Source organism: Lactuca serriola, chromosome 3 (genome assembly GCF_051521515.1).
Source record: "Lactuca serriola cultivar US96UC23 chromosome 3, Lser_US96UC23_V15, whole genome shotgun sequence".
Taxonomy (NCBI): domain Eukaryota; kingdom Viridiplantae; phylum Streptophyta; class Magnoliopsida; order Asterales; family Asteraceae; genus Lactuca; species Lactuca serriola.
Window position 1 is genome coordinate 167,383,980 of NC_136410.1, and position 72,089 is coordinate 167,456,068.

General features: G+C 39.6%; 1 protein-coding gene across 1 annotated transcript; it reads right to left on the reverse strand.

The window, feature by feature from the left end:
* Positions 1-25,319: 25,319 nt before the first annotated feature.
* LOC145095857 (uncharacterized) lies at positions 25,320-25,883 on the reverse strand. Its single transcript, XM_079033674.1, has one exon. It carries the CDS (start codon positions 25,881-25,883, stop codon positions 25,320-25,322), a length of 564 nt encoding a protein of 187 aa, XP_078889800.1.
* Between the last annotated feature and the right edge of the window lie 46,206 nt (positions 25,884-72,089).

A 72,089-nucleotide genomic window follows, 5' to 3' on the forward strand; every position in this document is an offset into this window, starting at 1 on the left:
ATTGCTTATAAGGGGTATGAATACCTTCCCTATCACAACGCGTTTTAGAGCCGTGAGGGCAGCAGATCCCATAAGAACTCTGCAGTCAAGCGTGCTCGGGCGGGAGTAGTACCAGGATGGGTGACCCCCTGGGAAGTCCTCGTGTCGAGTGGCCCAAAGCGGACAATATTGTGATACGTGCCAGAGGGGGATGTTACAACAAATCCTTGAGGAATTTTTGCATAAATTGGAATTTGGTTAATAGCATTCAATAGTGGAATGTTGATTTGGACCTTGCAGAAAGTTTCAAAGAATTCATTTTTTCCTCTTTTTTCTTTGAAGCGGCTAACCGAAAAGGAAAGAGTGGTAGTATGACCAATAGATTGATCGTATGAAACTGCATTGGTAACTCGATGTTATAAAATGTACTTTTGTGTGTGATTCAACAAGTAGCAGAACAAGCATATGAGTCGAAGTTTATTTGTTCCTTCTTGTATTAGAAGCGATATCTGGGCCCCTCGATGATTTTGTTTTGACATATGTATTGGGCCCGGTCAGAACTAAGTTGATGTGTTCAATTAAGTTCTTTGTCAAACAAATCGGAAATCGAGAAACAAACCGCTGGACAATAAGTAAGATATTGTTCCATGTATTTGTCTGACTGATATCTAGAACAGAGGATTATATGATCACTTATCTTAAATGGCATAACATCATCTTCTCAGTTCCGAGAGACCTTGAAAGAGTTATGATTGCTGATCAGTTCCTGAACTCATACTTGAAGTTATAGTTATTAGACTTATCCAAGTGGGAGACTGTTGGATAAGGTGTCTAAGTCCATAACTATATTTGGTATGTACTTGACCCGACCCGGCATGGTCCATTTGGGTTGCATGGCATCATGCATTTGGATAGACTAAATGAGAGAAATAACACTTGTGGTTTATTAATATATTATAAGTTCTAAGATATTAATAATATTATTTAATTAGTATTGATCAAGAATTAATTTGGAAATAATCAAGTGATCAACAGAAGACTAATTAAATATATGGGTTGATTATGTAAATCATCCATAACTTATATAGTGGGCTAGATGCTCCATGGATTATCAAGTTGGGATATGGTCTATAGGATGCTCCATGGATGCTCCATGGTAGTTACAAACCCATGGGTCATGGAAATGAAGAGCCATGTTACAGTAGGGTTTACATGGTGTAACCCTAATTGTAACACACTATATAAAGGATATAAAGCTCACCAAAATCGACACTAGAAGGAAGAGAAAGTGGGCAATCCTATTTTGCAAGTGTTCTACATTCTCTCAAGGTTATTCCAAAGCACTTGGTGTTGTTTGAGGCATTTGAGGCATCACACTTGGGGTGCTAGGCTCTCAAGGTTTTCAAGGAATCAAATCAAATACAAGGTATGTAATTCAAGCCATCTTTTATGTTAAAAGTTTCCCATGTATGCTAGATAGGATTATGAACCTTGGAAATCATATTTTGCATGTATTTTAGAAAAACATAAATCCAAGGTTTTCTAGGGTTGCATGTACACTTAGGGGTGTTAGAATGCTCATAACCCATCAGTGGTATCAGAGCCTAGGCATGTTTGTTATTTCATGATGCAAAATAGTGTAAAAAATCGAATTTTTGAGTTGTCTGCACAAGGGACTCGACGAGTCCATGGGGGGGGGGGACTCGACGAGTCCAATTGATACTTCAACCAACTCGGCGAGTCAGTTCGTGTACTCAACGAGTTGGCCATGCAGAGTGCAGTGTTTCGATTTTTGCTGCTGGAAATGGACTAGAAACATTACCCTAAACTGTTTTGGTGTTATAAAACTTGTTTTATATGGTGTAATGGTTGTTCTAATCCATTTTCAATGGCTAATATCAAAATTACATGATTATATGTATTCATATGTTCTTGAAATTTCGATATGGATATTCATGTTCTTATGAGTTTTTTGATAGATCATAGGAATTACTTGTTTAATGCTTAATTCATGATCTTTATGTGTTTTAATGGAGTGAATAACTTGTCCCCAAGCCATGGATAACCAAAAGCCTCTTTGTTTTAAACCCATTAAAAGAACACATAAGTTACAAAAATGAAGAGTCTTCATTTTAATGACTCATAAGTTACGAATTGAAGAGTTTTGTTAAGTTACAAAACTTGCCGTCAGGTTTTGGAACATGTAAAGTTATGTTAACAAACTTTAGTTCCAACCCCTAGATTTTTAAAAGTTAAAAATCAACCCTTATACTTTATAATATTATAAGTTAATATATATATATATATATATATATATATATATATATATATGTGTGTGTGTGTGTGTGTGTGTGTATAAGATTGAGTCGTCTTATCGTTAGTAGGCCTCATTAACAAAGCCGATCTATAAGGGGGTATAAGGTTGCTGCCTATAAAATGGCAGCTTAATGGGTGTCCACTCTCACCCACCGCTTCCTTGATCGGTGGAGGGTTGTTAGTTGAACGGGTAGGATAAGGAATTATAAAATTCTCATTAAAAGTATAATGATTATTATAAAGTAACTAAATGTTTTTATTAAATTCTCAATCTTAGTTACTTTAGGAAAATGTGAATAAGGTTCTAATCCATGAAATTACACTTTATAATTTGTTTAAGTCGTTAGTGGAGCGTGTGTGGTTAACCGCCACACTAACATGGACTTAACAAGGTAGGTAAAGGGTGAATTAAGGTTTATTGTACGTCGGTGGAGCGTGTGTGGTTAACCGACACATCGATTGAGTGATAAACATTAAGGGTACCAAGTGATTTGCATGGTTACTTCACACCTTGTTTTGTGATCCTCGGTATCCCAGTCACAAAACTTGGAGGGCACACTCGAGATTTAAACATGCCTTTGAAAAGTTCATTGAATCTCAAAAGAATATAGGAATTTCTAAGAACTAATTAAAACCAAATATTTATATTTCATTTTTCATGGTGGAAATTGGTGAATCGTCATTCACCTACCTTTCAAATATGTTATAGCTTAGATTACAACATCCCTCTTCTAAGTTATGATATATTATGATTGGATCCTAGCATTAATATTACATTTGGGTGTTTTATTAAGGACTTTCTTTATATCTAAACTAATCTTGTTCTCTTCATTTCAGATGTCTTCCAACAACACTGCTTCTAGCTCAAACCCTACTGGCTCCTTTTCATTCATGAACCTATGTGGGAGGGTCATCTTCGATGGTTTCAACTTTATGGATTGGATCCGGAACATCAGGATGGTGACTCGCTACAATGACAAGGAATATGTCCTCGATAGGGAGCTAAAGGAGATCGATGAGTCCACTGTTACTCCCCAGGAGATCGCTGACTCATGAAAGAGATGCCACCAAAGTGGCATGCATCATGATGGCCACCATGACAGCTGAACTCCAGAAGTCCTATGAGGACTACAAACCTTTTGAGATGCACCAAGATATGAGGGAAAGATACCATCAGAGTGCTCGTCAAGAGCGGTATGCAATAATCTCCTCCATGATAACAACCAGGATGAAGGATGGAGAATCCGTCACGAGCCACATGCAGAAAATGCAAAGGTATGTGGATCGTTTGTTGAAGCTTAATGTGAACTTCCCCGAGGAGCTAGCAATAGATATAATTTTTCACTGCTTACCCTCGTGCTATGATCAATTCCACATGACATACCACATGAATAAGGAAGAAGTCACACTTAACAAACTTCAAGGACTTCTAAAGAGTGCATAAACAGGTCTTACAGGAAAGTCGGTTGTTAACACTCCTACTCCTACTGCAAACTCCGCCCTTGTCCTGGCAATCGGGAAAGGTAGAGGGAAGAAGAGGAAGAGCCCTTCGAAGGATACTAAGGGTAAGACCATTGATGGCTCCTCTTCAAGTGGAACCAAGAAAGATTTCGTCACTCCTTCTGACCCAAAAGTGGCTGAATGCTTCTATTTCCATGAAAAGTCGTATTGGAAGCAGAACTGCCCAAAGTACCAGCAAAATGTGAAGGATGGGAAAGTCAAACCCAACCATGCAGGTATTTACACTATTCTATCTAATAACTCACCCTATTCTAACTCTTGGGTCCTTGATACCGATTGTGGTATTCATATTTGTGTTGATTTGCAGGGACTAAGAAGAAGTGAGAATGTGCAGCATGGAAAGATAAACCTGATCATAGGGAATAGGAAAGATTCACCTGTCACCAATATTGGAGTTTATTCTTTGTTGCTAAGTAGTGAGTTTACTTTAGATTTTAATAAATGTTGTTATTCAACAGAAATGGCAAGAAATATTATTTCCTTTCATGCTTTGTACAAACAAGGGTTTACCTTTTCTTTTGATAATGAAATTGGTGGAATAAATGCTTTCGTTAATAATTTTCTTTATTTTAAAGCATTACCTTGTGATGGTGTGTATGAAGTTGTATCTGTTGTAGATAATCTAGGAAATAATGTGTTGTGTATTGATTCTTCTAATAATAATAACTTGGATAAAGCATCATTATGGCTTTGTTGTCTTGGACATGTGATCAAGAAACGCCTAGGCCTACTCCAAAGGATGGAGTATTGGAGTCATTTGACCTAAAGTCAGATGATAGTTGTGAATCACGCTTAATTGGAAAAATGACAAAGTCACTCTTCACTGGTTCTTGTGCTAGGGGTGAAGACTTGTTGGATCTAGTTCACACAGATGTGTGTGGACCCTTCAAGTCTGCCACAAGGGATGCTAATCGTTATTATTTGACTTTTACTGATGATTATAGTAGATATGGATATGTCTATTTAATGAAGCATAAGTTAGAGACTTTTGAAAGATTTAAAGAGTTTAAATAGGATGTCGAGAATCAATTGGGCAGGAACATTAAGATGCTTCGATCCGATCATGGTGGTGAGTATCTTAGTACAAAGTTCCTCGACCATCTTAAGGAATGTGGGATTATCTCACAATTGACACCTCCCATGACACCACAGTTGAATGGTGTAGTTGAGACGCCTAATCGAACCTTATTGGATATGGTTCGTTCCATGATGAGTCGAGCTTCGCTACCAATTTCATTTTGGGGGTATGCCTTAGAGACTGTCGCCCATATCCTTAATTTGGTTCCTACAAAGAAAGTTGCCAAAACTCTTCATGAGATTTGGACTGTTAATGTTCCCAAACTAGATCACATCGAGATTTGGGGTTACGAGGCTTTCGTGAGACGCGACACTCATGATAAGCTCGAACTTCAAAGTGAGAGGTGTATTTTCATCGGCTACCCACGGAAATCCTTTGGTTACCTCTTCTATAGACCTAGTACAATGTAGTATTTGTAGCAAGGAGGGGTGTCTTTCGAGAGAGAGTTCACAAGCCAAGGAAACAGTGGGAGGCAAATTGAACTTAAAGAAATTCAAGAGTCAAGTGGTGAAGGAACTTCAAACCCTAGCACTCAACCTGAGGAGGCAACTCCTGTTGTGCCAATTGACGAGTCTATACCTCTGAGGCATTCCACAAGGGTTAGGAATGCACTTGAGCACTACTATGGTTTCCATATTATTACGAAAGGTGAGACACTTATCAGTGATAAGACATTGGTAAGTCTGGATGAACCTAACAGTTATGCGGAAGCCATGGCAGGCCCTGAGTATGGTAAGTGGAAAGAGGCAATGGACAGCGAGATACAGTCCATGTATAATAATAAAGTTTGGAACTTGGTTGACAATGTACCAAGTCGTAAAACAGTTGGGTGCAAATGGATCTTCAAGAAGAAGACCGACATGGATGGTAATGTACACATATATTAGGTGGGACTGGTTGCAAAGGGCTTCTCTAAAACTCCGGGAGTTGATTATGATGAGACCTTTTCACCAGTTTCAAAGATAAAGTCCATTAGGGTTCTGTTAGCCATCACTGAATTTCATGATTATCAAATATGGCAAATGGATGTCAAAACCGCCTTCCTTAATAGAAGTTTGGCTGAAGATGTTTACATGTGTCAACCAGAGGGTTTTTTCAATACAGAATACCCTAATAGAGTGTGTAAGCTCGATAAATCCATTTATGGATTGAAACAAGAACCTCGCAGATGAATCTTGTGTGTATGTCAAGGTTAGTGAAGAGAAATTCAAAGAGTTTGGCTTTTCGAGGAGTCAAGATGAATCTTGTGTGTATGTCAAGGCTAGTGGGAGTATAGTTAGCTCTTTGGTAATGTATGTGGATGACATACTACTCATAGGAAATGACATCCCAACCTTTCAGGAAGTGAAGTCCTTGCTTGGGAAGTGTTTCTCTATGAAAGACCTAGGAGAAGCTGCCTATATTATAGGGATAAGGATTCTAAGAGACCGGAGTAAAAGACTAATTGGACTTAGTCAGAGTACCTATTTGGATAAGGTGCTGAAAAGATTCAGCATGCAAGATTCCAAGAAAGGAGAGTTACCCATCTAGAGTAACGCCAAACTGAGTAAAACTCAGAGCCCGAGTACTGAGGCTGAGATAGCAGAAATGAGTTGAGTACCTTATGCTTCTGCAGTAGGCTCGATCATGTATGCTATGACTTGTACTCATCCTAATGTAGCCTTTGCTTTGAGCATGGTTAGCAGATATCAGGGGAACCCTAGCAAGGCTCACTGGACTGCGGTAAAGAATATCCTCAAGTACCTGCGGAGGACTAAGGACTGGGTCCTTACCCTAGGTGGGAGTGATGACTTGAGAGTTGTAAGGTATAGTGATGCTAGCTTTCAAACTGATAAGGATAATTTCAGCTCTCAGTCAGGTTGGGTCTTTACCTTAAACGGAGGAGAAATTATTTGGAAGAGTTCCAAGTAGGAGACAGTGGCTAATTTAACTTGCGAATCAGAGTATATAACAGCAAGCGAGGCAACAAAGGAGGCGATATGTCTAAAGAACTTCATTGGAGACCTTGGAGTTGTACCGGCTATAAAGGAGCCAATGGAAATTTTTTGTGATAGTGAAAGTGCAGTTGCCTTAGCCAAGGAACCAAGGGATCACGGGAGATCCAGACACATCTACAGAAAATACCATTTCATCAGACATCGAATAGAAGAAGGACTCCTCGTGGCAAAGAGGGTATAATTGGATGAGAACCCATCAGATGCCCTCATGAAGGGACTGAGTCGGGTTAAGCATCTCCAGCATGCTTGGAGCATAGGGCTGAAGGATGATATTAGTTTTAGTAGTTAGATAATTTTGAAATTTGTAAAGTGTAATTGACATTTGATGATGAATAAAAGTTGTGTTTATTTATGAATAAAGTTTTGCTATCTTTTGTCAATCATTTACTATATTTCTTTTGCATGTTTTGACTTCCAAAATAATTATGTTTGGTATATCATATTATTCAAATTCTCCACAGTCGGTCATATGTTAGAAGTAGGTATGAATCAAGACTGTCATGAGATGGTTGCAGAGGTATAAGTTGTTGGACATGGATACAACACTCATGAGTGCTCATAAGTTTTGAGCATTAGATTCAACCAACGCTCACTGGTATCACTTCATGGAATCTATCTCGAGTGATCGTGAGACGGTAATATCATATAAGTCTTCAAAACTAGAGATATGCCTTGTTGCCTATGAGTTGGTTATGCATTGATCGTATGAAACCGCATTGGTAACTCGATGTTATAGAACGTAATTTTTGTGTGTGATTCAACAAGTAGTAGAACAAGCATATGAGTCGAAGTTTATCTGTTCCTTCTTAAATTAGAAGTGATATATGGGCCCCTCAATGATTTTGTTTTGATGTGTTCAATTAAGGTCTTTGTCAAACAAATCGGAAATCGGGAAACAAACTGCTGGACAATAAGTAAGATATTGTTCCATGTATTTGTCCGGCTGCTATCTAGAACAGAGGATTACATGATCACTTATCTTAAATGGCGTAACATCATCTTCTCAGTTCCGAGAGACCTTGAAAGAGCTACGATTGCTGATCAGTTCCTGAACTCATACTTGCAGTTATTGTTATTAGACTTATCCAAGTGGGAGACTGTTGGATAAGGTGTCTAAGTCCATAACTATATTTGGTATGTACTTGACCCGACCCGGCATGGTCCATTTGGGTTACATGGCATCATGCATTTGCATAGACTAAATGAGAGAAATAACACTTGTGGTTTATTAATATATTATAAGTTCTAATATATTAATAATATTATTTATTTAGTATTGATCAAGAATTAATTTGGAATTAATTAAGTGATCAAAAGAAGACTAATTAAATATATGGGTTGATTATGTAAATCATCCATAACTTGTATAGTGGGCTAGATGCTCTATGGAATATCAAGTTGGGCTAAGGTCCATAGGATGCTCCATGGGAGTTACAAACCCATGGATCATGGAAATGAAGAGCCATCTTACATTAGGGTTTACATGGTTTAACCCTAATTGTAACACACTATATAAAGGATATGAAGCTCACCAAAATCGGCCCTAGAAGGAAGAGAAAGAGGGAAAGTCGATTTTACAAGTGTTCTACATTCCCTCAAGGTTATTCCAAAGCACTTGATGTTGTGTGAAACATTTGAGGCATCACACTTGGGGTGCTAGGCTCTCAAGGTTTTCAAGGAATCAAATCAACTACAAGGTATGTAATTCTAGCCATTTTTTATGTTAAAAGTTCCCCAATACAGTTAGGGGTGTTAGAAAGCTCATAACCCATCAATGTTGAAGACAACTTGTACATAAGTTGTTGAATCGCTCCAGAAAATCATGAGAAGTCTCATTCTCCCCTTGAAGAATCCCCAAAATGTCACTCCTTTGACTTGATATTTGGAAAGTCGGATAGAACTTTCTATTGAAGGATTTAAGTAACTCTTCCCATGTGTGAATAGATCTCGGGGGTAAGTTGGATAACCTCTCTCTAGCTTTATCTTCCAAGGTAAGAGGGAAGGCGGTTAGCTTGAAATCATCCAATATCACACGTTCGGGCAACATGCTAACACATATCATATGAAAGGACTTCAAATGCCTTTGATCATCTTCTCTATCCAAACCATGGAACTTGGTGAGTTGATGTATGAAACTTGACTTCAATTCAATCTCTCGGCGGTTGGCGGGATAAACAATACCAAGAGGTGTGTGTAACATCCGTCTCTATCATTTGTTGAAGAGTCAACTCTTGTAGGGGATTGGGTGGAGTAGGGTTATTGGGATATTGTTCCATGTAATTAGGATGTTGTTGGTAAGGTGGGTAGGGGTATTGTTAGTGGTTGTACATTTATGGTGGATAAGGTTGGTAGTTAGAATATTGGTTGTAGGGGGTTGTTCTTGTGGGTACATTGGGTGTTGGTACATTGGAGGTTGTGGGTAATTAGGCGGATTTGGTTGATGTGCTTTTTGTAGTTGAACTTGAAAAGCATTGTTTTGAGGTTGGTTGTTTTGGTTATGTGGTTGTGGTTGTTGATAATTGGGTTGATTTAGGTGAGGAGGGAGTTGATTCCAAGGTGGCATATCTATGAGAGGTTCTTGGTGTTGTTATTGTTGTCTTGATTGTTGGGGTGTGGTATTGTGGTCTTGATTGTTTGGGTTTGGGTCGGGATTGTGAGGTGGAGTGTGATTGATGGCTATGTAGTTTTCAAACGGAATGTCTTCAAAGGAATGACCAATAATTGGAGAAGTCGGTTCGGTGTCGGTGTCACGTGAAGTATGAACTTGATCTTCTATGCTGATTAGTGGAGAAGAGGAAGAAGCTTGAACGAGTTGATGTTGCTTTTCTTGTTTGGCTAACTTTTTCAACCTTTTTGCTTCTTTTTCAATCTCCGGGTTGTAGATTAGTTCAATGGTTCTTGTAGACCTAGGCATAAACAATCAAATAACAATAACCAATGTCCCCGACAACGATGCCAAAACTGGGTGGGATGTCAAGTCCATCAAACAAATTACACCCTTTGTTTTCAAATAAAACGCAATATAATGGTAAAAAAGGTATCGATCCTCGGGCAAATGGTTGTAAACAATCACCAATGCAATCCAATAGAACTAGTGTAATAAAACTAACTAACTACAATTAAACTAAAAAGGGGGGGGGGGATGTGGTGATTGTTTGAAAACTAAAAGACTTAAATAACTGAAAAGCTTGCAATTAAGCAAAATGGTGAGATGCTCAAATATTGGGGAGAATTGATTAACCAAGGAAATTCAACACAATGAGCATTTGTGTGTTTATCCTTATGATTCAATATGAAGCTTATGATTCATCCCAAATTGGTTATATCAATCATGAAGCATGATATGCCAAGATCCCTCATAGGTAATATGGAGGTTGGGGAAGCCCAAAACACACATTCTTAATCAAAATCAAAGATTCAATTGAAGCAATTGAACCCAAGAAGTTGATTAGCCTTAAGAATGAAGGAATCCCCAATTCCTAGAGGATGTCAATGCTTACACATCCATAAAGAGGTCATGATTCATAAGCTAAAGATGATTTCTACCATCATAAAGCCCTTGTTCTAACTAAATAAATGGTTATTTTTCTACCATCATGGTGCAAAACATCTCCAACCTCCATTTTCTCTAGCCTTCTACATTCTTCATCTATCTTTTAGAAGGCAACATCAAATATTGCATCATCCTATTCTTCTTTATTATACCAATTAGCCATGTATTAACCATACTCTTCATCCATCAATCGCATGAGCTTCTCAAGCTTTTCATCTTCAACTTTTTTGAAAGTGTTTACATGAAAAAAATCCATGCTTCCTTTTTAACATCATAGAGTCTTCTAACCCAAATGTGAGCGATTTTGAGCCTACTCTTAATATGAGATTTGAGTCAATAATATCCAACACCACTCTGACCGTGTTCAGAAACGGTCTTCCAAAAATGATTGGTACTTCAACATCTTCCTCTATCTCCAAAATAACAAAATCTATAGGAAAAATAAAAGCTCATATCTCGACAAGCATATCTATAATATTTCCTTTTGGATGAGTCTCCAACTTGTTAGACATATTAATGGGCAACTTCGCGGACTCCAGTGTTGACAATCAAATCTTAAGAAAGATGAGTCTAGCATAAGATTCAAACTTTCATGAGAGTGAGTTAAAGCATGTATCTTCAAACTTCCAACATAAATGGCATAATGATGTAAGACCCCGTTACAATTATTATTATTATTATTATTATTATTATTATTATTATTATTATTATTATAAAAGGAATCTAACATTTTACTCAACTCCATGTTAGCAGTAAGAGTCGGTCCGCACCAGATAGCATAGGGTAACCAGTTGTGGAACGGGTAACCTTCTAAAAATGTGAAATATGAATAAAAGTTTACATATATTAGACAATTTTAAACAAGAACACACGCACAAGGGCCACAAAACCTATCAACTTTCGTGTCAAAGCCAAAATTTATATTTCAAAGTATTTCTTGTAACAATGGTATCCAACCACCAAGTTTGAAACACCGTTTTGTGCAGTATAAGTATCCAATGCTATAAATAAAATAGAAGGATATTTAATTTCTAACTTAGCTAAGGTTAACAAAAGAAATTATAGAAAGCTTAGTAAGCACTTTTTAGCTATTTTCATTCTTCACTAACTATAAATAACTTAAAAAGTAAAAATACAAATATAAACCATTGATATATACAAAACCATGCGTCCAAACTCCAAACGATAAAATAACATGACATTTAATTTCAAATGTTTAAATACTTCACTGCATATTTACTAAACGCGACACTTCTTTACATAGGCAATTCTTGTTGTCACAAAAGGCCAGTTACGTGCAATGTACTTGTACTTATGTAGGATTGTAGTTGTCTCCTTGTGTTTGTTTTGTCTAGGATTCTTATCAATATGCCCACACTTGGCGTGTGTTTCGCCATCCACTTTTGACCCTTGACAGTAAAAAGTTTTGGATAGATCGACAAACTGTCAAGATCGATTTATTGTGTGTCAAAAAATTCTTATAAGTAATTATGAACTCCGATTACGTTTCTGAACTTTGTTCTTTTAATAAATCGGAGAATTTCGTCTATTTAATTGTAAAGTTTTATAGATATGTTATATTCTTATAAAACATCAAATTACATACATATAATTATAAAATATATAGAGTATAGACTAACATATATACACAAATACTAAATTTAATCATAATTATTCTATTTAAAAGAAAACATGATAATTTCTTAAAAACCATTTTTAATATGTTTAACACAAAACTGCAAAAAATGTTCTCTATTGTTGGCAAAATTAGGCAAAATTATATGGTTCTCTCCAAAAACTTTTGATGGTGTACCACTGAGTAAAAATTGGATTTTTTTATTGGTTTTGGTCCCTATCAATTTAAAAAGACCGTTATACCCCATATATTTGTTATTTTTATTTTTTTATATTTATATTAATGTTTTTAATTAATTAAAAATAAAAGAATGAAATACACTGTTAAGACATATTTATATGCGGGTTGGGCTAGGAAATCATTTGTATAGGTCTTAATAGGGTGTTGGACTTTCTATGTATGTTGTAGTGTTGTTTGCAATTGTGAAGGCGTTCACGGCCATGAGCGAGTATACGGCCGTAAAAACATGTTCGGCCGTGAACCTTCTTCACGGCCTGTCTGTTCCTATAAATAGGCGTGTGTCAATATTGTGTCAGTGATGTTGTCAGAAAGTGTTCACGGTGTAAGTGTGTGTTGTCAAGGTGTACCAGACGTGTTTGCGACCCTGCAATATAACGTGTGCATTGCTTGATCAATTTCTTCTTCTTCTTTGTTATGTTACTGTTTGATTGATTGTTATTGTTTGATCACTGGTTTGGTTCCTGGATTGGGACTTTACACACACACACACACACACTCTCTCTCTCTCTCTCTCTCACTGTCACAACTAGCATTTTTGCTAGGAAATTCTACTCTCATATAATCATTCAACTTGTATAATGATTGGTGCTCTAAGCAAATATCATACTCTATACTCATTCAAATACATCTCTCATGTTCAACAAAGAGTTTGAAACTCTAAAAGTTCCGATTCAAGTTTAATATGAACTAGAATTCTCTTGTTGGGCCTAATGGACCAATAAACCTTCAACTTGAATATCTTGGGCGTAGAAACCCTAATTGGGCTCTAATTAGACCCACATTCATAAACCTAAACATTTTGGGCCATGTGGACCTAAAATGGTTCATTTTATTCCTAATGGGCCAAATTGGGCCATAAGTGATTTCAAATTTCCTAATGGGCCGTAAACCCTTTTCAATTGGACTTCATTGGGCCGTGAACCTTCCAAGGGCCCAATGGGCCGAAAAATAATTATTTGGGCCACATGATTTCGAACAAAGACAAGTAATGGCCCAAATTAATTCACATCCTTCCTCCTAGCCCAAATCATGACCCATGTATTAAAAGAAAAAAAAGGATAAAGGAGTTTAAATGTGCAAGTGCCACCTCAATATTGCATGGTGGTCACCCATGCACCAAAACCACCACACAACAAGGTAAATTCTCATGCATCGAGGAAGCCTTCTCTCTCCCTCTCCCCTCTTCAAAACTCACGTACATTAGGGCCTCCATCACTACCATCATTTTCATCTTCCAAAGACAAGAATTTTCTCTCATCCTCCTCTCTAATATGAAGAATTTCCCCCTTCCATCCTCCTAATTTTCGAGAATATCAAGAGCACATCAAGAACTCATCTTCAAATTTCATCACATTTGGTAAGCTTTTGGTTGGACTCCATGGTTTTAACTTCAAGATACACCTTGAATCTCATCTTAACCCACCTTATTTTATGATCTATGCTCTTAGAACACCTTAGACATGAAGATCATCTCAAAAACACATCTAGGGCCAAGATCTTTTCAATTCTTCAAACAAGGTGAGTTCATAGCCCCTTGTTTTGGTTTTTACTTGTTTTTGGGGGAGAATACAAGTTGCTTTGTGTAGATCTATGTGTATATTCATGACTATGTGTGTTTTCCATGAATTATTTGGTGAGTATGTGTTGATTACTTCATTAATCTAAAAGTATGTTAAGAACTTGAAGTTTACCACTTGGATCTTCATAAGAAGTTTGAGAAAAGTATGTTTTATCACATATATTACACATAAACTAGTAGATCTGGGATTTCTACACTTTAAATAGCAAAAATGAGTGTTGTGTTCTAAGATCTATAAATTAAACTCATAAAACAACCCTTGACAGAAAAGTTTTGGTCCAATCTCGGACTGTTTTGACCCCCTTAATGATAATATTTTTCAAAAATATTCTACAATTTTTGGCGAATTTTACAAAACTACCTATCAGATTTGAAATAATTTCGGACCAGCCGGTGAAGGTGAGAAATTTCACACTTTTTAGAAGCCATTAAAAATTATGAGAAAAATTGTGAACAAAGCAGACAAAATTTCCAAAATTAGAGAATTTACGGATCCAAATTTCGACTTACGATGATTTTTCTACAAATTTTCCAAAAACTAGGTCGGAAAAGCCCAAAACCAGAAAAATGTGTATTTCCACAAAAATCAAGCCAAAAATGATATTTTTGACAAAAATGGGTTTAAAATGTTATTTTTACCACAAACTAGTCATCAACACAAGTTTTTAACAAAATTGGAGACTAAAGTTATTCTTACAAAAATTGGGCCTTAATTGTAAATTTTTGGCTTATTGGGCCAAAAACGTCATTTTTACAAAAAGTGGGATTTTTATGTTAACTTTGTAAATAATCAAGCTAAAATAAACATAATAATAGCAAACGGGTTAAAAACAATATTCATATCCTTATTGGGTCTGGAAATAATATACATGTTTAGTAGGCCTTAGTGTTCTTTTACAAGTATATTGGGCTTAGGATAGACATTCATATTCCTTTGAGCCTGGAAATAATAGACACGTATAGTGGGCCTTAGTGGTCCACTTACATGTTTATTGGGTCTGGGAATGAGTTTTATATGTGTTATTCTTTCTTTTATCCTATTTTAGTGAATACTTGAACCAAAACCAACGATAATCCAACAAACGGAATTTTTTGATCATTTTCTAGATTATTAGGCCTTAGTGGCCCATTTTTATGTGTGATAGGTCCTGTATACTATTTATATGTTTATTGGGCCTCATTGACCCATTAACATGTGCGACGGACCTTGGATACTATTTGCGTGCTATTTGGGCCTGTAAATACCTTACAGGTGAAATGGGCCTTAGTTGTCCTTTCATATATATATATATATATATATATATATATATATATATATATATATATATATATATATATATATTTCGGGCCCATGTTATATAATTTCATTCCAATTTGGCCTCTAAATGATTTACATGTTTAGCGATGCCTTAGTGGTTCACTTACATGGTTCATTGGGTCTGGAATGAGATTATACCTTTCTTCGCGTAAATTCGATTAAGGATCTAGTGAGTTTTGTCGATTGGCACCTATTAAGTGTACGATTGTAGCCTGTAGTTATAACCAGAGTCTCTTGGAGGGAGAGCGGGGATTTGTGTATAGATCTATACGGGGGTGACACCCCACACCTGAGTTGTTCGCTACAGTTAGACTAACTCAGTCTATGGTGACGAAAACCTTATAATCAATAATCAAAACCGGCGTCCAACAACGCCAAGACAGGCGAAATTGTCATTATTTAGTATGGTTATGACGGCTCACTTAGAGGAATTAACGTTATGAAGTTTACGGAAGACCCTTCTCTGTTCTTTTGGCTTACTCGGAAACATTCTCGTACTAGTACTCAACCTCGGGGGTTGGTATGACAACTTTCTCTTTTACAGACAACATCGGGTTGTCTGGGAACATTCTCTTTACATGCTATTTACATTCTCTCTAAATTCTCTTTACCCCTTTTAGTCAAATAAACAAAAACATACATGCATTAATACAAGATATGACAGTTTGCAGAAAATATCGGATTTTCTAGTGGTTTTCTAGTGGTTTTCAAAGTTATACAAATCATTTTCACAAACATGCTTATGAACTCACCTACATTTTTATGTTGACCGTTTTTCAAAATAACTTGTATTCTCAGGAAACCGTTGAAGCAGGATGAAAGAAACAAACTAATGGATACTGTGTTATATTTTGTTTCATCATACTCTTACTATTTTGGCATGTAATATTCAAATACAATACTCGATGTAAACAATGAATGTTGATATATTACATGTGTGATGATGATGATGTTATGTTTCAGTTATATTCACTGTAATGATATTTCAAGATGAAGTCACGCACAAGCCCCCGGACGTTTCCGCCGTCTGGTTCGGGGGTGTGACAGATTGGTATTAGAGCATTGTTTATAGTGAACTAGCATATTTAATCATACAAGATATGCAACTATAAATACAATGGGACTTAACAACTCTGAACATATTATTTCTAAATACATACCTTTTGTGCATTTTAGAATAGTAAAACAACAAGAACAGTAAAAGTATCTGGAGGATTTGAACATCGCTATTAAACTCAGGCAGTTATGTAGTCGTATTGGGGGTGAATGTAGCCTGATCAACTACATTCATTCAAAATACGACTGACATGTGTTCGGGAGTAATCGTGATGGACAATGAATCAAAAACTTACTATTTATGTAAGTCCCTAATCTGCCTGTGTATCAATCAAATCCGTTTAATGGTGCGGAATCCCAATCAAACGGATGATGTCAGATCAAATAGAAGAGAAGGAGAAGAAGAAGAATATGAATCTTGTATGTATTGATATGAATGAAGATCCGGATACAAGATTCACACACACTAACACACACACAAACTTTTCTCTCTCTCTAGAACACCTTCAAATGTACACACTTAAGCTCCTTGGTGTTCATCACTCTCTTCCTCACACCCCTCACCCCTATATATACTGGACTGGGCCGCAAACTGAGTTTACGGCCGTAAACTCTGTTTACGGTCATAAACTCACTTCCTGACCGTAAACACATATACAATATTACATAAAAATACAATTTCCTAGAAAAGCAAAGTATAAACCATAATATTGACCCAACAATCACCCCCTTGGTTTATAGCTTTCTTTTCTTTTCTTAAATGACCTAACAAGCTCCCCCTAAAAAGTAGCTGGCTTTTCTTGTTAATCTTCATTAGGAGCTTGGCTTCAGCTGTTATCTTCAAATTCTTCATAGCATCAGGATGAATACATGAATCTTCTATGAATGACTTCATCTTGAGCAGTTGGGCATTTCTTCAGAGTTTGGATTTGAACGCACGTCGGGTGAGGAGGATTCTTGTACCGATTTTTGAAAGATGACGCTTTTAGCTTGAGAATCTTCAGAGAGAACATTAGAGAGAACAAATCTTCTGGATCACTTCAGCAGGTACAAAGATAGCAGCAGACTGATTGAGGAGGCTTCAATGCAATCAGTTACATAATCTTCAATTTCAGCTTCACCTAACTTCTGGGGTTGAAACATTGAATTTGAAAGAATAATCTTCATTTCCTGGTCCTTCAAAAGCGAATTCTTCGATGCTCACGGACGAGGCTTTGGCTCAGAAATCTTCAACACAAACTCCATGAGTCTTATCTATAACTGAAATCACTTTTCAAGACAAAACAAAACTAAAAGAAAACTTAGCACACAAATTAAAACATAAACAAAAATATTTTTGGATTTTTGATTTTTCTGAACAAGAAATAAAACAGAAATAACACTATTTTTGGATTTTTAATTTTTCTGATTTTTCTTTGATTTTTGAATTTTTCTGATTTTTTTTTTAATTTTTAATTCTCCCCTAATATTTAAATTAGAAGAAACTATGACAAATTTAACAAAAATAAAAATGATATCTAACTTTAAGAGTGATTTGGGATCAAAGTTTTTAGACAACCTTTATCCACTTGTCGGTACCTTCCATATTCACATCTTTTTTGGTCGATCGTTGGTATTGTGGTCCAGTTAAACACGAAAAATTTGTGACAGATTTAGGACATACTATTTGTTACAAGATAGGATGAACTTAAAATCCTAAAATTTATATCTGATCCTAATTTCATAGATACTATATCTTAAGGTCCATTCATCTGACGACGACCAGGGATATTGTTGTCCACCTAAATTAAGCAGTGAGATCTATAGACAATCTGTATGTGTTCAATTTTAAGTGTACTAGAACGTGTTTCCCGCTTCCTGATATGCCCCAGCCATCAAGAACTTCCAGAGTACTCCTTACACCGGGTGAGCAGACAACCATTCAGAGAGAGGATAGATTTAGAATTCTATTACTTATTACTTAATACTTCAGAGGGGTTGAGAAGTAGAAGGTTGCATATGCTGTGTACCAGGTCGGATTGGAAGTCGCGCAGAGGAGACAACATATGGCTAACAAATACGAAGTCTTTCATATATATAACCTGCAGAGAAATAGAGTTGCATATGTTGTGTACCAGTTCGGATTGGAAGTCACGCAAAGGAGACAACATATGACTAACAGACGGAAAGAAAGAAAATGATATTCTATAGACCTAATTTATCGGAATTTACCAGTCGTCCCATCCAACCGGAATTAAGGACAGAATCCGCACATCGAGGAAAAGTTAAACCACGGTTCCAAGTATGGGTTCAATTAATGTGACGAGTAGATTCCCATATATATCTCCCTGCTCAACCTATCCGAGCGTCGTATTGTCAGGCTGAACGGATCTAACTAGGTCAAGATTTGTCAAGTCCATAAATTTCCTAAGTTCAACTCTCTCTAGTCAAGTCCATTTAAAATTTTTCGTGCCTACCGACGCATCAAACCAGCACATAGACCCTTCAACTTCGGGTATGTTACGCAGACTCAGGTTGCCTATTATCACATGATCATATCACTTCCCAAAACAACTCCCTCAATCACATATCATAACCAACAAATTTTTTTTGATTTTCTGATTTTCTAATGTTTTTGGATTTTTAAAATTTTCTAATTTTTGTTTTGTTTTTAATTCTCCCCCTAAATTTGTGCATAGGAGAGAAACGAAAGTAAATGCGCAAATTTAAACTATCCTAAAACAAAATTTTTTCTTTAAAGCGAATCAACTTAAGAAAAACTCAGGAGTATAGAGAAGAAAACTCAAACCGTAAGTCACCGATTGAATTTGCATCCAGAAGGTCTGAGAACAGCACGCGTAAACTCAGAACATATCCGAAAATTCTTCATGTCATTAAGCACAAACCCCGTGAGTGATCACTTCTTTTCTTCCCTTCCCGCAAAGGACACATTCTCCCAAACAATGTTTTGAGTGTTGTACAGTTGAGAGATACCTCCTATCATGTGCCTGGAACAGCTACTACCAACAAACCGAAGTCTGATGATATGCCTCCATAGTTGCTTTGACACAGAGTGGGATCAGTTGGTCTTTGGAACCCAGTCCATTTTGAAACTGGGTCGACCTTTGTCATCCTTGCACGGTACTCTCTCCCATGACATGTCCTGTTTATCACAAACAGAAGACATAGAAATATTAGAATCATTAGTTGATTTGGGAGATTGAGCCTTCAGAAACCATTTGTACTTGGGTTTAACCCATTTCTTTTTCGATCTGATGGGTGGCTCAGTACTAGCTTTTGAACTTGATGTCGGCCGTTGAGATGACTTTGATTTTGGCTTCACGGGAGCATCTCTTGGATTGGACTTCTTGGCCGACATTCCCTTCTTGCCCTTGGGATTTTGATTCTTGTCCTTTGAAGTTTGATTCTTGGCCTTGGGAGTTGAATTCTTGGACTTCTTGGCATTCCAGTCATCAATGTCTGAACGTGACCTGGAAGGGTTTCTTTTGAAGTATCTCCCTCTTGGCGCGTTCTGCCAGCCTTGTGCGTAGTAAATAACGTATGCGCGATTTGGATAATTTCTGGCAATCTGTCCAGGCGTTCCACAGTGAAAACATATCTTTTTCTTCACTGTGAAGTTGTTTCTTCCTGTCCCTGGTAGCATATCCTTGCCTTGTCTCTTATTGTTCCCACATGCACACTTGCCACAAGAACTCTGTTGCGTTGGAATTGGTGGCCTGTATTTTTCAACGGCAGGTTGATTAGAAGTAGTTGAGTTCGAAGCAACAGATTCAGAGTTCAAGGAGATGTTGGTTTGTTCAGTAGTGCTCTCCTTGTTCTCATCTTCTGCTACTTTACCTGCACATGAAGTAGCAACATTAGTATCATCAATATTGTTAGGTCCGATTCTAGATCTAAAACTAATATTTAAACATACATGGATCAAGAGTAACACAGTAGAGATGAATGAATTGAGCTTGCACACGATTAAACACAAGAAATCGTCAGGTACAACTCAAAAGTGACCGTAAGCTTCTAGAGCAACCAACCCCCAAAAGACCAGCTCCTACACAATATATACCCATCTGGACCACAAACTGAGTTTGTGGCCGTAAACGTGTTTACGGTAGTAAACACAACAAAGTTCAAATAAACATAAAGTGAAATTACAGACACAAAACAAAACACATCACATGCTAAGCCTAGCCCAAACCATTTACATGGCCCTTCAATCTCCCCCTTGGTTTGGAGCAGGCTTGGATTTAGTCTTTGTCGACAACCAGCACGTTGGACCTCCCCATAGCTCCATTCCATATCATCTTGTCAATAATTGTAGCCACCATCCTTGTATATTCCTTTGCAGCAGGCTCAAACAGCTCATCAAAAACAACAATTTGACACCTTGCAAGGTGATGAATGTCTCGTTCACCAAACATAAGTAGATCCCTTTTGTCATACAAGCGAATGCAATCTTCCTTGAGCTTGATGACAGCAGCATCTGATGTTTCATCATACACCCAATAAAGCATAGAGTGTAGAGATCCATCAGGACAATTTTGAGGAACAGGGATGTGTTTTACTTGAGCAGTTGCTGGCCACATTACTGCCCGGATATGCTCGCTGGTTTCTTTATCGAATACATGCTTGTGAACTGCAACAATGGACTCTGTAGTTTTCATTGATGGAAATCCTTTGGCGACTTGATCTTCCAAAAATGATTTGAATTGACTGGTCTTGGAATTCTTTGACGGATTCGAGAAGGGAGCTTTAGATAGCTCAATGAGATCAACTTTAGTAAAGGAGTTGAAATCATGAGCATCCTTGTACAGTTCTTTATTTCCACTCTTCCTTCAAACCATGAACATATCTAGTGTATCATGAAATCCCCATGAAATAATTCCTGACCTGTCACCATACATGTCTCTGAAGGTTTGATTGCTTAGTTCAGTGAAGGTTACTTGAGGTCTATCCCAAGGAGATTTATGATCTACACTTCTTTTAAAGAGCCATTTGTTCTTGTCAGTCGACTTATCAGTAGATTTCTTTCGTTTAGCTCCTTTTGCATTTGCAGCTCTACAAGCCTGTTCTGGATCCACATCAAAACGATCTACAACGATGGAAGATCGGATTGGTTGAGAGGAAATGGGAGAATCATCTATGGGAGCATCAACATTTGGAGCGTCTGGAGCGGGGGAATCGACATGAGGTTCATCAACAGTTGTCTTGAAATTGTCACCAAACCTATCTTCAAGCTACTTTTGTAAGGCCAGGAGATTTGCAGCCAGACTGCCATATTGCGTCTGAAGATCAGAAATCTGCTTAGTCTTCAGAGCATTTTCTTCTTTAAGTTCAGCCATTTGAATGCTGAGCTCGGTATTCTCAGATTGGAGGTCTGCGATTTTGATTACCAGCACAATGTTCCTCTGGTCAAGCTCAACATTCTTCTGTTTAATGGCATCAATCTGGCTTTGGAGTGAAGGGGAGTAATCTCTTGTGTTATCACCTCCGATGAGAATTCCCTTGCCACGAGAAGGCGGCGTCGAGAATTGTTCCTCAGCTAACAGATGAGCTAGCTTGACTGAGGCATCGTCTTTGTTTGGCCTTGGAGGTGAGAGATCTGCTTGAAATGAGGAACCACCAGCATCGAATACAGTGCTGGGACCTTCACTTATGGGTTTGGCTGAGACAATAGCTGGTGTGACTGTTGGAGGAGCTGTAACACTTTGTGTCATTGAACTTCGATTTGCAAATCTCAGAAACGAGTCTTCGTCGCTTTGTCGGAGGAGGAGTGGCTTGGATGGTGGTAAGATCTTCTTCCATTGGCATGGAGGTAGGTAACCCAGTATCAAGAGGAGGAATTCCTGACACTGTCACCATAGGAGTTGTTGTTTCTGCCTCTGGATTGGAAGTGGAGGGAGCGGTCACAAAAATTTCTTCTTCTACCCTTGTCTCAGTAGTTACATGAGCTACTTCATCAACATCATTAAGCAAGTTGTCGTGGTTTACATCAGACAAGAATACATCATTGTTATCAAAATTTAATGGGATATCATCTCTGTCAAAATCCGTGACATCAACGTTCTCATTTTATTTATCATCTTTTCTCAAGTCTTCATTGTAAGTACTCTGAACTTGAACTGGCTGCAATTCCTGTTCATCATCGGCTTGAGTTTCGAGGGCTGGAGTTTCATCATCCTCGTGATCTGAAACAGTGATGATGCCAACAGAGGATACTCTTTCTGATGAAGTTGGCTCAGACAAAGTCTTCTCAGAAATTCCGTGCGACTCAGAAGACTCATTGATCTCTGTAAATTGTCCGAACTTCACCAAGGGATGAAGACCTTGAAATACTACTTTACCCTTTATGTTTTGTTGGATGAGTCCAACGGTGTGAGGACCCATGTAAATCTAGAAAAATCATCAATCACAACAAGACAGTACGAACTTCTGTTGATGCTCAGGACGTTGACCGGACCAAATAAGTCCATATGCAATAGTTGAAGCACTTGATTGATTGAGCTGATTTGCTTGGGCAAGTGTGGTTTCCGATGATGTTTGCCTTGAGCACAGGAAACAAACTTTTCAAACGTGATAAAGTCTCTAATAGGAAGGCCTCGGACCATATCATTTTTCGCAAGACGATTCAGGTTTTTCGCATTAGCATGACCAAGTCTTCGATGCCATAGCATTGCATTGTGTTCGGAAACCTTTGAGAATAAATAAGTGACTTGTTTAGGTAGGTTACTGTTCATATCAATGATGTAGGCGTTCCCATCCCGTTTTGATTTGACTAGAATCCATTCTTCTGGGATAACGATGCGAGGCTTGAGAATCATACACTCTTTATCAGTAAAATGCGTTGAGTAGCCTTTGTCACATATCTGAGAAACGCTCAACAAACTATGCTTTAACTCGGGTGCAAAGTTGACATTTTCAAAGGTCAATACTCCATTTGTAATAGTTCCGCACTGTGTGATCTTTCCACCGTCTCCGTCCGCAAAGGAAACATAACCCCCATTAAAATATTGAATTTCGCTCAGCTGGGAGATGTCTCCAGTCATATGCCGGGAACAACCGCTATCGACGTACCAAGGACGGATGATATTCCTCCGCAATTGTCCCTGCAAAATGAGCGAAATCATTTAGACTTAGGAACCCAGGTCATCACTGTCCTAGGTTTCCTTTTCATCTTTTCTGATTTAGACTTTAAAATTTGCAAATTAGGATCTTCATTTCTAATCACTTCAGAGGGAGGTAACGATGAACTTGAGAGAGATTTGGGCTTCCATTGAAGTTTTGGTTTTACAACAGTCTCTGATGATTTTGAAATAGACTTCACAGGAGTTTGCATAGACCTTCTAGATTTTCTACCAAAGTTAGTAGAAGATCTAGAATTGCTTTTTGATGAAACCGATCTTGGCTGAGCTTTGTTCGGTTTTGACAACCTGTTTCGAGTTTTGTTAGTAAAATCCTTTTTATTTTTTTGAAAAACAGCCCCTTTTCTGTTCTTACTATCTTTCTGATCCTTACTTTGAGAACGAGTTCTTGAGGATTTTCTAATTAAAGACCTTCCTCGAGACTCATTCTCCCCTCTTGGTGACAGATAGTTTACAAAGATCCTATTTTGACAGTTTCTAGCTATGTGACCACCAACTCCATAATTAAAACAAATCTGTTTATTATTTGAAGATGTGGCTTCCTGTCAGTTTCGTTCTGTGTCAAAGTGATTGATGTGTAGTTATGATTATAAGGAGGAGGAAAACAATCATACCATAAACCCTTGTTTTGATTTTCTTTAAATTTCAATTGGGTTTCATACAAAGACTCAACTGTTTTACTAGAAGCATAATAATTTTTGAAACTCACATCTGTTTTTCCACTTTTAATTTTTAACTCACCAAGTTCTTTGGTCACAGCATCAAGTTGTGTCTTAGTATAATCATAAATTTCACACTTTTTACTGAATTCTGATTGAATTTTTCTAAAATCTTTTATTTTGGCTTCTAGTTGGGCCTTAAGTGGTTTCTGTCCCTTCCTAAGTTGATAACCCTCATATTTAAGGTCCTCTACTCGCCTACGTAAAGTTTGAATTTCATTTCGAAGAAGTGTAACATATTCTTTGCAAGAAAAAGAACAAGACGGTAGATTTACCTCGCTTTTCTTGGGCTCAGAGGAGGTGGAAACTATTAGGGCAAACTGCAGCTCCATCATTTTCTGCCTCGGGATTAGTATCATTGTTCTTTGAAGCAGCATTATCAATTTGAGCTAAATGAGCATTTTCTGATCCTGTGATGTTTAAAGCTTGAATTTGATCCTCCCAATCAAATGATTGAACAACCATAGCTGTTTCTCCATTGGTTGTAGCTCCTACACGATTGTTTCCCACTGCGACCATCTGTCAGTTGTTGTTTACTCTGTGATTTGGCTTCGGGCAGTCACGAGCAAAGTGACTCGACTCGTGACAATTAAAACATCTCAGCATACTTTTGTTGAATCCCACCTTTTTGTCAGCATTCATAGCCCAGTTGTTTTTCCCTGTTTTCTTGGCGAATTGTTTGGCTCTGAAAACAGCCATGGCAATCTGCCAAGTAATGTCCATTTCCTCTACATCTTCGGGATGTATCTGGTCCAAGTCAGCAAATGATAGCTGAGGTGGAAAATCTCCGGCTACCAAGGCATTGTAGCAATTAACTAGCCCAGTGGCTAGAGCAAGATTTTCATCAGATTCTTTGGTGTTTGAAGAGGAGACTTTGGCTGACACATTGGAAGCAGGAATAGTTTGTTGAGATGGCACACTTGAAGGTTGATGTTAAGGGATGGATGTTGCAGCATTTAGGGTTTGAGTTTGAGGTTGTTGAGCTGTGAAAGCTTAACCTGAGGAAGTCATGAAGGATGATACTGCTGTATTGTTGGATGAAACACCAAGGTTTGCAGTAGAATATGAATTCATATGGTTGATTTCTCTCTGTTTGTCATCAATGTCACAAGCTTTGATTATTGCCATAACCTCTGCAAGAGTGAGACGAACCAAGTCCTTGGTTTTCTTAATTACAGCCACATTCATATCCTATGAACGAGGAAGTGCATTCAGAAGTTTCTTGTTGATTTCTGACTTGGACAAACAAATCCCTGAAATGTTCATGTCAGTTGTGAGAGCGGTGAATCTTTGCAGTTGAGCCTCGAGGGTTTCTCCTGGAATGTAGTTAAACATGTTAAACTTCTGTCTTAGCATGTCATGCCTACTTTCTTTCATATCTTCATTGCCCTCGTAGACCTCAATAAGAGCTTCCCATAGAGCTTTAGCAGAAGTGTACTCACGAAAACCTTGAGCAATATCAGGAGATAATGCCATGGTTAAGGTGGCTAATTCTCTTTCCTGTTCTTCAACCAGTTCAAATTCTTCATCAGTATAGTACTCAATAGCTTTGTCAATCAAATGACCTCCGACAGTCATAGTCACTCTGACAGGACCTCTAAGTATGCTTCTCCAGATCTTGAAATCTTTCATTTTGATGTACTTCTCGATTCTGTATTTCCACTCGGGAAAACCTTCAGCAGACATCAATCTCGGAATGCGTGTAGTAGTGCCCATAATAGCATCAAGTTCCTGAAAATGAGTTTGAGAATCCATTTGAAAATGATTTGACAATTTCAAATTAGTTTACGGTTGAGGGTAGTTGAAATGATTGCGACCGTAAACAGAGTTTACGGTATGGGATTACGGTTCTTGGGTTTACGGTTCTTCAACTTGTTTATGGTGTAGGAGTTTTTAGTGATTATGGTTTCTGAATGAACACTAAATAGAGTTTACGGTTGGTAGCAAACTCTCAATCAGTCTTTAAAAACTCGTAATTTTCAGACGGAATGATTCTTCAAAGCTCAGAACGCAAAATCAGTAGATGAAAACAACAGCTTGAACACACAAAATCTCGATCGGATGAGTTTGATACCAGTTTACTGCTCTGATACCAATTGTAAGTCCCTAATCTGCCTGTGTATCAATCAGATCTGTTTGATGGTGCAGAATCGCAATCAAACGGATGATGTCAGATCAAATAGAAGAGAAGGAGAAGAAGAATAATATGAATCTTGTATGTATTGATATGAATGAAGATCCGGATACAAGATTCACACACACTAACACACACACACACACACACACTTTTCTCTCTCTCTAGAACACCTTAAAATGTACACACTTAAGCTCCTTGGTGTTCATCACTCTCTTCTTCACACCCCTCACCCCTATATATACTAGACTGGGCCGCAAACTGAATTTACGACCGTAAACTCTGTTTACGGTCATAAACTCACTTCCTGACCGTAAACACATATACAATATTACATAAAAATACAATTTCCTAGAAAAGCAAAGTATAAACCATAATATTGACCCAACAATTTAATTATCCAAAGAGCTTATAGAACCAAACCTAAACAAAAGTTAAATTACTATAGGAATAATTGGTATGCTATTTGTTTCTAGTATTTATACCTCTTCGTGCAATACACTATAGACAAGTATCATTAGCCAGGAAACCCCTACCTCCATAGTCATGGGATAGTAGGATGGCTTGACTCAAAGGAAGAACCAGAGGAGGAACACAAAGTAGAACTTGCAAATAGACCCACCGAGTCTATAGTGGACCTCAAAGAGGAAGAGCCCGAGGGCAATGATGATGATGATTCGGATGCAGAATCCGATGTCATCAATCCCCCATGTAGGGCCAGAGTACCGACTTATCGTACGGGCCTCAGTGGCCCCATGCCCCCATAGGCACACGATATTTGTAGATAGAGTCACCAGCAGGGGATACGACCACACTACGTTAGGAATCGAGGTCTCTTCGATCTTATCATGGAGGACTAGCTGACCGGGCCCTCCCAGTCATGGTCTGGCGCACCCGAGGTATTGATAACCGAGCTCAGGACACCCCAAATCGAACGAAAAAAATGCGGTTTGCTATTGAGAGAGATGAGAGACAAACCCAGGAAGTGAACGGAGACTCCCGAGCGAGACAGTTAGTTTGGGAGGTACGGCTACGAGATACCGAGCAACAAGTAGCTCATCTTCGAGGTGCATCCACTTCATCAGCACCACCAACAGACACTTGCCGCCACAATTAGGATCAACCTTTTCTTTTTCCCATACTATCCGATATGACTCTCTTTCATGTACTAAGATGGTACTTACCGATGGAACAATTATGTGCTATCTTTATTTCATGTTATTGCATAAATTCAATTATATGCACAACCGAACCCTCGAAACCGCTAGATACTTAAGGATGTCGAAACCAAAACAACCTATATACTCTAAGGATAGACGTAACGATCGTGCCAAATCTATGATTACCTACTACCGTAAATACATCATAGGTATGTAGATGGAAACAATGAGAATCATACGACGAGACGTGAAATTTATAGAGTACAACTAGCAATGACGATCATTACTTATGGTCTGGCTTATCAACGTGCAGCAGGAAAATGCCATCCCGCGGGAATAACAAGCGCACCCACGAGACACCACTCCAACAGATGGACTCTGCTACATTCCAAGTTGCTATAACAGCGGCAGTAGCCGTTGCTATGGCACAAATCAACACAAACAATACTAATGGAGGTGGAAATAGAATCGACGACTCCAGCCGAAGGAACGAGCACGGAAACCAACAAGTGACAGCTTATCAAGGAACTCCAAACCCCAAGCTTAAGAGCAGGAAGCAGAAGTCTGGAAGTAAGAGAAAGGGACAGCCCACTCAAGGGTTCTTGAGGAAGCAACATGTTGTTGCTGCCCATGCAATCATGACCCCTCTTACACCAACAGCCACGAGACCGTATGCTGGAAGCCTTCCAAAATGCAACCAGTGGAATTTTAATCATAAGGGAGCTTGCTGGTAGATGCATTGTAAGAAATGCAACCGAAAGAATCACACCACCAAATACTGTAGAATTTCTCCACGACAGAATTGTTAGGCAAATGATAACAACAACAATTGCAATAACATTAACAACACCACCAATGATGAGACCAGTCACACCTGCTATGGGTGTGGAGGAACCGGACAATTCAGGCGCAATTGCCCCAAGGATAACAATCAAGGAGCAGAAGGATCAGAAATGGTCCTGACCTTGGGTCAAGGAGAAGCAGTCTAAGACCCGATAGTTGTTACTGCTACGCTCCCACTTAACAACTCTTTTGCTTACCTTTTTTTCAATTGTAACACTCTAAAAATTTCAACCAATTTAAACTTTTCAAAAACAACCCAGTTTCATAAAGTTATTACAAAAAGGTTTTCAATACAATTATTATCAGAGTCTTCCTAGAACCACATCATAAAATAAAATCATGAGGAGTGGTACGATCACGCCTTTTCCATGCCATGATCTCCTGAAGAACTTGAAAAACATTAAACCACAACTGTAAGCCCGAAAGCTTAGTGAGATACCCCCAAAATACCAACCACATATACCATACACGCACAACATGCCATATCATAAGAGGACACAGAACAACCATGCACTTCGGGTCTACTGTGTGACTGGTTCGCCGTACCGGGCCTTCAGTCCACCTGGTCCACCCTCCGAGTCTAGCCATATGCATCGAGTCTACAGTGTGATTGGTCCGCCCACACCGGGCCTTCAATCCATTTCGTCCACTCTCTGAGTCTACAGTATTACTGGTCCGCCCGCACTGGGCCTTCAATCGGCCTGGTCCACTCTCCGAGCCTCGGCACATATGGTCCGCCCTCTTGGGGCCTACAGCCTATCCAGACCACTCACTGGGCCTTCGGGATAACCGGTCCGCCCTGGGTATGTTGGCCTACAGCACAAAGCAGGACCCGCCTCAACCCAACCCCAGTCCAACAACCATGTGCACATAAACATTCAATCATATAACAATTCACATCCAATCAAACCGATCTAGCAGATCACATAACATAACATCATCCTAACCAGGATACCGACCTAACCGTTCACTAGCATAGCATCATCCTATATACCAGGATACCGACCTTAACCAGGTCTCTAACATATACCATCCTAACCAGGATGCAAACATAGCAAAGCAATAACATAACAACGATACCCGGATTACAATCCGATAAAGGGCCGACCTTGGTGCCGTGGACCCTATCGATATAGTGAGGATAACTCATCTGCAACTGATGACTGAAGAGATAAGACCAAGTTGCTCCGGCCACTGACACGATCTCCACCACTAGCCAACACCAAAACACTGAACACAAAACAAATGCCAACAATTACCAAAATGCCCCTGGAAGTCAACTGGTCAACCCTTGGTCAAATTCAACCTCCTGACTGACTCTACTCGCCGAGTCAACCCAATGACTCATCGAGTCCCCATGCTCAGAACTTCCCCAATCCGCGACTCAACTCACCGAGTCACCTCGAGACTCGCCGAGTCCCACAACTCTGAGTCCCCTCGTACTCAACTCACCGAGTCCTCCCTTGACGTACCGATTCACGGCTCAACCAGAAGAAGGTTAGGACCTCACGACCAGACTCGCTGAGTCCAAGAACAGACTCACCGAGTCCCAGGCTATCTTCAACCAAATCGCCGAGTTGTTCTTCCAACTCGTCGAGTTCCTGCCCATCTTCAAGCAACTCTCCGAGTCCACCCTTGTGACTCGCCGAGTACCCCTAGATATTAATCCATACAGAAGCTTTCCAGGCCATGCAGATGACCCAAACCATAGATCTACCCTTCTACAACCCATCCATCACGTAAAGTGGCAAACTTTACGTGAATCCGAAGAGATCTAAGCATATAACACTCTAGGTTAAGGGTTTGGGACAAGATGGCTTCACCAACCACTCAAGAACATGGACTTTAATGCACTCTAGACCTTCTCCATTCCAGATCTGAGGTAGCAACCTCAGATCTAACCTCCAAACTTAAAATATCACAAGCTATTCTTTCCAATTACTCCAAAATGATGAATCTAGATGAATAACATCCCAAGCAACGAAATAATACCTCAAAAGAAAGCTCCAACAGAAGAAAAATCCGAATCCTTGCAAAGCCCCTTGCTCCAACCCTCTTAACTCTCCAAGATCTCTTCCAAAATCTCTTCTTCAAGGTTCAAATGCACTCAAATCACTCACAAACACGCATGAGGGTTTTCTGGACTTCAAGAGAGGGTAAAGAGGCTGGAGAGAGGGTATAACGTCCTTTATATAGGGCTCATCCTCCGAAATTAGGGTTTTCTCCACATAGTACCAACTCGCCGAGTCCAGCCGCGGACTCGCCGAGTTGGCCACTTAACACGCGACCAGAATCGCGACCCTACTCACCGAGTCCACCCATGGACTCACCGAGTTGCCCATTCACATTTTCACTTTGAACCCTGAACTTGCACTCCTGAACTCGGGATGTTACAATTCTCCCCCACTTAATTTAGGCTTCGCCCTCGAGCCTGCGGCACACAACTCCATAACTATTCTCGCAATACACCACCTGGCATTAACCAACCCAGGTTCCTCAAAACAATACCATAGAATCCAAAACCTAACTCTTCCCCCTGCGGCGTCCTGACCACCGCTTCAAGCCGGCCACCGGCCTCATCCTCAGATAGCCACACTTAACAACCAAGTACCACTCCGTGATACTTCACTCGTTCCAAATCACAATAATCACTTGACTCATACAAGCTAGAAATAACCCTGAACCACCGAGATCCCGATCTTAGTCGAACTTTATCCACTCCATGCTGACAGGATGACACATCCTTCAGCCTTAGAGCAACTCCCATGAGTTCTCCTCCACAATCTCATACCCATGCTGAACTGGCTCTAGCATCCTCAGGTTGGGAAAACCCGACACACTGACGACACCTCCAAACATCCCCCAGGATGAATTACCACTACATACATAATTCCTTGACCAAATCAAACTGGGAATCCAAGACTCCATTCCTGTATCCCTTCCGAGCCTCTTGGCTTTACACCTTCAGAATTCCTTCCGTGACCTCAGCAGACATCCAACCCGGATGTGATTCCATACCACCGCCGCAACACACTGCTCAATAACCATAATTGGAACACCCCAATCATAACTCCGCACTACTGCTTTCACTTCCGTGAACTTACACTCCCTCTTGGAGCTACATTCCTTTTCCTTTCCTTACCAAGGAAATCCACTTGGCTGCCTTGACACTACCACAAGTGCCACGGTGCTCACCCAATACTACGCCATTCCCTTATAGCATAATCGCTATCTCATGCACCACACATGCTCTGACTCCGTTCGTAAGGACTCTCGAGTGCATGCACTACCTTCCACTAATCACAATCAATACCCGGGGCTAGACCTTCTGATGCTATCACATCGCGACATACTCATTCCATTTCCTCACACAGATCTATCAACACATGCAGAGTCTTCAGCATGACCGGACCCCTTACCAGGCCTTCAGCCAATCTGGACCACTCTCAGAACCTTCAGCAAGTCTGGACCACCCTCCAAGGCCTTCAGCCTGTTTGGACCGTCCTCCGAGCCTTTGGCCTGACTGGTACACCCTCCGACCTTCATTCTATCCGGTCCGCTCAACTAGCATCCAACATCCCGAATTATTCCTCCAGGAAAAACTCTCCCGTGCATACTATTCTAGCCCTCTAGGGCCTCTGAACTCTGACTCCATCCTACAAACTCAAACCCGGCCTAATCCCAGGCCTTCCACAATCAATCACCCTTCTCACAAAACCCTTGGTCTGTATCCCACCCCGTCTACCTGACACTTGCTCATACCAGCCTACTCTCTTGGCTGACCGAACCGCTGCTGAATCCCCAACAGCTAATCGACTACTCATGCTTATTGATCTTTCGGAGAATTTCCAATTCTCCCCCACTTAGAGCACTGACTACCAACCACCGGTCGCCATCACAGTAACAAACCGAAATTCGTATCACTGCTTGTACCCCTTTTCGCGACTCAATTCGATCATCCAATCGCCGTTTCCAATTTCGTTTCCAATACCGACATTTAATTAAGTCATTAACATGTATTTTATTTTATGACTTAATGAATGTCCTAATACCTTTAGAACTCATTCTAACGCCCAGTATTAGCGATCAGAACATTTCTAGTATCAGCCATATCGAGTTACGACAATTTGGCCGATTGCGACCAAAAGCCGCGTCTAACGCCGGTATCGGGTAGAATTCCACCGTGTCCCGAACTTGGACACTATTTAAAGTGAAACAAGCTTTCTTTTGAATCTTTTGCTTCATTTGACAACCATCTCTCCAACCTCTCTCCTCAAACTAGATTCAAGGTCCAAAATCATCAAAATTAGGCTTCAAATCACCAAGGTACCTTCCTTAACTCATTGTGTATCATATTTGACCTTCAAATTCGAGATTAAAGCATGAATTAGGACCTTGTATATGAGTTTACGGCCCTGGAAGGTGCTTAGGCCGTAAAGACATATTTAGAGGGTTTTTAAGCCCTTAAACCCTTCCAAGCCACAACTAGACTTTAGATATGGATTAAGGACTTCATGAAATGGACCTAGAACACCTTAGACATGGATTTTGAGGGATTTACATGAGTTTACGGCCAAGACATATGCTTGGGCCATAAACCCCTCAAACATGGGTGTAAACACATTCCAAAGATGTTAGAAAGCCATCCAACACCACCAAAAGCCTTGGGATAAATCATAGAACCAACCAAAAATAGTTTGGGGACCTTAAACACAACAAAACTCTTCATTTGAGAGTTTACGGCCATAGCATGTGCTCCAGGGCCATAAACTCCTAATTGTGTGTTATTTGGTGCCCTAAATTCATATCAAGGCTTGTAAAAATTATATGAGTCACATGTGATTAATCTAAGGCCTTTAAATCACTCATTCAAGGAGAGTTTAGGAGTTTACGACCGTAAGCTCCATGCTAGGGCTGTAAACTCCCTTAAGTGGTATTATTGGTGATTTAAATTCATTCTATGCCTTAGTTAAAATTGTTCTAACTCTTCCCAAGTGTTATTGGCCATTTAAGCTCCATAACCCATGCCAACATGAGTTCACGGCCGTGAACTCATGTGTGAGTATTGTTTAAGGCCGTAAACTCATTAGGGAGTTTACTCTTGAAGAGTAAACTCAAATCCCAAGTCCCCCACATCAATACTCGTCCGTAGATGTCACCCGGGTCACTCCAAACACTCGTTTTGAGGTGTTTTTGTTCGTTGGAGTGTAACTTCATATCTAATTAGAGTTTGTGAATCTAAGTAGATATATTTGTATGCCATTTCATATTACATAGGAACCTCGCTCGTATTCAAGCCTCGATTCGACGTTTAGCATCCTAGTCGTCACATTCCGCGTTCGGTGAGTTCATACCCCTACCCTTTTTCAATGGGTTTTCAATGTTTTCAGGGGGGGGGGGGGAATACAAGCAAGAGTAAAAGAATATCTTGTACTTAAACTCATGATTTCAGTCAAATGGTTTCAGAATTGTACATTTTTAAGAATTGAAAACCTCTTAACAAACTGTTTTAACTTGCAAAGTTGTTTGTTTAAAACCGATTTTCAATTCTTATTATACACTGTTAAGTTGTATACTTCACATTTGATTGTCCACAAATATATTGATAGAAAGCATAAAACATTATAATGTCTGTAATAAAACACTTAGGTTCGAGTGTAAAAGACAGACACCATCAGAAAACATAAAACATCTGTATGCCCTTAACAATACACCTAGGCTCGAGTGTGAAAGACAAACACCATTATGACACATAAATCATATGTAACGTCCTTGATAATACACTGAGGCTCGAGTGTAAAGGATAGTCACCATTAGATAACACAGAACACTTGTAATGTACTTAATAATACACCTAGGCTCGAGTGTAAAGGACAGGCACATTAGAACTTAGTTAGTCGTAGATACTACTTCCCTAGGCGGGAAGTAAAGAGTAATCTTAAAGATTGGAGACACGTCCTCTGTAACACTTCCTTGGCACGAGAGAGTGGCGGACTAACCCTGTAAGCAGAATCTCGAGGAGGGAGAATGTGACTTGAGTGTATAGATCTATACGGGACTGACAATCCCGCACCTGGCTGCTAGCTACAGCCGAACCGAAAGGTTCAAGGGTGACGAAAGTCATAAAAAGGATACTGGCCCTGGCCCGAGTCATATCTAGTCTGAGTATGGTTAAGGACTCGCAATCAATATTATTAACACTTCACACGTATTTATTAGTTTTATGTACATAATAAAACTAATGTACGTTTAAGGATGACCGGTACACACACATACACACATTCAGGAAAACATGGGGTTTTCCTGGGGATAACATTGAACATAACCAGAATCGGTAACGGTACACACACATACAGACATTCAGGAGAACATAGGGTTTTCCTGGGGATAACATTGAACATAACCAGGATCGGTAACGGTACACACACATACACATATTCAGGAGAACATAGGGTTTTCCTAGGGATAACATTGAACATAATCAGAATCGGTAACGGTACATACACATACACACATTCAGGAGAACATGGGGTTTTTCCTGGGGATAACATTATACATAATCAGAATCGGTAACGGTACACACACACATTCAGGAAAACATGGGGTTTTCCTAGGGATAACATTGAACATAATTGGAATCAGTAACAGTTCGCAGACACACACACATATAGGAAAATATAGGATTTTCCTGAGTAACCGTAGTACATAACCAGAAAAGTGTAACAAGTTAGATAACTAAACTTTAAAATTCACAAGAACAATCATGTTTTCATTGTACGTCGTTTACATTACTTTTCGGATTTGGTAACCAACTTTTAAGAAAATATGGGATTTTCTTGGATAACCCCTTTTTACTTAAACTAAAGGAACTCGTACATTTTCAGAAAAACAAACATCTTATGAACTCACCAGCTTTATGCTGATTTTCAAACCGCTTGTATTCTCAGGTCAGTGTTAGACAGGTACCCAAAGATCCTTTTGTACGAAGACGGAGTTCTCAGAAGACTCGTTTCCTGTTGTTCATATAAACTATGTATCACTTGTATAACTTTGCTTTTGAAACAAATGTAAAACTTTTCTATATGTAATGTAATGGTTGTTTTACTTTACTTACTATGTAGATTGGATTGATACTCAACGTGGAGTCAACCCCGGAAATGTTTCCGCCTTCGGTTTTCGGGGTGTGACAATCACCGGCCTCCCTTAACAACCATACACAACACAATCCCTTACACGCGAAATGATTCCCACTAGAACGAGCAACCTTCACAAAATTACATGTCAACACAGATAATCTCGGACATCGAAAGAAACCCGACATTCAGCAAACCACTCCTCGGACTGAAGATGCTCCCCGACATTCAGACCAATAGACGAATTTCCCACTAATAATCCTCATGAATGATAACCAATGAAATTCCCATCACCAAGCCCTTAACCATACCATAACCCTCAAGGAACAACAATTACAATACCAGAAATCACACAACGAGACTAGAAGAAATACAATACTCCATAATAATCATAACATAACAGGACATCAAGAAAGAAACATACCCGCAGCTACATCTGGTACTCCCCTCACCTCCTCTGCTGTAAGCTGAAAAGCACGACCCTGAGCCCTTGGGGGCTCCGCTCCACCCTGACCTCCACTCATAATCCTCAAAGTGGCCGGTGCTGGAGCCTGCACCGGTCCTGCAGCAATCTGTGGACAGTTGACCCTCAAGTGTCCAACCCGATGGCAGTGATAACAAATCCTCAAATCCTGAACCGGGGCTGTCTGCCGACAATCCCTCGCATAATTCCCCTCCTTTCCACACTTGTGGCATGCCCCACCGGACCTACAAACTATGGTGTGACCCTTCCCACACTTACCATAAGTGCGTCTACTCTGATCTCCAAATCTAGAATCAACAGTCTTGGACCGTTTCGGCACCGGCTGCGACTGTGTCGGGGCCTGCCTCTGCTCTCTCAACTACAACTCAATCTCCAACTCACGCCGCCTGGCGGCCTCCTGCAACTCTAACAAGGTCTCGCAGCTCTGCGTAGACACAAACTGCCTGATATCCCTCTTGAGCATACTCAGATATCGGGACATCTGAGCCTGCTCCGAAGCGAACTTAGGGAAAAACATCGCCCTCTCAGTGAACATCCTGGTGATCTCCGTCACCGACTCCGAATCCTGCTTCAGCTCCAGGAACTCCTGAGCCAATCTCTCCCTCTCAACCCGCAGAACATAACGAGTGCTGAACATCTCCCGAAACTGATCCCATGAAACCGCATCCCTCTGCGCATCCGAATATGTCCCCGTGGTCAATCTCCACCAATCCTTCGCCCCGAGCCTCAACAGGTTCAGAGCACACCTCACCCTCTGATCAGCAGGGCATGAACACATGAAGAAAAACCCCTCCACGTCCGACAATCTCATAGCAACAATCGGGTCCTGAACCCCATCGAAGGTAGGAGGCTTCGTATTGTCGAAGTCCTGATACTGAAAACCTCGACCGGCTCCTCCCCCTGCCGCTGCTACAGCCGTTGTAGCCGCCGCGGAAGCCGTCTCTGTGAGAGCCGCATAGCGCTCATCAAAATACTCAACCATGGCGGTCTTGATCGACCCAAACAGTTCCGACAGCTCAGCCCGGAACATCGCAGCAACCTCGTCATGCAGGATCTCGCGAATCCTAGCATCCAACTTGACTGTGCTCATCTGACCAATAATCTCGGGCGGTAATGCGCCACCCTGACCGCCCTCTCCTACTCCCGATCCTGACTCGGATCCGCTCCCATCTTGCCTCGTAACCACCATACTGAAAAAACATCGCGAGATCTCAGATACTTCCCACTATCCTAGGGACCAACTCCCAACCCAACCCTAGAGGTTGTGGCTTCTTTGATGCGCGTATGGGTCCTGTGCTTTCAGTAGTATGGGCCCATACTACCTTCCACACCTACCCATATTTATATCAATTATCACCACAACACCCTAGTGAAGAACATACATAACAAGCACTCAACCCTCACTCCTAGAGGAACACTGGAAATCTCCCACAGAAGAAACCCTAGGCTGGCAGGCACCATAAATCAGGCAACATTATCATGAAATCCTGAAGATCCCTAGCCTAGTACTAGCATGTTGTTCTATCATAGCTCAAAAACAAATATCATGTACGGTATTTTGGGGTTACTTATTGGCTCCGGGTGATCGTACCTCCGCGTCCTCTTTTACTCATTTTGAAAACCATTTTAAATTCTCTTTTGAAAACTCTCCTTGATTTGAGACTGGATTCACACGAATGTTCCTCCAATTCACTCAAACCAAGGCTTTGATACCAACTTGTAACACTCTAAAAATTTCAACCAATTTAAACTTTTCAAAAGCAACCTAGTTTCATAAAGTTATTACAAAAAGGTTTTCAATACAATTATTATCAGAGTCTTCCCAGAACCACATCATAAAACAAAATCATGAAGAGCGGTACGATCATACATTTGCCTTGCCACGGTCTCCTGAAGAACCTGAAAAATATTAAACCACAACTGGAAGCCCGAAAGCTTAGTGAGATACCCCCAAAATACCAACCACATAAACCCTACACGCACAACATGCCATATCATAACAGAACACAGAACAACCATGCACTTCAGGTCTACTGTGTTACTGGTCCGCCGTACCGGGCCTTCAGTCCACCTGGTCCACCCTCCGAGTCTAGCCATATGCATCGAGTCTACAGTGTGATTGGCCCGGCCACACGTGGCCTTCAATCCACCTGGTCAACTCTCTGAGTCTACAGTATGATTGGTCCGCCCGTACTGGGCCTTCAGTCGGACTGGTCCACTCTCCGAGCCTCGGCACATATGGTCCGCCCTCTTGGGGCCTACAACCTATCCGGACCGCTCGCTGGGCCTTCGGGATAACCGGTCCGCCCTGGGTATGTGTGCCTACAGCATAAAGCAGGAGCCGCCTCAACCCAACCCCAGTCCAACAACTATGTGCACATAAACATTCAATCATATAACAATTCACATCAAATCAAACCGATCTACCAGATCACATAACATAACATCATTCTAACCAGGATACCGACCTAACCGGTCACTAGCATAACATCATCCTATATACCAGGATACCGACCTTAACCAGGTCTATAACATATACCATCCTAACCAGGATGCGAACATAGCAAAGCAATAACATAACAACGATACCCGGATTACAATCCGATAAAGGGTCGGTCTTGGTGCTGTGGACCCTGTCGATATAGTGAGGATAACTCACCTACAACTGATGACTGAAGAGATAAGACCAAGCTGCTCCGAACACTGACACAATCTCCATCACTAGCCAACACCAAAACACTGAACACAAAACCAATGCCAACAATTACCAAAATGCCCCTGGAAGTCAACTAGTCAACCCTTGGTCAAAGTCAACCTCCTGACTGACTCTACTCGCCGAGTCAACCCGATGACTCGTCAAGTCCCCATGCTCAGAACTTCCCCAATCCGCGACTCAACTCGCCGAGTCACTCCGAGACTCGCCGAGTCCCACAACTCTGAGTCCCCTCGCACTCAACTCACAGAGTCCTCCCTTGACTTACTGATTCATGGCTCAACCAGAAGAAGGTTAGGACCTCACGACCAGACTCACCGAGTCCAAGAATAGACTCGCCGAGTCCAAGGCTATCTTCAACCAACTCGCCGAGTTGTTCTTCCAACTCGTCGATTTCCTGCCCATCTTCAAGCAACTCGCCAAGTACACCCTTGTGACTCAACGAGTACCCCTAGATCTTAATCCATACAGAAGCTTTCCAGGCCATGCAGATGATCCAAACCATAGATCTACCCTTCTAAAACCCATCCATCACATAAAGTGGCAAACTTTACGTGAATCCAAAGAGATCTAAGCATATAACACTCTAGGGTTAGGGTTTCGGACAAGATGGCTTCACCAACCACTCAAGAACAGGGACTTTAATGCGCTCTAGACCTTCTCCATTCTAGATCTGAGGTAGCAACCTCAGATCTAACCTCCAAACTCAAAATATCACAAGCTATTCTTTCCAATTACTCAAAAATGATGAATCTAGATGAATAACAGCCCAAGCAACGAAATAATACCTCAAAAGAAAGCTCCAACAGAAGAGAAATCTGAATCCTTGCAAAGCCCCTTGCTCCAAGCCTCTTAACTCTCCAAGATCTCTTCCAAAATTTCTTCTCCAAGGTTCAAATGCTCTCAAATCACTCACAAACGCGCATTAGGGTTTTCTGGAATTCAAGATAGGGTTAAGAGGCTGGGGAGAGGGTATAATGTCCTTTATATAGGGCTCATCCTCCGAAATTAGGGTTTTCTCCGCACAGCACCAACTCGCCGAGTCCAGCCGCCGACTCGCTGAGTTGGCCACTTAACATGCGACCAGAATCGCGACCCTACTCGCCGAGTCCACCCATTGACTCGCCGAGTTGCCCATTCACATTTTCACTTTGAACCCTGAACATGCACTCCTGAACTCGGGATGTTACATCAGTAGTGAAGCTGAGCGAAGCTTCGTTAGTAACAAATTCGAGCACTTACTAAAACAACAATCCCAGAAGCTAAACGAAGCCTTGACGATGGACCTGGCTAATGGGAAAAACCAAATCAACCAAAGATATTTATGTAGGGTACACCATAACACTAAACAACCATTCATTTCAAATAAAATTTAATGCTAGTAAATATTAGGAGTTTTGATGTGATAATCGGCATGATTGGGTTAAGCCCCCACCGTGCTAATACTATGTGTCGCGAGAAGGCCGTTTGCCTGCACCTTCCCAACCACGAAACTCTAATAATCCATGGTGATAAACCTGGCACCAATATTCGTCATATCTCGTGCATCAAGGCACAGAAGTGCCTGCACCAGAAGAACTATGTTTTCCTCGCCCATGTTGTGGGCAAGACCAAGGAAGAAGTAAGCATACAAGGTATTCCAGTAGCATGTGATTTTCCGGATGTACTTCCCGAAGAACTTTCGGGAATATCCCAGAGAGACAGGTCGAATTTCGAATCGAACTCATACTGGGAACCACATAAATTGGCAATTCAACCTATAGGTTGTCTCCCACCGAAATTCAAAAGTTATCCAGTCAATCAAGAAAATTTCTGAGCAAAGGATTCATCAGACCAAGCTTCTCACCCTAGAGAGCTCCGATCTTGTTCTTCAAGAAGACGGATCCTTCAGAAGGTGCAAAGATTTTAGGAAATTGAATACTCTCACTATCAAAAACCGATACCCACTTCCTCAGACTGACGACCTATTTGGCCAACTCCAAGGAGCTAGTTACTTCTCTAAAATAGATCTAAGAACCAGTTATCATCAACTTCGATTCCTAGAAGACGACATTCCAAAAAAACTGCCTTCCGACCTTGTCGCGAGCATTTCAAATTCATTGTGATACGCTTCGGTCTAACGAATGCTCCCACGCTATTCATGGACCCTACGAACCAAGATTTCTCAACCATTCCTAGTCAACCTTCTCATTATCTGCTCACGAAGCAAGAACAAAACCTTATCAATACCTACGACCGGCCTTGAAAGCATCAAAGTCAGAGAATATCACGGAGGAAGCACTACATGGATCGAGATAACATAAATACTTCAAGATTTTGACAGTCACTTTAGAAAGCTATGGGAACATATCTAGACAGGAGCGTTGTTTACTACCCTCAAACCAATAGCCAAGCGAACGGACCATTCAACCATTCAAAGTCATGCTTCGAGCCTGGGTGTTTTAATTCAGCAAGTCATGGGATACCAAGTTGCCTTTGATTGAGTTCTCGTACAATAACAGCTATCGCATGAGCATCAAGGTTTCTCTTTTCGATGCTTTTTATGGTCGAAAACACTGATCACTCGCCAGTACTCCCACGGGACCAGAAACCATTCGCGAAACGACAAAGAAGATAATCCCAAATCAAAGCTCGACTTCAAGCATCGCGAGACCGACATAAAAGTTATGCTGACAAGCGGCGTAAGACATTAGAATGTCAAGTCGGGGATCAAGTGTTATTAAAGGAATCTCCTTGGAAAGGAGTGATCCACTTTGGGTAACGGGGAAAAACTGAACCCGTGATATATCGGACTGTTCGAGATTCTTGCCGGAGTTGGTCCAACAGCTTATAAGCTACAGCTACCTTCGGAGCTCAGCAATGTACACACCGTGTCCCACATCTCGAATTTGAAAAAGCGCTTATTAGATGAAACTCTCATCATACCTTTACAATACATCAAAATAAATGAGAATCTCCCATTTGTCGAGGAACCAATCGAGGTATTGGATAGGGAAGTAAAGTGTACAAAACAAAGCCGCATTCCGATTGTGAAGGTTCGATGGAACGCCAAGCGTGGATCGGAATTCACATGTAAACGCGAAGACCAGATGAAGCATAAGTACCCTCACCTATTCTCTCATTCATGAATCTACCTTTCAAAAGAATTTCGGGAGGAAATTCCCTCTAATGGGGGAATGATGTCACAACTAGCATTTTTGCTAGGAAATTCTACTCTCATATAATCATTCAACTAGTATAATGATTGGTACTCTAAGCAAATATCATACTCTATACTCATTCAAACACATCTCTCATGTTCAACAAAGAGTTTGAAACTCTAAAAAATCCGATTCAAGTTTAATATGAACTAGAATTCTCTTATTGGGCCTAATGGACCAATAAACCTTCAACTTGAATATCTTGGGCCTAGAAACCCTAATTGGGCTCTAATTAGACCCACATTCATAAACCTAAACATTTTAGGCCATGTGGACCTAAAATGGTTCATTTTATTCCTAATGGGCCAAATTGGGCCATAAGTGATTTCAAATTTCCTAATGGGTCGTAAACCCTTTTCAATTGGACTACATTGGGCCGTGAACCTTCCAAGGGCCCAATGGGCCGAAAAATAATTATTTGGGCCACATGATTTCGAACAAAGACAAGTAATGGCCCAATTAATTCACATCCTTGCTCTTAGCCCAAATTTCGGCCCATGTATTAAAAGAAAAAAAAAAGGAAAAAATGAGTTTAAATGTGCAAGTGCCACCTCAATATTGCATGGTGGTCACCCATGCACCAAAACCACCATACAACAAGGTAAATTCTCATGCATCTAGGAAGCCTTCTCTCACCCTCTCCCATCTTCAAAACTCATGGCCATTAGGGCCTCCATCACCACCATCATTTTCATCTTCGAAACTAAAGAATTTTCTCTCATCCTCCTTTCTAATATGAAGAATTTCCCCCTTCCATCCTCCTAATTTTCGAGAATATCAAGAGCACAACAAGAACTCATCTTCAAATTTCATCACATTTGGTAAGCTTTTGGTTGGACTCCATGGTTTTAACTTCAAGATACACCTTAAATCTCATCTTAACCCACCTTATTTTATGACCTATGCTCTTAGAACACCTTAGAGCCGAAAATCATCCCAAAAACACATCTAGGGCCGAGATCTCTTCAATTCTTCAAACAATGTGAGTTCATACCCCCTTGTTTTGGTTTTTACTTGTTTTGGGGGAGAATACAAGTTTCTTTGTGTAGATCTATGTGTATATGCATGACTATGTGTGTTTTCCTTTAATTATTTGGTGATTATGTGTTGATTACTTCATTAATCTAAAAATATGTTAAGAACTTGAAGTTTATCACTTGGATCTTCATAAGAACTTTGAGAAAAGTATGTTATATCACATATATTACATATAAACTAGTAGACCTGGGATTTTTACACTTTAAATAGCAAAAATGAGTGTTGTGTTCTAAGATCTATAAATTAAACTCATAAAACAGCCCTTGACAGAAAAGTTTTGGTCCAATCTCGGACTGTTTTGACCCCCTTAATGATCATATTTTTCAAAACTGTTTTAGATGCAAAAAGATCAGGTTAATACATTTAAAATGACTATTCTAACGTTTTCATATGAATTTTCTACAATTTTTGGCGAATTTTACAAAACTTCCTATCAGATTTGAAATAATTTCGGACCAGCCTGTGAAGGTGAGCAATTTCACACTTCTTAGAAGCCATTAAAAATTATGAGAAAAAGTTTGAACAAAGGAGACAAAATTTCCAAAATTCGAGAATTTACAGATCCAAATTTCGACTTACGATGATTTTTCTACAAATTTTCCAAAAAAACTAGGTCGGAAAAGCCCAAAACCAGAAAAATGTGTATTTCCACAAAAATCACGCCAAAAATGATATTTTTGACAAAAATTGGTTTAAAATGTTATTTTTACCACAAACTAGTCATCAACACAAGTTTTTAACAAAATTGGAGACTAAAGTGTTATTCTTACAAAAATTGGGCCTTAATTGTAAATTTTTGGCTTATTGGGCCAAGAACGTCATTTTTACAAAAAGTGGGCTTTTTACGTCAACTTTGTAAATAATCATGCTAAAATAAACATAATAATAGTAAACGGGTTAAAAACAATATTCATATCCTTATTGGGTCTGGAAATAATATACATGTTTAGTACGCCTTATTGTTCTTTTACATGTATATTGGGCTTAGGATAGACATTCATATTCCTTTGAGCCTGGAAATAATAGACATGTATAGTGGGCCTTAGTGGTCCACTTACATGTTTATTGGGCCTGGAAATGAGTTTTATATGTGTTCTTCTTTCTTTTATGCTATTTTAGTGAATACTTGAACCAAAACCAACGATAATCTAACAAATAGAATTTTTGATCATTTTCTAGATTATTGGGCCTTAGTGGCACATTTTTATGTGTGATAGGTCTTGTATACTATATATATGTTTATTGGGCCTCATTGACCCATTAACATGTGCGACGGACCTTGGATACTATTTGTGTGCTATTTGGGCATGTAAATACCTTACATGTGAAATAGGCCTTAGTTGTCCTTTCATATATATATTTCAGGCCCATGTTATATAATTTCATTCCAATTTGGGCCTCTAAATGATTTAAATGTTTAGCGATGCCTTAGTGGTTCACTTACATGGTTCATTGGGTCTGGAATGAGATTATACCTTTCTTCGCGTAAATTCGATTAAGGATCTAGTGGGTTTTGTCGGTTGGCACCTATTAAGTGTACGATTATAGCCTGTAGTTATATAACCAGAGTCTCTTGGAGGGAGAGTGGGGATTTGTGTATAGATCTATACGGGGATGATATCCCACACATAAGTTGTTCGCTACAGTTGGACTAACTCAGTCTAGGGTGGCGAAAACCTTATAATCAATAATCAAAACCGGCGTCCAACAACGCCAAGACAGGCGAAATTGTCATTATTTAGTATGGTTATGACGGCTCACTTAGAGGAATTAACGTTATGAAGTTTACGGAAGACCCTTCTCTGTTCTTTTGGCTTACTCGGAAACATTCTTGTACTGGTACTCAACCTCGGGGGTTGGTATGACAACTTTCTCTTTTATAGACAACATTGAATTGTATGGGAACATTCTCTTTGCATGCTCTTTACATTCTCTCTACATTCTCTTTACCCCTTTTAGTCAAATAAACAAAAACATACGTGCATTAATACAAGATCTGACACAAACATACTAAACAGTTTGTAGAAAATATCGGATTTTCTGGTGGTTTTCAAAGTTATAAAAATCATTTTCACAAACATGCTTATGAACTCACCAACATTTTTATGTTGACCGTTTTTCAAAATAACTTGTATTCTCAGGAAACCGTTGAAGCATGATGAATGAAACAAACTAATGGATACTGTGTTATATTTTGTTTCATCATACTCTTACTATTTTGGCATGTAATATTCAAATACGATACTCAATGTAAATAATGAATGTTGTTATATTACATGTGTGATGATGATGATGATGTTATTTTTCAATTATATTCACTGTAATGATATTTCAAGATGAAGTCACGCACAAGCCCCTAGATGTTTCCGCCGTCTGGTTCGACGGTGTGACACACACACTCTCTCTCACTCTCACTCTCTCTCTCTCTCTCACCACTTCTCTAAAAACACACACACAAACACATACTATCAAGAACACCTCCACCTGATATCCTCTTGCAATCAATGTTCCCTCCTCCCCCCCCTCACCAACCGTCTACCAACCACCACCAACTTCTTGTAACACCGTAAATTTTAAAACAACTTTTTCACAGAAATCTCATTTATTAGGTTTACAACTCAAACTCCATAATTGCACCATTTAAAATCCAGGATCCTCAAAATGTAACTCTTTCACTGGTGTGTACAATCAAGCCGTTGTCGCCCGTGATCCTAAAAAGAAACCTGAAACACATAACACATAACACGGTAAGCACTAAGCTTAGTGAGTTCCCCAAAATACCACCAACAACACATATTAGGCACTCGAGGCTATAGCTCTGTGGACCCTCTGGTCCTAACTCTGTGGACCCTCTGGTCCTAACTTTGTGGACCTTCCAGTCCTAACTCTGGAATCAAACACACAACATAAATCACATAGAATAATGCAGTGCATCACATCACATAAATAACATATAAGATACACTGACACATAACTCTAATTACCACTCTAGGTAAAGTATAGTGAGAAGACTCACCTGGCAAGCAGAAAGCAGCTATCCTCACACTTGAACCATGAACTCGCAACCGCTTAACACGTAGGGTAAATATCTCTAATCAACACCCAAAATCTCAACTTTAATTAAACCGATGATTACTCTTTCCCTCCTTACTCAGGAAGCGGCTAAAAGACCATTTTACCCCTCCATGGGCTCTACTACTTATGTTGACCAAAACACCAATGTCAACAAAAGTCAACTCAAGACAACAGTGCACATTTGACCCTACTCGTCGAGTGCACCCTTGCGACTCGTGGAGTTCCCTCGCATCATGTGAATCCTACCTAGGTCTAACTTAGCTCGTCGAGTTGACCCCTAACTCGGTGAGCCAACTCTGGGTTAAGGCTACTCGATCAAACCCGCCACAAATCGTCTAGTTGGCTCCAACAGATTTGTCATTCAGCCATCTGAGGTCAGATCTGTAATCCAAACTCATAGATCTAACCTCCTACCTCCCAAAAGTCATGTAAAGGTCTGTACTTGAGACTCATGAATGGTGTATTTTGCTATATACACCATCTTACATTGAAGCTCCATAGCTTCAAAGCTCCAAGGTTACTCTCTCATGGCTGCCTACTTTCTGGATCTCTGGAACTCACAAGATCCAGCTCCACAATGACTCGAAAAAGGGTTTGGATGGACCCAAAACCCCAAAAATATGGAGATACAAGCCCTAACTTAACAACCAAAGGAAATGTATACAAACACAAGGGAGCGGAGAGCTTATACCAGATCTGAAGCTTGGAAAGAAGATGAAACTGATCCTTCAACCCTCCTCTGAGATTCTTGCAACACCCATGATCTTCTTCTCAAGGAAATAACCTCCAATTAGCCTCTTTCCTCTCTAGCTCACCAATAACTCTAGGGTTTCTCCTAAGGGACGAAGAAACTGATGGGGAGGGGCCACAGAGGCTATAAGTGCCTTTAAATAGGTCTGAAACCCCGGAAATTAGGGTTTCTCTGCCCATCACCTACTCGTTAAGTCCCTCCTCTAACTCGTCGAGTCCACTCATTAAATCCACGGGAGAAACCCGACACGACTCGGCGAGTTCGACCCTCAACTCGTTGAATCTCTCCTTTAATATCAAGATTAACCCACACGATAATATCCCTGAAAATCCGGATGTTACAATTCTCCCCCACTTGAATCATGAATCATGACCCACAACCCACTCGTCCCTAGGAATCACTCAACTCATGAATCATTACCCACAACCCATGCGTACAACACTTCCCCAATTCCCTCTGATTGTGATAACCACACCTTAACTTAGAATATAACGATTCCCGGTCATTAAGGCGACCACAGTCTCGCTCCTGGTCTGACCACCAGATCCGCAAAAACTCAATAATAAGGCTACCCAAGCCTAACTCTCCTCTGTGTCATAATCTAACTTGCGAATAATACGGCTTCCTGTAGTACCACGACATCCTCTCGCTGACTTGTGAATACTACGACTCCCTGCAGTATCACAAGACCCTCTTGCTGACTAGTGAATACTACGTCTCCCCGTAGTATCACAACACCCTCTCGCTGACTAGTGAGTACTACGGCTCCCCGCAGTATCACACCACCCTCTCGCTGACTAGTGAGTACTACGGCTACCCGCAGTATCACAACACCCTCTAGCGGACTAGTGAGTACTACGGCTCCCCACAGCATCCCAACACCCTCTTGCTGACTAGTGAGTACTACGGCTCCCCGCAGTATGACAACACCCTATCGTTGACAAGTGAGTAGTACGACTCCCCGCAGTATCACAACACCCTGTCGCTGTCTGGTGAGTACTACGACTCCCCGCAGTATCACACCACCCTCTCGCTGACTAGTGAGTACTACGGCTACCCGCAGTATCACAACACCCTCTAGCCGACTAGTGAGTACTACGGCTCCCCGCAGCATCCCAACAACCTCTTGCTGACTAGTGAATACTACGGCTCCCCGCAGTATCACAATACCCTATCGTTGACTAGTGAGTAGTACGGCTCCCTGCAATATCACAACACCCTCTCGTTGACTATTGAGTACTACGGCTCCCCGCAGTATCACAACACCCTCTCGCTGACTAGTGAGTACTACGGCTCCACGCAATATCACAACACCCTCTCGCTGACTAGCAACACTTCCTCCTATCATCCTACAATCTCATACTCACGTTAACCCCTCCCTACGTCCACTAACTCATGCTCCGCGGACTAACATAGATAGGTACCCACACTCATCCAAATTATGCATCATTATATCTGACGACAACCGCCATAACTAAACACCTTTCCCTGCTGTAATCCACATTCTTAACTGATCCCTCTTGACGTCAATACCCGAAGCGCTGCCATTGGAACCGTAGATACTTGATACACCACTTCCCGCCTTTAACTCAAGAATCTAAAAATAATTCGGAATTCAGGGCATTATACTCAGACTCCTCAGAACACCATTACAGAACATCACGATGTCCTGCCTTAACCACTGATCTCCCACTTGCGGCATCATACACAGATACATCAATGCATTCCCTTAGAATCTCATAACTAATCTTCATTTCACACTATGCGTAACTCGGAGAGTTCCAACTCTCAATATAACACAGAGGAATCACCAATGACTCAGAACATGATAACAACCATCCGAAACTCCCTCCTCTATTGCTCAAAAGTCATGCAAGAATACACAGACTGACCCTGAGGTTGGTTGTCTAATTCCACATCTAGTCTTCCCAAACTACATAGAAAAGCCCATACATCGGACCGAAATTTCCCAAACTACATAGAAAAGACCTACAAAGCCAAACCACCTCGAAGAATTTCTAACCACTACAAGTTCCCTGACCAACGGCCACCGTCCGTGGAGACACTCATCCTTTCACGAACACGTGCCTCATGCATAAACTTACTCTGCACCTCACCTTATCCACCACTAATGTTGGTATTCCAAATCCGTACCACGAGTCTCTATATCCAGTTATCTAACCGCTCTTGAATGAACCCCCGATTCTCTCATTAGAATACCCGGTTCTCCCCCTCTCTGGATTTGAACCAGCATCATTAGACGCACCAACAATCTATCCCACAGATTGTTCCCACTAGTAACATCGCACCTACTCTTGGAAGGTGCTACGCACGCCCAATGATCTCCCGACAGAGATCAAGCAACCCCAAATAACCCCAATCTCAGATTAAATCCTCAGAACTTCGCATCATGACTGCCTCTAGTCATTCAGAAACACACACCCTCCCATCACCGGACCTCCCCAACTGTCCACTTTTAACTCTGACTCTTAGTCTGGAAATAATGAACTATCATTCTCCTCATCCTTGACTCCTCAAGCAACGCTCTATCACATCACTTATCATAAGAGCAGGGACTCCACTTCCACTCTCGATACCCATCATAAACAAAAAGCCATTGCCCCAATATACTCTTCTTGATCATCTGTTGCTACAGCTAACACGTGCCCTACTATACTTGAGTAGGGTGTGTCCTGGTCTTTGACCGTCTTAGTTCCCACCGACTACCTGGTCATGCTATATCATTACCTTCCGACAGACATACTGCCAAACACTCTGCTGGAAGAACGGCATCACTACTTCCTCGCAGGGCTTACCCCCAAGCTCAAAAACCGAAGATCTCAAAACTTTTTATGTTTCCCACAGGAAACGGAAATAGCACCACATAGATCACAGAAGGTGACGTCTCAACTATCGGCTGATTTCTCAACTAAGGCCATAATCCTTCGTATATTAACATCTCCACTCATCTTTGCGTCTTGTGACTCCAACTGACATCTAACTAAAAATATCTCGGAAATCAACTCAAGTCTCTTCTCAACGTATGCTTTGTTAACACTCGTTCAACATGGACCTCTGGCCCCATATTCTACCGCATTTGATCATAGAATAACCCAAACGCAACAGGATAAATGGAAAAAGCAGAAGCACTATCTGCTACGAAGCATGGTACCCGAACCATGACATCACCTCTTGGTCTACTACCGATCATGGTACCCAAACCATGACATCACCGCTCGATCTGCTACTAATCATGGTACCCGAACAATGACATCACCTCTCGATCTGCTACTGATCATGGTACCCAAACCATGACATCACATCTCGATTTGCTACTGATCATGGTACCCAAACCATGACATCACCTCTTGTACTGATCATGGTACCCGAACCATGACATCACCTCTCGATCTGCTACTCAGAATGTATGGGTCCTCTGCTTTCAGTAGTACGGGCCCATACTACCTACCACATCTACCCATACTTTCTACACTGACCATCCCAGATTCCCTAAGTAGCTGATCAACCCTCTCAATCACCAATCCCCATACGCTTACTCACTCCCCAGCGAAATGCTCAACTCTGCCAACGTATTCTTCTGACTAAGGTCACTTCCTAGGCTCTTCCTAGATTCTCACATTTCTCCGCCTATGCTGAAGAACTCCTACTCATGGCTTCAACCTACCTCTTGAATATCGCCATATTCACTTAGTACATGTCTCCCATCACCGAGAGTTATACAAAGCACGAAACAAGCAACATTCAGGCATCAAATAATCTCTACCAACACGAGAAACCACTCTAGGTACAACTCCACTAGCTCTACTCACAATCAGAAGATATCACCGAAATCAAGTAACTCTACCCCTCGCAGGTGTCTAACTATTTTCGCAGTAGGTTCCATAAGTGCTCATCTAGGTATCTCTCCAAGATTAGTTCTCTACTCAAGTCCCTTCTCTATAAGGATTCCCGCTGGATACTCTTACTCATCACATACTCCAAAGCGAACCATAGATAACAACAATTCCTAGACTAAGGCATCTTAATTCAGGCCACTCTAGTCCTAAAATATGAAATACCTATCCTGTCTCGAGCATGCACAATATCTCATAACACATAAGGTAAGGGTATTTTGGGAAATCACCGTTCGGGCTCTGGCTGATTGTACACACTGCTCTTTCTCGTTTTCTCTTAAAACTCCTGCTCGTTTTAGAAAAATCATTTATTTTGAAAAAAAATTCCCTCAATTCCTCAGTTTGAGTCCAGACATACCCAAAGGTGCCTCCGAATCCCTCAAACTAAGGCTCTCATACCAACTTGTAACACCGTAAATTTTCAAACAAGTTTTTCATTTTTAAATCACATAATTTTCATAAAGTATTTCGCAGAAATCTCATTTATTAGGTTTACAACTCAAACTCTGTAATTGCGCCATATAAAATCCAGGATCCTCAAAATGTAGCTCTTTCATTAGTGTGTACAATCAAGCCGTTGCCGCCCCGTGATCCTAAAAAGAAACCTGAAACACATAACACATAACACAGTAAGCACTAAGCTTAGTGAGTTCCCCAAAATACCACCAACAACACATATTAGCCACTCGACGCTATAACTCTGTGGACCCTCTGGTCCTAACTCTGTGGACCCTCTGGTCCTACCTCTGTGGACCCTCTGGTGCTAACATTGTGGACCTTCCGGTCCTAACTCTAGAATCATACACACAACGTAAATCACATAGAATAATGCAGTGCATCACATCATATAAATAACATACAAGATACATCGGCGCATAACTCTAATTACCACTCTAGGTAATGTATAGTGAGAAGACTCACCTGGCAAGCAGAAAGAAACTATCCTCACACTTGAACCTCGAACTCGCCACCGCCTAACACGTAGGGTAAATATCTCTAATCAACACCCAAAATCTCAACTTTAATTAAACCGATGATTACTCTTTTCCTCTCTACTCGGGAAGTAGGTAAAAGACCATTTTACCCCTCCATGGTCTCTACTACTTATATTGACCAAAACCCCAAAGTCAACAGAAGTCAACTCAACACAACAGTTCACATTTGACCCTACTCGTCGAATGCACCCTTGCGACTCGTCGAGTGCCCTCGCATCATCTGAATCCTACCTAGGTCTCACTCAGCTCATCGATTTGACCCCCAACTCGGTGAGCCAACATTCGGTTAAGGCTACTCGGTCAAACCCGCTACGACTCGTCGAGTTATCTCATGGACTCGGCGAGTTGGCTCTAACAGATTTCCTATTCAGCCATCTGAGGTCAGATCTGTAACCCAAACTCATAGATCTAACCTCCTACTTCGCAAAAGTCACGTAAAGGTCTATACTGGAGACTCATGCATGGTGTATTTTGCTCTATACACCATCTTGACTACATTGAAGCTCCATATCTTCAAAGCTCCAAGGTTACTCATGCATGGCTGCCTACTTTCTGGATATCTAGACCTCACAAGGTCCAACTCCACAATGACTCGAAAAAGGGTTTCGATGCACCCAAAACCCAACCAATATGGAGATACAAGCCCTAACTTAGCAACCAAAGGAAATGTATACAAACACAAGGGAGGGAAGAGCTTATACCAGATCTGAAGCTTGGAAAGAAGATGAAACTGATCCTTCAACCATCCTATGAGATTCTTGCAACACCCATGATCTTCTTCTCAAGGAAATAACCTCCAGTTAGCCTCTTTCCTCTCTAGTTCAAAAATAACTCTAGCGTTTCTCGCAAGGGACGAAGACACTGATGGGGAGGGGCCACGGAGGCTATAAGTGCCTTTAAATAGGTCCCAAACCCCGAAAATTTGGGTTTATCTGCCCATCACCTACTCGGCGAGTCCCTCTAACTCGTCGAGTCCACTCATTAAATCCACGGGAGAAACCCGACACGACTCGGCGAGTTCGACCATCAACTCGTCGAGTCTCTCCTTTAATTTCAAGATTAACCCACACGATAATATCCCTGAAAATCCGGATATTACAATTCTCCCCCACTTGAATTAGATTTTGCCCTCAAAATCAATCCTCAACCACATAGACCAAACTAATCACCTGAAAACACCATCGAAAGGAGCTCATGCTAAACTGATATGCTTCACCATGGACACCTGAAACTACACAGAAAATCCCAAGTCCAGAACTAAACGAATTCTTCTGCCGCTAACAAACTCCTTCCTAATATCCGAAAATCGTAGTGGCTTGACCTGCCGCCGGGCCACCTACTCAAGCGATCACCACGATCTTCGCTCCTCGAATATCAAATCGTGATAACTCACTGATCCTCTGATTCTCACAAGATGGAATCCAACAATCGGTTACCGCTCACTCATGCCAACATGCTAAATTATCCGAATCATGCCCCAAAAAAGGGAAGGGTCCGCACCTCACCCAAGCTCATCCAATAACTACTATCAGAACTCATCCGAACAAGGAATTATCAACACTCTACCCTTGGACACAAGGGAATAACCATGCTCGCTCAGGACTGTTCACAGTCAACACAATCATAAGCTCCTCACATCCCTTTTAATACTGAGCACCAGGTCAACTCCTGACCTCGCAGTTGAACCTCCAAAGGTCACCCATAACATATCCCGAAATGCCTCACTGACTTCCTTCTCACCATAACTATGTCGGCCCAGATACACAAAAGTCATGAAGTTCTCTTTACCCCAACGGATACCATAGTCCCACTAAATCGTTTCACCTTCAACCTCTGTCGAACACTACTCCCTAGATACATGCGCCTCGCGGTACCTCCCGTACCCGAGTGTTGACCTACACAGGTCTAAGACATCAGATGAAAAACAATACCCCTCAACTTGGGACCCACCTCAGAATCCAGAAGCTCATCACGCCTACTCAAAGCACCACTAGAGCCAAACTCAAACTCGAGAGTCTGGTCCGACCTAGAATTGGAACCACTCGTCCCTAAGAACCACTCAAATCATGACTCATGACCCGCAAACCATGCATACATCACTTCGCCAATTCCTTCTGATTGTGATAACCACACCTTAACTTAGAATATAACGATTCCTGGTCATTAAGGAGACCACAGTCTCGCTCCTGGTTCGACCACCAGATCCGCAAAAGCTCAATAATAAGGCTACCCAAGCCTGACACTCCTCTGCGTCGTACTCTGACTTGCGAACAATACGGCTCCCTGTAGTACCACGACATCCTCTCGCTGACTAATGAATACTACGACTCCCCGTAGTATCACAACACCCTCTTGCTGACTAGTGAATACTACGGCTCCCCGCAGAATCACTACACTTTCTCGCTGACTAGTGAGTACTATGGCTTCCCGCAGTATCACAACACCCTCTCGCTGACTAGTGAGTACTACGGCTACCTGCAGTATCACAACACCCTCTCGCCAACTAGTGAGTACTACGGCTCCCCGCAGCATCACAACACCCTCTTGCTGACTAGTGAATACTACGGCTCACCGTAGTATCACAACACCCTCTAGCTGACTATTGAGTACTATGGCTCCCCACAGTATCACAACACCCTATTGTTGACTAGTGAGTACTACGGCTCCCCTCAGTATCATAACACCCTCTCGCTGACTAGTGAGTACTACGACTCCCCGCAGTATCACAACACCCTCTCGTTAACTAGTGAGTACTACGGCTCCCCACAGTATCACAACACCCTCTCGCTGACTAGCAGCACTTCCTCATGCTCCGCGGACTAACATAGATAGGCACCCACACTCATCCAAATTATGCATCAGTATATATGACGGCAACCGCCATAACTAAACACCTTTCCCTGCCGCAATCCATATTCTTAACTGATCCCTCTTGATTTCAATACCCGAAGGGCTCCCACTGGAACCGTAGATACTTGATACACCACTTTCCGCCTTAAACTCAAGACTCTAAAAATAATTCAGAAATCATGGCATTATAATCAGACTCCTCAGAACACCATTACAGAACATCACGATGTCCTGCCCCATCCACTGATCTCCCACTTGCGGCATCATACACAGATACAACAATTTATTCCCTTAGAATCTCATAACTAATCTTCATTTCACACTATGCGCAACTCGGAGAGTCCCAACTCTCAATATAACATAGAGGAATCACCAATGACTCAGAACATGATAACAACCATCTGAAACTCCCTCCTCTATTGCTCAAAACTCATGCAAGAATACACAGACTGACCTTGAGGTTGGTTGTCTAATTCCATATCTGGTCTTCCCAAACTATATATAAAAGCCCATACATCGGACCGGGATTTCCCAACTGCCGAACTATCCTTATAAGCCAAACCACCTAGAAGAATTTCTAACCACTACAAGTTCCCTGACCAACGGCCACCGGCCATGGAGACACTCATCCTTTCACGAACTCGTGCCTCATGCATAAACTTACTCTGCACCTTACCTTATCCACTAATAACGCTGGTATTCCAAATCTGTACCACAGGTCTCTATATCCAGTTCTCTAACCACTCTTGAACCAAACTCCGATTCTCTCATTAGAATACCCGGTTCTCCCCCTCTCATGGTTTGAACCATCATCACTTGACGTACCAACAATCTATCCCACAGACTGTTCCCACTAGTAACATCGCACCTACTCTTGGAAGGTGCTACGCATGCTCGATGATCTCCTGAAAGAAATCAAGCAACCCCAAATAACCCCAATCTCAGATGAAATCCTCAGAACTTCCCATCATCACCGGATAACTGGAAAAAGCACAAGCACTATCCGCTTCCACTGGTCATTCAGAAACACACACCCTCTCATCACCGGATCTCTCTAACTGTCCAATATTAACTCTGACTCGTAGTCTGGAAATAATGAACTATCATTCTCTTCATCCTTGACTCCTCAACCAACGCTCTATCACATCACTTATCATAAGAGCATATACTCCACTTCCACTCTCGATACACATCATAGACAAAAAGCCATCACCCTGATATACACTTCTTAATCATCCGTTGCTACAGCTAACACGTGCCCTACTATACTCGAGTAGGGTGTGTACTATACCTTGACCGTCTTAGTTCCCACCGACAACCTGTTCTTGCTATATCATTACCTTGCGACAGACATATTGACAAATTCTCCGGTGGAAGATCGCCATCACTGCTTCCCCGTAGGGCTTACCCCCAAGCACAAAAACCGAAGATCTCAACACTTTTTATGTTTCCCATAGGAAACGGAAAAAGCACCACTCAAATCACAAAATGTGACGTCTCCACTATCGGCTGATTACTCAACTCAGGCCATAATCCTTCGTATAATAACATCTCCACTCATCTTTGAGTCTTGCGACTCCAACTAACATCTCACTAAAAATCTCATAGAAATCAACTCAAGTCTCTTCTCAAGGTATGCTCTGTTAAAACTCATTCAACATGGCCCTCTGGCCACATATTCTATCGCATCTGATCATAGAATAGCCCAAACACGACAGGATAACTGGAAAAAGCACAAGCACTATCCGCTATGAAGCATGGTACCCGAACCATGACATCACCTCTCGGTCTGTGACCGATCATGGTACCCATACCATGACATCACCTCTCGATCTGCTACTGATCATGGTACCCGAACCATGACATCACCTCTCGATCTACTACTAATCATGGTACCCGAACCATGACATCACCTCTTGTACTGATCATGGTACCCGAACCATGACATCACCTCTCGATCTGCTACTCAGAATGTCTGGAATACTCCCTGTATCGAGTATGGGTCCTCTGCTTTCAGTAGTACGGGCCCATACTACCAACCACATCTACCCATACTCTCTACACTGTCCATCCCAGATTCCCTTAGTAGCTGCTTAACCCTCTCAATCTCCAATCCCCATATGCTTACTCGCTCCCCAGCGAAATGCTCAACTCTGCCAGCGTACTCTTCTGACTAAGGTCACTTCCTAGGTTCTCACATTTCTCCGCCATCAGCTGCTGAAGAACTCCTACTGATGGCTTCCACCTACCTCTTGAATATCGCCCTATTCACTTAGTACATGTATCCCATCACCGAGAGTTGTACAAATCACGAAACAAGCAACATTAGGGCATCGAATAATCTCTACCAACACGAGAAACCACTCTAGATGCAACTCCACTGGCTCTACTCACACTCAAAAGATATCACCGAACTCAAGTAACTCTACCCCTCGCGGGTGTCTTACTATTCTCGCAGTAGGTTCCATAAGTGCTCATCTAGGTATCTCTCCTAGATTAATTCTCTACTAAAGTCCCTTCTCTACAAGGATTCCTGCTGGATACTCTTACTCAGCACATACTCGAAAGCGCACCACAGTTAACAGCAACTCCTAGACTAAGGCATCATCAATCAGGCCACTCTAGTCCTAAAATATGAAATACCTATCCTGTCTCTAGCATAATATCTCATAATATCTCATAACACATAAGGTAAGGGTATTTTGGGAAATCACCGTTCGGGCTCTGGTTGATTGTACACACCGCTCTTTCCCGTTTTCTCTTAAAACTCCTGCTCGTTTTAGAAAAATCATTTATTTTGAAAAAAATTTCCCTCAATTCCTCAGTTTGAGTCCAGACATACCCAAAGGTGCCTCTGAATCCCTCAAACCAAGGCTCTGATACCAACTTGTAACACCGTAAATTTTCAAACAAGTTTTTCATTTTTAAGTCACATAATTTTCATAAAGTATTTCACATAAATCTTATTTATTAGGTTTACAACCTAAACTACGTAATTGCGCGACTTAAAATCCAAGATCCTCAAAATGTAGCTCTTTCACTGGTGTGTACAATCAAGTTGTTGCCGCCCCGTGATCCTGAAAAGAAACCTAAAACACATAACACATAACAGGGTAAACACTAAGCTTAGTGAGTTCCCCAAAATACCACTAACAACACATATTAGTCACTCGAGGCTATAACTCTGTGGACCCTCTGGTCCTAGCTTTTTGGACCTTTCGGTCCTAACTCTAGAATCATACACACAACATAAATCACATAGAATAATGCAGCGCATCACATCACATAAATAACATACAAGATACTCTAACACATAACTCTAATTACCACTCTAGGTAATGTATAGTGAGAAGACTCACCTGGCAAGCAGAAAGCAGCTATCCTCACACTTGAACCCCGAACTTGCCACCGCCTAACACGTAGGTTAAATATCTCTAATTAACACCCGAAATCTCAACTTTAATTAAATCGATGATTACTCTTTCCCTCTCTACTCGGGAAGTGGGTAAAAGACCACATTACCCCTCCATGGTCTCTACCACTTATGTTGACCAAAACCCCAAAGTCAACAGTAGTCAACTCAAGACAATAGTCCACATCTGACCCTACTCATCGAGTGCACCCTTGTGACTCGTCGAGTCCCCTCGCATCATGTGAATCCTACCTAGGTCTCACTCAACTCGTCGAGTTAACCCCCAAATCGATGAGCCAACACTGGGTTAAGGCTACTTGGTCAAACCCGCTACGACTCGTCGAGTCATCTCATGGACTCGGCGAGTTGGCTCCAACAGATTTCTTATTCAGCCATCTGAGGTCAGATCTGTAACCCAAACTAATAGATCTAACCTCCTACTACCCAAAAGTCATGTAAAGGTCTATACTTGAGACTCATGCATGGTGTATTTTGCTCTATACACCATCTTGACTCCATTTAAGCTCCATAGCTTCAAAGCTCCAAGGTTACTCATTCATGGCTGCCTACTTTCTAGATCTCTGGACCTCACAAGGTCCAGATCCACAAATGACTCGAAAAAGGGTTTGGATGCACCCAAAACCCCAACAATATGGAGATACAAGCCCTAACTTAGCAACCAAAGGAAATCTATACAAATAGAAGGGAGGGAAGAGCTGATACCAGATCTGAAGCTTGGAAAGAATATGAAACTAATCCTTCAACCCTCCTCTGAGATTCTTGCAACACCCTTGATCTTCTTCTAAAGGAAATAACCTCCAATTAGCCTCTTTCCTCTTTAGCTCACCAATAACTATAGGGTTTCTCCCAAGGGACGAAGACACTGATGGTGAGGGGCCAAGGAGGCTATAAGTGTTGGATTAGTGTCTAAGTCCATAACTATAACTGGTAAGACTTGTCCCGACTCGGCATGGTCCATTTGGGTTGCATGGCATCGGGACATTTAGATAGAGCGTTTGTGAGAAGAGAAAATTTGTGACATATTAATATATTATAAGTTCTAATATATTAATATAAAATTATGTTATTTAATTATTATTGATCAAGAATAAATTTGGACTTAATTTATTGATCAAAAGAGACTAATTAAATATATGGAGATTGATTGTGTAAATCATTCATTCTTATATATGTGGGCTTATGATCAAAGATTCCTTATGTTGGGTTTAACCCATGTGGTGGTCCATGGATACTCCACAGAGGTTAAAACCCGTGGAGCATAAGGAATGGTTAAAGTCAGGGGTTACATGGTGTAACCCTAATGTGCACACCATACAAGGACCCATTTAGCTCAAGAAATTGACATAAGTAATACACATATGAGGGCTAGTCAGTTTGAGCTTGGAGTGTCTTCTTCTCATGGTTATTCCAAGTGTTCATGATGTTGTGTGAACCATTTGAGGTGTCACACTTGGGGCATTAGGTTCTCAAGCTTCATGGAGTCAAGCCATAAAAACAAGGTATGTATTCTATTTATTGTATTACCCAAGTATATGATATTTGTATGCTAGTATAGGGTAATATCTTGGAAACTTCATATTTGCATGTATAATAGAGAAAACATAGATCCAATGTATTTAGGGTTGTATGTGCACCATAGGATGTTGTAGTATACTAAAACCCAACAGTGGTATTAGAGCCATGGGTTATTTTCTGTTATATTGATGCAAATGTTTTATTTTCAAAGTTGGAAAAAATAAAGAAAAAAAACATGGCGTTTGTCAAATTTTAAGATAATTACTTGTTTTTGTGAAAAACTAATTATTTCTAAAATTTGAATCATTTGTTGTATGAGTTGAATTAGGTCAAATTTAGTAAAAGATAAAATGATATGATTATTTTATTAGTTTTAAAAGTTTGATCTAAAGAGTTTTTTGAAACCTCCATAAGTTATGGATATGAAAAGGTTTTAAAAAAAAATTGATTCAAAATTTTTATGGAGTTACAAAACTTGGTCTTAATGTTTTAAATAATTCCATAACTTGTTCTTAAGTTATGGAACATGAAAAGTTTCATCATAAAACAAAACATTAAACTCCACAAGTTATGGAATCCAATTTTTTTTTTTTTTGTGTTTCCTTGATTTATGAGTTAGTTTAGATTAATGGAAAAAAATTTGTGTTTTAGTATTTTTCAATCCTAATTAATCTAGAGGTAGTTCATAAAATGTGTTTTTGTAACTTGTCCTCAAGTTACGTAAAAGGTCACATTTATGAATCTTAAAACTCATAAAAGTGTCGTAGCATACATTAAAAAAACGAAGAGTCTTTTTCATTAAATAGTATTATGACTCCATAACTTGTCCTCAAGTTATGGATTTTTAAGAGTCACTTCTTTAAAAGTGTTATTAACAAATAAGAGGTTACATAAAAAATGAAGAGTCTTCATTTTAATGAACCATTAAACTCATAAGTTTTGAAATGAAATTTTTTTAATAGTTTCAAAAACTTGCCCTCATGTTTTGGAATTTGTAAAGTTTTCCCATGAATACTTTAATTCCAAGTTATGCCCTTAGAATTTTAAAAGTTAAAACTCAACCCTTATACTTTATAATATTATAATTTAATAATATATATATATATATATATATACATATATATATATATATATGTGTGTGTGTGTGTGTGTAAGAGCAAGTCATCTTACCATTAGTTGGCCTCATTCACGAAGCGGGTCTATAAGGGGGTATAAGGTTACTGCCTATAAAATGGCAGTTTAATGGGTGTCCACTCTCACCCACCGCTTCCTTGACCGGTGGAGGGTAGTTAGCCGAACGGGTAGGACAAGGACTATAATTCTACCTTCATTAAAATTATTATTGATAAATACTAAGTAACTAAACATTTATAAATTCCCAATCTTAGTTACTTAGGAAAATGTGAATTTGGTGCTAACCCATGAAATTACACTTTTCACTTTATTAAGTCAGTTAGTGGAGCGTGTGTGGTTAACTGGCACATCGATTGAGGGGTGAATATTAAGTGTACCAAGTATATTTGCATGGTTATTTACACATTGTTTTGTGATCCTTGGCATCCTAGTCACAAAACCTGAAGGGAACACTCGAGTTTGAAACATGCCGTTGAAAAGTTCAATGAATCTCAAAAGAACCTAGGAGTTTCAAAACCAATTAAAAGCTAATAATACATTTCGTTTATCTTGGTGGAAATTGGTGTATCGTCATTCACGTACCTTCAAATATTTTATAGCTTTGATTATGGCATCCCTCTTCAAAGTTATAAAATAGTTTGTAGGGTCCTAGCCTTAATATTTCATATTGGGTGTTATATTAAGGACTTTAGATCAACTATCTTGAATAACTCCCAAAAGATGTCTAGTTTAGACATCTATGATCCTCCCAAATCTCTTGGAACTTCACTTCCTCCACTGCCTCCAATTATTCTCCTTATCCCACAAGTTCAAGGTCACTCTAGCCCTATTGGCAAGCTAAGTCTATGTGTGATTTCATCTTGGAGATAAAGTCACATATTGACAAGTCGGGAGAGTTGGGTGTCAAAGTCTTGAGAAAGTTAGATGTCCAATAACTTTCTAAGTCACATAGTGAGTTCCTTTGGGACTCCTATGAAACAGACTATGACAAGACCCTTAATGATCTTATCTATTTGCTAAGATCAACTTCCCAAAACTTTATGGACATTGACAATGATGACACCGGAAATCCAGAAAAAGCATTCTCTTTCCAATGGAAAGGGATCGGCCATAGTCAATTCAGTTGACCGAATGGTAAAGAGAAAGGCTAAGTCTGAGATAGTCCCATGTACCATTACCAAAAGGTCCATATGGTTATATTGCCAAAGTAAGGGACATTGACTGCGAAGCAGCCTATTTACCTAAGGATGTTAAAGTCAATAAGTTTTACTCTACTTCAGGTAAAGTCCACTATCTGACTCTGTTAAGTTTCTATTCTGAGATTCTTTTTACATGAGGATTGGGTCGCATGTTGACGTTTTAAGAATCAAAGAAAAGTGAAGAAACTTAAAAGAATAGTATGTTGAATCTAATTGCGAAGATGGATTTCAATCGCTTGGTTGATGATCGGATTCTTGAGCTACTCCTTAGGAGTTACGATAGATTGCTAGGAAACATGTAATAACATAGTTTTCATTTTATGTTGCATTGTAAGGAAAAGGTTTTTCCGCATTTTAAAATAAATAAAAGTTTGTTTTACTTTATTTTTATCTCCTTAGAATGGCATTCATGAAAACTTGATGTTTGTATGTTTATATCAATATTGGAAATATGAATTTGATTCTCTCATTTGTGGTAGTGTCAAAATTTACCAAATAAGGAAAGATTCTCATCACCCAAGTTTCAATTGGACCGAAACTTGGAATCATACCAGGCGTTTAGTGTGATCTATGAGAATTTTCAACTTTGGGAAATTAAGACTAGTTCTGTGTTCACATGTATATGTGAGTCAACAGAGGGACTAAGGGATCAAGGACACATTCTTGTGCACTAGCCAAAGTTCATCACAAAAAATGGATAAGACTATCCGTTATGATTTACTAAGGTTTAGTAAATATGATTATACTTACAAGCTTAAGTATAATTCTGAAACATTGGAAAAGTTTCAATGTATGACAGAATGAATAAGAAGAATCAAATTAGGCAGAAGAATAAATGTTTCTCAAATCTGAAAAGATGGGAGAGTACTTTAGTATCATGTTTTAAGACCATCTTAATGATTTTGAGACCTTATCACAATTCATCCTCTAAGTGCATTCTGATAGTTAAGAAGAGGATTTATGAATTGTTGAAGTGGTTAAATCAAGAAGATGATTGATACTTCGTTCCAAAAAAACAAAACAATTCTTAGAGTTATACTCTAAGATTTTAACTTGAGTAACATGTCTTAAAGAAAGGTTTAAAACACTTGTCAAATGTAAGAGTAAAAGTTTCCTACTCTTGTACGTTTGAAAATGGTAAGTTGTGATGTTTTGGATAAAACAAAGACCAACTTAGGCCGATTGTGTGAAGTGTTTGTCTTGATAAAGAATCTGCACTATCTCTTGAATATTTGGCAAGATAGTCTTATATGTCAAGAGGACAGTAGGAGTCTTAAAGATCTTAAAAAGAATTTCAATATCTAATCAAGAATAAAAAAACCCTATAGTTGACATATTTCTATTTTTGTGCCCATTCCAGTTAAAGTTGGCTTTGCATATGAGTTCTTAGAGTTCTCAATTGGTTTCATATCAACTTGGAAGCAATGGCAGACCCTTGAGCTGCCAGGTGGCAAGAATTTAAGATTGCACAAGTTGAGTCCATATGAATTTGGAATTGACACTAATCTTGTCTTGTGATTACGTTTTTTGACAAAAATTCACATGGAAAGGAACACATATACCATAAAATCTAAGGGTCATAAGGTTTCTATCTGATTCATGAAAATGATTGTGAGGAAACACTTCCACCAAGTAAATTTGAAGCAGATGGCAAAAGGTTTAAACAATTGAGACTATGATTACGGCATCCCTTTTCATAGTTCTGAAATTGTTTAGACACACTCGTGAGATATCTAAGATAAGGTGTATGATTTTGATAAAGTCTTATCAAGGAAATCTCGTCTCAGAAATATGAACTTTGGTAAGAAAGTCAATATAGTATTGATTTCTAGAAGTCCAGCTGATTTTTGAGTACATGTCAAAGCTAGTGGGATCATAAGTGTTATTGCTAATAATCATCATGTTAGTGGGAGCATGATAATTATGATAAAGGTTGCAAGTTAGCAAGGTTAATTATAGAAAACAAAAGTTTCAATTCGTGAGGTTGTAGGGATTGAAAAAGTTGTTTTGCTATAATTAAGGGAGATGAAATTATACTTCATTTCAATTCTAAAAAGCTTACATTGAGTTTATAATCATTCTAAAGAGCTTATATTGAGATTTTAATCACCTTTAGTCGAGAATATATATATGAATTTCATGTTGGATTGGTTCAACTTAAGAAAATTCTATATATTACGTTCTCAAAAATTGATTATGATTACGACACCCCTTTTCAAAGTCAAATTTTGAGAATATGGCAAAAAAATATATTATGGCAAAAGACTGGTCTAGAACCATGTCTTTATGTGAAACATCATGAATTGTGTCCCATTTACTTTGGGTACAATATCGATTACATGTGCTATAATATTTATCCTTTCTAAATTTTCCAAATGCGATGGGGCATTAAGGGGAACAATGTCTAGAATTGGATATTACTAAAGTGATTAAGCAATTGTCGAGGACAATCTAAGGTTTACCAAAGATTGGTTGCTCAAGGACAGTTGGAAGTATACTGTTAATATTGGAAGGGCCATATTGACATAGTCTGAAAAGAGGCAACTCTTGTTCAGAAGTGGTAGTCAACATGGGAATATAGAGTTGTCTCCATAGATGGAAGCAATCTACGTAAGATTAGAAAAAACTTAGTGCAAGAAGCATGTTCAAAGCAATGCATACTTTGAACATAAGGCTTTATTTCCATGGAGAAGGTCTTCATTGGAATACCATGTAATGGTTGTTGACAAGTCTTTGTGACTTTGTACACATTCATTGCAAGAGGGTAGTGCATTTAAGTTTAAAATATAACAGATTTCGATTTGGGAGTGTGAAATTAGAATCATTGAAAGTTTGGTCAATTGGTTTATTTCACAACATTAAGGATCATAGACAAACATAGAGTGCATACTTGGTGTATGGAAAAGCTATTGTTTAGAAAATATAGTGTACATGCTTGGAGCATGGGACACCTTGTGTTTTAATTCAAGTATAAAGTTGATAACACCGAAACAATGAATAATGAGTAATCAGTATGGTGATAAATAGAAAGTGTTTTATTTATATCCATAGGTTTTGATACCATATTAGATTAATTTATTCTTGTGTTTCATTTTGCATGTTTTGACTTCCATAATAACTAGGTTATTCTTCCCGAATGACTAAGTTATTCAAACCATTCACAGTCGGTCATATGTTGGAAGTAGATATGAATCAAGACTGTCATGGGTTGGGCTTGTAGAGGTCTAAGATGTTGGACAAGGTGGTGCTACAACACTCATGAGTGCTCATAAGTTCTGAGTATTGGATTCAACCCGTGCTCATTGGAATCACTTCATGGATTTTATCACGAGTGATCATGAGACGATAATATCTTATATTCTTTAAACCTATAGATATGAGTTGTTACTATGAGTTGGTTATACATTGATTTCACGAAAATCATTGGTAACTCGATGTTATAAAACGTGCCTTTGTGTATGATTCAACAAGTAGTAGAACAAGCCATATGAGTCGAAGTTTATCCATTCCTTTTACCTTAGGGATAAAAGCGATATATGTGGGGCCCTCGATGATTTAATGATGATACATGTAAGTGCTTGGCCAAGCCAGGACTGATTTGATTTGTTCAATCAGTCAATCGTCATAAATCGGAAATCAGGAAACAACAAATGGATAGAGAGAATGATTAATAATCCATGTCTCAGTCCATATGATATCTAGAATGGAGGAATATATGATCCCTTATCTAATGGACAAGTCATTGAGAAAGGTTAGAGTTCATCGACAAGGTCAAAGTTCGACAACAGCTTTTGAGAGCTACGATTACCAGTTATGTTTGAAGTCAAACGCAATAATAGTTTTAGACTTATCCAAGTGGGAGACTGTTGAATTAGTGTCTAAGTCCATAACTATAATTTGTAAGACTTGACCCGACACGGCATGGTCCTTTTGGGTTGCATGGCATCGGGACATTTGGATAGACCCTTTGTGAGAAGAGGACATTTATGACATATTAATATATTATAATTTCTAATATATTAATATAAAATTATGTTAATTAATTAGTATTGATCAAGAATAAATTTGGACTTAATTTATTGACCAAAAGAGACTACTTAAATATATGGGGATTGATTGTGTAAATCATTCATTCTTATATATGTGGGCTTATGATCCAAGATTCCTTATGTTGGGTTTAACCCATGTGGTGGTCCATGGATACTCCATGGAGGTTAAAACCCATGGAGCATAAGGAATGGGTAAAGTCATGGGTTACATGGTGTAACCCTAATGTGCACACTATATAAGGATCCATTTATCTCAAGAAATTGACACAAGTAATACACATATGAGGGCTAGTAAGTTTGAGCTTGGAGTGTCTTCTTCCTATGGTTATTCAAAGTGTTCGTGATGTTGTGTGAACAATTTGAGGTGTCACAATTGGGGCACTAGGCTCTCAAGTTTCATGGAGTCAAGCAACAACAAAAAGGTATGTATTCTATTTATTTTATTACCCAAGTATATGATATTCGTATGCTAGTATAGGGTAATATCTTGGAAACTTCATATTTGCATGTATAATAGAGAAAACATAGATCCAAGGTATTTAGGGTTGTATGTGCACCATAGGATGCTGTAGTATACTAAAACCCAACAATAAGTGCCTTTAAATAGGTCCCAAACCCCGTAAATTAGCGTTTCTCTGCCCATCACCTGCTCGGCGAGTCCCTCCTCTGACTCGTCGAGTCCACTCATTAAATCTACGGGGGAAACCTGACTCGAATCGACGAGTTCGACCCTCAACTCGTCGAGTCTCTCCTTTAATTTCAAGATTAACCCACACAATAATATCCCTAAAAATCCGGATGTTACACTTCTGCACCCTTATCCCCCACTAGATGTCTGTCCATCTTAGACCAGAAACCCAGATCCTATCGGAGCTATCCCTTCTCTCTCTCTCTCTCTCAACGTTAGATAAGAAATAACTCTAGTATGTCCAACATTTGTGACCACCAGTAAACAAGAAAATCACCATCGACAATCTCCCCCACTAACAGGAGTGATTTTTTTGACCTGAAAGGATTTGCAGATTTTTATATTGCTTCGAGGTTCTAGTTTTTTCTTGATTTTGGTTAGGGTTGGATTTCAATTTGATTTGGGGATAAACGTTTGTTGTTGTCATAGATGAATGTGAAAAGTGGTTGACCGATTGTCTTCTTCGTAAATGTTTATTTCTTGCACAAATCTGAAGGACAAAGTCAGAGAGAGAAATGAGGGAGATAAATGGGGTGGAGTCGGTGGGATTTTATTTGTGATGCACATCCGACAAGTTGTGATGATGTTATGATGACGTTGGTTTTCTGAGCAACACTACAATTCCTGTTGGAGCTAAGGTTTCCAGAGCAGACCACAGAAAGAGAATATATATATATATATATATATATATATATATATATATATATATATATATATATATAAAGAGAGAGAGATTCAAAGGTCTGCTGGTCGATGATATTCTCACATGCATGTACTAATAGGGGAGGATGGTGGAACGATGGTGTGACTGCTGAGAGAGAGAGAGAGAGAGAGAGAGCGTAAGTAAGTGGGTGGGTGATATTTTTTTATTTTTTTAATCAAAAGAATAAGAAATTAAAAAAAAAATTGTAAAAGAAGTAATCAATGACATAATTGTCATTTCATGTGGGGTATGGACCAAAATCACACAAAAATACTAACCACAGGGACCGAAAACACATAAGGTATCTGAAATTGGACCACCCATGCATAACCAAACATTTTTGGACCAAAACTACATAATATTGACGAGCAAAACTTTGTGTATTTTTAAAATTCAAATGTTGAATTTGGTCCAAAAATTTCACTTAAGAGTTGAATATCTAAGTAATTCAAAAGGGCCGTCCATGCCAATTTGAGGCCTAGTCAGAATAATGAAAATAAGGCCCTTACGTTAAAAAAATTAGTAAGGGAGGGTGTCTTTATGTTTCCTTTTTTATTACTATATAAATGGTTTTTAGGCAACATGTTTGTACTTCAAACTTATAAGACAATGAGAAGAAGCAAGGAAAAAAATCAAAAACACTGAACTTGTGATGATGACTCATACAGCAACAAAGGTAACAAACTTTTTTTAATTGTTTTCTAGGCTCGAGCAACAAAGATTTCTGATGTTAAAGTTTCAAGTTATATATATATTATCATAAATAAATAACATAAAATATGAAGTTTTTACTAGAAAAATAACATGAAATAATTGAAAACAATAACGAAATCTTACAGTTTACATGGATCAGAAATCAAACTAACACTAATCAGAAATAAGAAATCACAATTGGTAAAGCTTCCTTAAATCAGAATAATATGAATACAAGATCATGTTTTTAAAGGATGCGTGAATTTAGATTATTAGAATCAGTGTACTAAGAAAGGTTGAAGAAACAAAAACGTTACATGAAAAAACAAGAACCATTTTATTATGAATCGATTTTTTCGTTATCATTGAAAAAACCAAAATTGTATTATATGTGAAAGGTCCGATACGATTATTAATATAGAAAAGCCACACATCCCTTAGTCTTTTCTTTCGTTTTTTTATTTGGTTTCATTTTTTTCATGATATATCAATTTATTTCTATACTAACATAACAGGCATATAAAATATATGGCCTTAGGGCATCACCCATGTTGCCCCACCAATTGGCACGACAATTCAATATTATGACAATCGTTTACATAAACCATATAAGTTATGCTCTTCTTAAATATCGAAGCATGTTAAGTCTACGCTTCCTCTTCATTTGTGAGAATATGTAAAAACAAGTATTTTAGACTTGGGAAGTCTAGTGAGTAATATCGCAATCTGAGTATGGAATGAAATTGGGTTATTATAATAATCCAACTCCCAAATCATGATTCCCAACATCATTTAAAAAAACATTTAAATTTTTTTAGTAATGTCCTAAACCATATTCCATAATATGATAGTTGAAGAGTAGATAAGATTGTAACCCATAAGGCATTGCTCATTCAACTAACTTACCCCATTCCATTACTCAAAACATTTCAAATATGATGATAAGGAGATACACTCTTGGTATGTACTCACCTATATCCAAAAGCTATACTTCTTAACCTTCAAAACAATGAGAAACTTCTAATACTTTCCTTCCTCTTTAATAATGGTTAGAAACTCAAGTCCTACCTACATATATCAATAGGTGTGTCAAAATGATATCAAGTGTCCCATTAAGTCACTTATTACCCTCTTAATTCAAGTTGTCAAGTTTTATGGTTTCACAACCTTACTTATATTTTAGCATGAACATAGATGAAAATATGGACTGATCTAAACACCAGATGCACAAGTTATGACATTTTTAAGTTTGTTCTTGAATACATGAATCTTACACACACCACATATGTAAACTGTGCCTGTTTTGTTTAAATTTTTTTAGGCGCTAACATAGTAGAAATGTATGTCGGTGGTGACTATCTAAGAAAGTTTTTATCATAATAATTACAATCTATGTGGGTCGCATATATCTAACATACTATTAGCTATTAACAAGATGGAAAAAAGTGTATCAGGAGGGACATAGGGATGATGTTTCTTAAAGAATTAGAGATCTTTATCTCTAGCTTGGTAGGTTATGAGGATCTTTTGGCCACAAAGGCGCACAACAGAAGCATACATATACTCAAAACATCAATTCATGAACCTAGGAGAGGATACATGTTCAACAATGTCAAGGCAACCTAAATAAACAAAAAACTAGAAAAAAGAGAACACGATTTTGTGATCTTCGATTTCTTAGTATTCGCCAATTGATAAGACTTTGGAGGATTCAACGGAGAATCTCTCTTGCTTGATCGCACCAAAGGGACAAACAAAAATGCTGGAAATTACCCCAACTGGAAATTGCTAAAAAAATGAGACTAATCTAAAATTCAGATCCCATTGCACGACGCGTGGACATGGTTTTCGGGTATTTCAAGATTAGGAGAGCACCACCAAATTTTTTAGGGTTTTTGTAATGTCCTAAAAAACAAGGTAAAAATTTTCAAATTTTAGACAGAAATAAAATTCATTTCATAAAAGTTTAACACCACAAAATCATTCTATAATGACATGAAGTCAAATCCGAATATCAAATCATATCGTCTTCAAAAAGTTATAAAGTCTACTGGATGATGTGTACTGTCACGCCTTCTCCTTAACCTGTTCTATAAACATACTTAAAACACTTAAGTCCACAAATGCTAGCCAAAGCTTAGTGAGTTCCCTAAATACCCCACACGAAAATACACATACAATACATGCACACAAGGTCTACATTACATGGCTGGACCACCACTTAAGCCTACAACATTAAGATAGACCGCTCCCTGAGCCTTCATCATTTAGCTAGACGGCACACTTTGGGACTACAGTATCAACTAGACCGCCCAAGTATCCTGGCCTCTAGCATGCAGTTGGATTGCCCTCAAGCCATCTACAAGAGATCAATATATACATATATAAGCTAATAACCAAACAAACCGTCAATGGAAATTACTATAAAATCCACCTATCTAATAGTTCACTACAACATACCACATCCTAACATAAAGAGGATCTATACAGCTCTACAAAGTTTAGTGAAAAAACTTACCTCACAAAAGAAGCATAATCTGTACATCTCGCCTCGCACACAAGAACATGTGCTACAATCACCTAATCATTCGTGTTGTAACCTTACGAAGTGCGTTGCGTATCATTAAAGCCCCTGTCAAGAAAGGCCATGTCATAAATGAAGATTACACACATTTTTGTGTATCATAATTTTAAATGTTTTAAAAAAATATTATTTACAGTTTTACTAGTTTTCAAATTAAATTTGTATTTAATATCTCATAATAGAAAATAAAACATCACATACAAAAAATACAATCCATTGTATAAAATTTAATGTCACACAAATAATCGTTCCATGGAAAGATAAAACAAATCAATAGTAAGAAAAATTTACAATCTAATTAGATACAAGAAATATAAAAAAATATACCCTCAAATGCTTTTCAAATTCTAATCTCCATGTCAGCTCTTCAACTCACTTCTCCGGTGAAAGAATAAGCTTAGCTTACTTGGTGCATTCATCTAGGATGCCAAACTGAGGCTTGTGAAAGAATAAGCGAGCCTTTAAAACAACAACAAAAAAAAAACAAATTAGAATACAATAGCTGTAGTAATTAATACATATGATAATGATGTGAGGTGATGTTATGGAAGCTCACCATGCCTAATCTCTGTTGTTCACCAAGAGACAAGATGTCTTCCCAGTTCTGACTAGCATTCCACCTCCCTTCTCTTTCAAAAAGGTACAACAATTTCACATTCTCTAGAATCCTTTTTAAAGGCATATCCAAAATATTTGCATCAGGAACACCAACGTCTATTTTCCCTAAACTGAATTGAAATCACAACATTTACATTAAAGGATGTACTTGAAAGTGGGAAAATGAAAATGGAAAGAATTGAAATTGACCTTGTTGATACAAACTTAATGCCCTCTTTTCAGCTTGCTCATGTGAAAGGGGATAGATGATTTGATCACATAATGTTCCTAAACAAGTATATGGCTTTTGAGGAATATATAAAATACCATTGCCACAACCAGATTCAGCCTCAGCAACGTCATTAACATTATGGCATGGTTTAACAAGTTGTCCATCCACTATAGGCCAAAGACCTCGTAGAGCCCTGAACACCGAACTTTTACCACTCCCATTCGGACCTTCATTTTATATTTTTATTTTTTTAATACTCACAAGTATTTATAATCATTATCCATAATAATCTGACTATAACACTAACCGGTAAGAAGAAGGCTTTTCCCTGGTACTATCTCGCAAGTCAACTTTCTGTCTAATAAATTTTGTGTTGGTGTGATAATATCAACCTCCGAAAAAGAGTTAACATCCTCAGATTCCTCATTGGACTTTGATGAAGTATGTGACAAACCGAAATTTCCATTCTGTACAAACTATAGAAGTTATAGCAGTCACAGTTAATTTTCAGACTTTTTAGTGTAAGTTTGAGTAATTCAGGGTTTACACTTCAGGAAATATCAGAAAAGTGGGTGCACTAGGGTTTTGTGCAACACTGTTATTCCAACACTCTATTATATTAGAGATAATTTCAGCAATAAAAATATTTTCAGCCAAAAATATCTCAGGACTATAAATAGAATTCTGAACCAAATTCATTCATTATTCGCATTCCCAACTAGAGAAAAGCCATTTTCTCTCTCACGGATCTTTGGGTTTTTATACCAAAACGTGAGTACCTCTTTCTAGTAGTGTTAGAAAGCTTAATATGTGTTTATAACATGACATACAAGGCTAAATCACT

Excerpts from the sequence above, each read along its gene's own strand:
- LOC145095857 (XM_079033674.1), bottom strand. The coding sequence starts at position 25,883 with ATGGATTCTCAAACTCATTTTCAGGAACTTGATGCTATTATGGGCACT.